This window comes from Lithobates pipiens, unplaced genomic scaffold (genome assembly GCF_037356315.1).
Source record: "Lithobates pipiens isolate NorthernLeopardFrog02 unplaced genomic scaffold, aLitPip1_a1.2 Scaffold_65, whole genome shotgun sequence".
Taxonomy (NCBI): Eukaryota; Metazoa; Chordata; class Amphibia; order Anura; family Ranidae; genus Lithobates; species Lithobates pipiens.
In genome coordinates this window covers 1,489,769-1,561,857 of record NW_027507887.1, presented here as the reverse complement: position 1 = coordinate 1,561,857, position 72,089 = coordinate 1,489,769, and the positions used below count along the sequence as shown (strand labels likewise).

Here is a 72,089-nt window from a genome sequence, read left to right as displayed (position 1 = left end):
ACTAAATTAAGACAGGGGAGGAGGGGACTGGTCCAACCACAAAATTAAAAATTATTAACTGACAATTAATACTCAAAATGGATAAAACATACAAGGCACTTTATAATAAATATCTAACTCATTATGTGGTTAAACACTTCGTAATGATAAAATAGCGGTATTGGATCAGCTACAAAGTTCACCCACAACAAAAAGTGAAAGGGACATACACATGTGTATTTTATGGAACTCAATATATTATGAGATATAAGATATTTCTCTCTTAAAATAGAAAAAAATGGGAGCTTGCAAGAAAAACCATCAGACGCTAAATTAAGGTAGGAAAAACCACAGATATCCAGATCCCACGATGTCTGATGGAAAAGTCATATCTGTTTAGCGTCTATACCTAGAACACTGACAGAAACAACACGCTAAGCATTATTAATAAATGCATTAACGTCTGTATCTGTGTTCATACCGTAAGGGGTGTAAGTTTTTAGTCTATGGATCCAAGACATCTCCAACCGTGAGATCTCTCTGACCAGAGCTCCCCCCCTCCAGTGGGGTTTGTACTTATCAATCCCCATGTACAAGGTGTTAGACGGATCCCTTCCATGTTTCTCGTCATAGTGTCTAGAAAGGGGATGTTTGTCAAAACCCCGTTTAATGTTGGCGATATGCTCATTCAATCTGACCTTGAGGGCTCTCTTAGTTCTCCCCACGTACTGAAGCCCACAAGGGCATTGGATGAGATAAACCACTGCTTCTGACGAGCATGTAAATATGTCTGTGTCATATCTAATGGGTGTGTTAAAGTGGTTGTAAACCCTTACAAACCACTCTGACCTACAGGTAAGCCTAGATTAAGGCTTACCTGTAGGTCCAAGAAATATCTCCTAAACCTACACGGTTTAGGAGATATTTACTAAAAGACAGTGACAGCTGTCCACGGCGCATGCATTGTAGACAGCGACGCGCAGGCGCACTATTGCCGTTAGCAGCATGCCGCTGCTAACGGCGATATGCCATTAGTGGCGGCTCCCATGCGCATGCGCGGGAGTGACGTCGTCGCTGCTCCAGCGCTGTGAGTGGCTGGAGCAGCGATAACCGGAAGAAGATGGATGCTCCGGACTACAGGGGACAGCGGTGACATCACTGGCTCCTGTGTCAGGTAAGTGACACATAATGGGCTACTATGCGATGCATAGTAGTCCATTATGCTTTACCTTTGCAGGGAGACAAAGAGGAAGTAAACCCATTAGGGTTTACTTCCTCTTTAAGGAGACGTGTGTCTGTCTTTTTCCAAGCCTGCATCTCCAACAAAATGTTAGGAATTTGATTCTTAGTAGAAATTGAAGAATCCTTTGTTCATGCAATACTTCCAGAAAAGTTGTTTATTGTTCAGAAAGATAAGTAAAGACAAGATTTACATAGTGACATCTGGTAACATATGGTATGGTGATGGCTTCAGAAGGAAGAAGAAATATCAGCTGTTAAATTCTCCAAAGTATAGGGTTCCTTCCTTCTCTTCACACCTCTCTTCCTCAATAGCCATTCAACTCTACTCAATTATTATACTGTTTCATAATGTTATGTCAGCATATCCTAGAGTAACACCCATTCTTGCATATAAGCTTATATGGTTTCAGGAAGCCCTGAAAAGTCAAGATAGAACAAAGACCCCCCAAATTACCCCATTTTGGAAAGTAGACACCCCAAGGTATTTGCTAAGAGGCATAGTGAGTACTTTGCAGCTCTCGTTTGTTTTGGAAAATTAAGAAAGGAAAGGAAAATTTTTTTTTTTTTTCTTTTTTCAAAACTTTGTGTAAAAAAGCGAGATCTGCAAAATACTCAACATGCCTCTCAGCAAATAGCTTGGGGGGTGTCTACTTTCCAAAATGGGGTCATTTAGGGGGTTTTTGTGCTATCTGGGCATTTCATGACCTCCGAAACTGTGATAGGTAGTGAGGAGTGAAATCAAAGATTTACTCCCTTAGAAAGCCTGAAGGCGGTAATTGGTTTTCATGGTCCTGTATGTGACTGCAAAAAATTCCCACACATATGGTATCCCCATACTCAGGAGAAGCAGTAGAATGTATTTTGGGGTGCAATTTCACATCTACCCGTGGCATGTTTAAGCAATGTGTTTAAGCATGGTTAAGCATATGTGTAAGGCTGACCGCAGGTCAGCCTGTATTTCTGGGAGGAGTCAGGCTGCATAAAGCCTGCCCTCCTCTGCCCCCTCCTCTCGTGGACGCCATCTCTTGTGTCGACTCGTCCGGCTCCACGGGAGGGCACCCGTTTGTTTCTGCTTTCAAGTGGCAGAGTAACATCTGATTGTCTTTATGTCTCATGTTTTTGGAGCGGCTGCGTGGCGTCGCTTCTCCCGCTCGCCTCCTTTCTCCCGGTGGTCTGGGGGGGGGGTCGTCCACCGGGTGGCTGCGGAGTTCTATTGCTGTCAATTTTTAGGTATACCATTACTGAATGTGTGATACAGCCGAAGGGGGGGGGGGGGGGCTGGTCCGCCTCTCTTTTCCCATGTTGTTTCAGCCGCCTCCTCTCCCAGTGTTCATGCTGGGGGGGGGAGTGTTTCGTCCTCCGCCAGCTCTTCTCATTGACCCCATTTCTCCCGGTGTTCCATGTTCATGCAATTTACGGTTTCTTATGTAATTTTTTCGGTTTCTTATGCAATTTTACGGTTTCTCATGCGGTTATGGTTTCTCATGCAGTGTACGGTTTTTCTCATGCAATTTACGGTCTCATGCAATTTACGGGTCTTACGCTATTTTCATTTTTCTGGAATTTACGGCTTTATGCAAATTACATTTTTTTGCAGGTTACGGTTCTCATATAATTGTGTGTCTCATGCAGTTGACGGTTCATGCAACTACGGTTTCTGGTGCGATTTATGGTTCATGAAATTTTCGGTTCTTACGCAAATTTCAGTTTTCTGCAAATTACAGTTTCTTACACAGGTTACAGTCTTTGCAATTTACGTGTTTTTCTCGCAGTTCGCGTTTCTGATGCAATTTGCATTGCTTATGTGTTTTGCGTTTCTCAGGTGACGTTCATGTTTATTTTTTCTCAGGTTTTACATTTTCGCATGCAATTTGCGTGTCTGATGCAATTTACGTGTCTGTTGTATTTATGTGTCTGATGCAATTTACGTGTTGTGTTGTATTTACGTGTCTGATGCAATTTTTACATGTCTCAGGCAATTTTTGTTTTTTTGTTTCTTATTTCGTAGCCCATGTTTTCTACGTTTTTCCCAGGTCTCTTACGTTTTTCCCATGTCTCTTATGTTTTTCCCCCATGTTTCTTACGTTTTCCCCCCATGTTTTTGCCATGTTTCTTTCGTTTTTTCCCATGTTTCTTAAGTTTTTCCCACGTTTTTCCCATGTTTCTTACGTTTCCTATGTTTCTTACAGTTCCCATGTTTCTTACGTTTTCCTTGTTTCATGTTATTGCCTTTCATTCACTGCATTTCCGTTAGTTAGCTGGTACTTACATCCAGGATCTGTCACGTCTACAGGTCCATACGGGCTGAGGTTTCGTTGTTAATTGATTGTCGTCCCACTATCTTCTCACCTGTAGTCCATACATCATACGTATACATTCACCATTACACCTTTTACTACTACTCACCACGGTCTGTGGGTACCTTAGCCCTGAGTGTTCATTTTAATTTCCTGTCTTGGCGCTGCAGGTTTCTCGGGCTCACTGCTGCATTCATTAGGGTGGGTTGTCATCAGGTTCACATTCATGTGCTGTTGGTTCTGTCATTTTGGCACCCACATCATTATACATAGTAGGTCCCACGTCCTCATACTTATCAGGTACCAGGGGGATTGTTGTGTCATGGGCGGGTTATATTTATTACGTTTTCTAGTTGTTTTACACAGCTGGGCTGTCCAGGTTCTGCGGGATACCCATCACGCCTATGGGTTTTAACAGATTGAGGTGATCGTTTTTAATTGGCTTGTTCGGTGGCTCGTCTCCTCATCTGTTCTCTCACCACTCACATTTTGTTCGAACTCACGTATCTCAGGCAGTTCGTTTCTCATATGGTTAGTTCTTAGGTAGGTACGTTTTTAGGCAATGCACAGTTCTCATGCAATTCACGGTTCTCATGCAATGTTACATTACTCTCGCTATGTTCCGTTTCTCTCGCTATGTTACGTTTTCTCTCGCTATGTTACGTTTTCTCTCGCTATATTACGTTTTCTCTCGCTATGTTACGTTTCTCTCGATATGTTACGTTTCTCTCGATATGCTATGTTTCTCTCGATATGCTACGTTTCTCTTGCAAATGTTCCACTTCTATCGCTATGTTACGTTTCTCTCGATATGCTACGTTTCTCTTGCAAATGTTTCGTTTCTCATGCAAATGTTTCGTTTCTCATGAAAATGTTTTGTTTCTCATGCAATGTTTTGTTTCTTTCATTTTCTAGGTTCTCTTGTTTTCCAGGTTGCTGTAGTTTTTCCAGGTCTCTCGTGTCCCCAGGGTTTTCTCTCGTGCCCCCAGGGTGTTCTCTCATGCCACCAGGGTTTTTTCTTGTGCCCCCAGGGTTTTCTCTTGTGCCCCCAGGGTTTTCTCTTGTGCCCCCAGGGTTTTCTCTCGTAGTTTTCATTGGTTCACGTTCTTATGTAACCTGCGTTTCTTATGTGGAGGGTGTGTTTCTTGCAGCCTCGGTTCTTAGGCTGCTCATGGTCATCAGCTCACGTTACTCATGTTTCTCCTTCAGCCACGTTTCCTTCTAGCAGGTTGCATGTTTGTCACAGGTTTCTTTGGTTGCTCACGGTTCTCTCGCTAGTTGTGTTCCTGACCAGTTGGGTGTCGTTCCACACTACCTTTTTATTTCCTAGCTGTGTCCGGTCAGGAGTTGTGCATGGTATGGAATGATTGGTAAATCAGCCTATTGCAGCTCGGCAGCTTCTACTGGCTCAGGGATCCCAGGACCCTTTCGGGGCTCGGGCCAGTATCAGTAGGCTCGGGTCTCGGATGCAGGTACCGGTATCGCGCTTTCTTTTCAGTTCCAGTTTCGTGGTAGATTGGTTGTCCATTTGGCTGTCGCAGCAGCTTTGATCATTAGGTTTGTTTAAATATCAGGAAGGCTCATGGCACGGCTTGGCATGTTTTCCAGGCTCTACAGTCTAGGTTTCCAGTTCTGATGGTTAACATCCAGTTCCTATTGTCTTTTTGTTTTTTTTGCCTCTTCCAGTTCGTGGGCCACAGCACTTTCAGGGTGTTTCGAGTTGAGTCTCAGCATTTCATGTTGGATGACCCGTCAGGTTCCTTTATTTTCTGCACTTTCAATTGAAACCATCCTCAGGGTTCCAGCAGAGTAGACCCCCTGATGTGCACAGCTGACTTCCTTTGTTTTGGGTCTTATTTTTGTGTCGTATCTGACATACTCTTACGTCTCCTTTTGCGTTGGTTGCCAGCTTTGGACTCAAGACAGTGCTATAGCTCGCTTTTGTGGTTCTTAAAGCCAGGGGAGTGGTGCTTCTGGTCAGGGTCTCGCTTACTTTAGCCTATCAACTGGTTGGCACCCCGGCCTTCTCCTGTTACATCTGCATGTTCTCGAGACTTTTTGGCGGGGGGGGGGGGTGGGGGGCAGCACTGTTAACTGGTTCTGGGAGCCTGGCAAGGTGTGGTGCTCGGGGTTGGTTTTATGCCAGCTTGGTTAGTTGTTACATTTGTCAACCCCTGGGTTGGTCCTATACTGCCCCTTTCTACAGCGGAGTACATACTTTGTTGCCACTACCCCAGGTTAGACGTTAATTCACTGTGTAATCTGGTTGTTAAGCTTTCATCCTACTGTGTTATTTTTGCCCCCTTTTAGGCATACTGACCATACTGCTCTTTGTTCCTTTCCATACTATCCACAGTTTGACTCCGAGTACAAATCATTTAGTGACAACCTTGTGTACATTTTTTTTTTCAATCACTTGTGGCAAAAAAATAAAATATTTAATGTGCTCAACATACCTCTCAGCAAATTCCTTGGGGTGTCTACTTTTCAAAATGGGGTAATTGGGGGGGGGGGTGTTTGTACTGCCCTGCCATTATAGCACCTCAAGAAATGAGATAGGCAGTCATAAACTAAAAGCTGTTTCAATTCCAGAAAATGTACCCTACCTTGTAAACGCTAGAACTTTTGTGCAAACCAATAAAAATATACACTTATTGAATTTTTTTTGTACCCGGGACATGTGACTGAATGCAAAGTTATGAATGAATTAAAGTTATGCATAACTTGTCATCATACATGCATCTTGATTTATCATTATCTTATCTTTGATTTCTGCCATGTGGATTTATATTGTGATTCCTTTCCTGTTTGAAAGAAATGCATCCCCAAAGTCAAGCTTACCAGCCATGCAAAATTGCATCTTTGCACCCCATGTGCCAGGAAGATGACTATCCAATTTTCTACCTGAAAAAATGTGTATCATAATTTTCTGTCTGTCTGTCTGTCTGTCTGTCTGTCTGTCTGTCTGTCTGTGTGTCTGTCTAATGTGTTCATACACACTGGCTTACAGGACGATGGGTATGCACATTCAATTATTTCAATCACTGATATACAATACATATACCTGTTTATTACCTCTACAATTTCAAGTCCATTTCAAAATAGTACAAATTAAACTTTTACGTTTTACTTTCTCTTCTTTTAGTTAAGTCTTTATTTGAAAGGAAACCTGTATTGACCGAATATATAGGATTCTATTTCTGACCTTTTCTGCAAATCTTTTTTCACTGGCTGTCATGCAGAGCCAAGGGCTTCAATAGTTTCTGCAGCATCAACCAGAAGCACTCATTGGGAGATATGACTTCTTTTGTGATCTGGATATTTGTTCTAGGTCAGCAATTCAAAAAGCGTTAAACCCACAGTCTGACTGCTAGCATTGCAAAATGGCTTTCTGTATTTCTCTCAATGGAGGTTTTTAGTATATACTAATTTTAGCTATTAAAAGGTATAGTATGGCATTCGTAAATCAGTCTTTATTTTTATGTCATCATTTCTATTATAGATTAAAAAGAAAAAGGTTTTTGTGCTTAATTTCAGGGTAGTTGTACTGCCATGAAATAAATAACTCTGTAAATGTGAACCCTTTATATGTTGCCAGTTGCATTTCTGAATGCACAACTATCTGTTGGGGCTTTAGGAATAATTTGTATGGCTATTCTAAAAATGAGAAAAAAATACTGTTTTGAAAAATAGTGATAAAAGTGATCATTTTGTTTTAAGAAGCCTCTACTATACTTAATAGCACTTTACTACGCATTATGTGTCCATTAGCCAACCTCGCCATAAGTTTAATAGTTATAGTAGGTGCAAATTAGAATTCTGAACTTACCGTTATTCTTTGTTCTGGGTGCTTTCTGTTTTCACAAATCTGCTGATGATGTGACTATTAGTTCTGTGCAGTTATTGGGACTCCTCATATATCGCCTGGTATATATACCATAGCTGGCCATCTGCTCCAAGCTGTCTCCTTGCTTGCCACCAATAGTGATTTCTACACCTGGTTGGCATTTCTCTCCTTTACAAGGAACGATGCTAATTGAAGAGGTGTGTAATAAATGGCATGGCCTGCAAAAATTCCTATTGTTTATAGGAACTTTCTGATTACTGAGCTGAAAATACAATTTTATCAGTGCTACAACACACATATTGAAAACAAACTAGAATAGAGTGAGACATTTGTCATTGATCAAGCTCAACAAAAGCTGGGGCAGGAGCACATAACATGTGAAACTGAGTTTCTGGTACACTCTGACAAAGGGCTTTGCTACACTGTTGATCTCACGTTCATAATACTGCATTAGTCACTGATTCTGGGGTTTTTACTAAATAAATTGAAATATTACTGTCTACATGTTTTATAGGAAGAGTTGAAATTGTACACTGCTAACACATTTTTTTTACATTTGTTTGAGTCAGTGGTACAATGTTTTTTTTAATAATATTTCCGTACATCTGGGGACAGTCAGGACACTTGAGATAAGCTTTTGCATCATTATGAGTCTAGTCACATCTATGTGCACTACAACACACTGTGTCAGGGAAATGGGCATAGAAGAACTGGCAATGTTGCCAATATCCATCATGGGCGTATATGACGAACTTCTATGCACGCTGGTGCACGTATTGCGAACCAACCCAAATATGAATGCATGTGTGCAATGGTGCACGCATGGCGTGACAGATACTGGCACCCGCTGGCCTGTTTGAACCTGCTGCTGTGCTGACACAAATTTCATATGGGTACAGTGTTGCATTGCCATTCAAAATGTGAGAGCACCAAAGGCTGAAAATTGGTCTGGTTAGGAAGGGAGTTTAAGTGCCCAGTGGGCAAGTGGTTAAACCATGCTCATTCATAGCACTAGTTTACCGATTACTCCTAGTCATGTACAACCTTTATCCCACAGAATGTAATCCAATACTGTATGCCCTAAGATAGCCACTACACCACCTCTAACCCTGGCTAACACCACAATCCTGGAGTTCCCCTTGGGAGCATTTAATGCTGCTTAACCACTTCGGCTCCAGAAGATTTACCCCCCCCCCCTTCATGACCAGGCCATTTTTTGCAATACGGCACTGTGTTATTTTAACTCACAATTGTGCAGTCGTGTGACGATGTACCCAAATAAAATTTATGTCCTTTTTTTTCCCACAAATAGAACTTTCTTTTGGTGGTATTTGATGACCTTTGAGGTTTTTTTGTCTTGCGCTATGTACAAGAAAGGGACAATTTTGAAAAAAAAAAAAAAAACAACAACAATATTTTTTACTTTCTGCTATAAAACATATTCAATAGAAGAAAATTGAAAAAAAAAATGAATTTCTTCATAAATTTAGACCAATATATATTCAGCTAAATATTTGTGGTAAAAAATCCCAATAAACGTATATTGATTGGTTTGTGCAAATGTTATAGCATCTACAAACTGTAGGATATTTTTATTTATTTACTTATTTTTACTAGTAATAGCAGCAATCAGCAACTTATACCGGGACTGCAATGTTGCAGCGGACATTTGGACACTAACTGACACTTTTGACACTTTTTGGAGACCAGTGACACTAATACAATGATCAGTGCTAAAAAATATACACTGTCGCTGTACTAATGACACTGGCTGGAAAGGGATAACATCAGGGGAAATAAAAGGGTTAACTGTGTGCCTAGCCAGTGTTTTACTACAGTGTGGGAGGTGCTTTTACTAGAGGAAGACATGGATAATAGTCCCTGATTTGCACACAAAGGATCCATGTCTTCCCTCCTGTCAGAATGGTGATTGTCAGAATGGTCCTTGTTTACATAGGCAGGCTGCCGTTCTGTGTCTCTGATCGATGGGTGCCATGTAGATATTGAGTCCATGGTACCTGCTGATCGACTACCAATGTGAAGCGGTCTCTCTGTGCAGGCAGTGTGAAGCGGTCTCTCTCTCTGTGCAGGCAGTGTGAAGCGGTCTCTCTGTGCAGGCAGTGTGAAGTGGTCTGTCTCTGTGCAGGCAGTGTGAAGTGGTCTGTCTCTGTGCAGGCAGTGTGAAGTGGTCTGTCTCTGTGCAGGCAGTGTGAAGCAGTCTCTCTGTGCAGGCAGTGTGAAGCAGTCTCTCTGTGCAGGCAGTGTGAAGCGGTCTCTCTGTGCAGGCAGTGTAAAGCGGTCTCTCTGTGCAGGCAGTGTGAAGTGGTCTGTCTCTGTGCAGGCAGTGTGAAGTGGTCTGTCTCTGTGCAGGCAGTGTGAAGTGGCCTGTCTCTGTGCAGGCAGTGTGAAGCAGTCTCTCGCTCTCTCTGTGCAGGCAGTGTGAAGAGGTCTGTCTCTCTCTCTCTGTGCAGGCAGTGTGAAGCGGTCTCTCTCCCTGTGCAGGCAGTGTGAAGCGGTCTCTCTCCCTGTGCAGGCAGTGTGAAGCGGTCTCTCTCCCTGTGCAGGCAGTGTGAAGCGGTTTCTCTCCCTGTGCAGGCAGTGGGAAGCGGTCTCTCTGACTGTGCAGGCAGTGTGAAGCGGTCTCTCTCCTTGTGCAGGCAGTGTGGAGTGGTCGCTCTTTCTCTGGGGCAATGTGGAGCAGTCTCCCTCCCTCTCTCTCTCTCTCTCTCTGTGCGGGCAATGTGGTGCAGATGGATGGTGAGCTGATTAGGTTGTTCAATGGGCCACTTGACTGGACTTGCCCCCCAGGCCTAAGGCTGCCATCCCTCCCCTGGTACCTATCCACTGTGAAAGTCTGATTGCCTACCTCCTTGTCTTTCTACAATGACTTCCCAGTCCTTTTATGCAATCAGCATCAAGGCAGATCATCTCCATAATCGCTATAGACTGTCCAGATGACCAGACAACCGTATGGCAAAGTATGGACTAAGCCAAACCTTTTGTCTATTAAATTGATAATTTTCTTTAGGAACTCAGGTCATCTCTCATTGAAAGACACTCTAAATTATATTTTAAGGTTTATAACTGTTCTACTGCTTCATGATTTTTTAAACTATTTCTGCTTTTATACTAAATGAGATCTACACAATACAGTATATTCACACTACATACGCTTACAGTTCTCAGAGTCAACTAGGAGTAACCTTGGCATTTATTTTTACTGTTTTTTGAGGTTTGTTATAGTGCTTTCTATGTGCTGCTAGAAGCAAATAAAAACTACCCACACGACTTGCAGAATGGTCTATGGACATTTGTACTGCAATGAAAATAGAAGAACTCAAATCTCTGCAAATTTTTAACCAAAGTAAATACTTGTATTTCTACAATATTAAATATGGAATCAGGGCCCTTTCATGATCCAGCAACTGTATTGATTTTCCTAATGCAATGACATTTCTGGTCCATCATCGGCACTGAGAACATAATGTTCTATCTACCATCAATACTCATATTCTTTGTACATTTGTTCTTTCTCGTGCAACATCTTTCCCTTCCTTACTGGCTTGTATTATCTCTGTAATTACTAATAATATAAACCAAAAACCTCTACCGGTTTTAGCAATATTACTTTTCTAGACATTCTTCATTTCAACTTGCATTATGAGGACAATAAAACACAGAAGACATTTTATAATGGTATATGTTTATTATAGTTCTGTTGTGATACACATTTTTTACTTTATTTAAATTGAATCTGAGGCATGATCAAAGCTGAACTCATGTTGAAATACATAAATGGGAGTTGTATTACCTAAGGTAGCACATTTTAATGGAAGACATCTGATTGACATATGAATGCTATTGTAAGGGGGAGAAAAAAATACTGAAATCAAGTCAAATTCAGGTATTTACACTAGTTGCATTTTAACCCAGTATGTATTAGTTAATTTGGCAATACCTCTTTTCCCTGGAATTCATATTTAAATATTGTTAAAAGAGAAGTATGGGGTTTCCAAAAAAAAAAAAAAAACCTTATAATCACCTAGGTGGCTGCAACATCCAATCGATACTGCTTAAGCCCGCTCTTGGCTAAAAACAGATCGAGCTGCACTCCTGTGATCCACAGGAGAAGTATGGCCAAAAAAGCTTTGGCCATACTTATCCTTTAATGTGGAAACATATTTAACATAAGACTGGTAAGAGACAGCATAACCTGTAAACATACGTACTTAATTGAGTTTTGTCCCTCTAGTTTTTGCTGAAGAATTTTCAAAGTCAAACGCAATAGGCAAATCTAATTTTCTAAAAACTTTATATATATATATATATATATATATATATATATATATACAGGCATACCCCACTTTTAAGTACACAATGGGGTTTATTTACTAAAGCTGGAAAGTGCAAAATCAGGCTCACTTCTGCAAGGAAACCAATGAGCTTCCAGGTTTTATTACCAAAGCTTAATTGAACAAGCTGGGGTTAGAAGCTCATTGGTTTCTATGCAGAAGTGAGTCTGATTTTGCACTTTCCAGGTTTAGTAAATAAACCCCATTATGTACTTAAAAGTGGGGTATGCCTGTATATATATTACAGTGGGGATCAAAAGTTTGGGCACCCCAGGTAAAAATGTGTATTAATGTGCATAACGAAGCCAAGGAAAGATGGAAAAATCTCCAAATGGCATCAAATTACAGATTAGACATTCTTATATGTCAAAAAAAAGTTAGATTTTATTTCCATCATTTACACTTTCAAAATTACAGAACATAAAAAAATGGTGTCTGCAAAAGTTTGGGCACCCTGCAGAATTTATAGCATGCACTGCCCCCTTTGCAAAGCTGAGACCTGCCAGTGTCATGGATTGTTCTCAATCATCGTCTGGGAAGACCAGGTGATGTCCATCTCAAAGGTTTTAAATGGCCAGACTCACCTGACCTTGCCCCAACAATCAGCACCATGGGTTCTTCTAAGCAGTTGTCTAGAAAACTGAAACTGAAAATAGTTGACGCTCACAAAGCTGGAGAAGGCTATAAGAAGATAGCAAAGCATTTTCAGATGTCAATATCCTCTGTTCGGAATGTAATTAAGAAATGGCAGTCATCAGGAACAGTGGAAGTTAAAGCAAGATCTGGAAGACCAAGAAAAATATCAGACAGAACAGCTCACAGGATTGTGAGAAAAGCAATTCAAAACCCACGTTTGACTGCACGATCCCTCCAGAAAGATCTGGCAGACACTGGAGTTGTGGTACACTATTCCACTATAAAGAGATACTTGTACAAATATGGTCTTCATGGAAGAGTCATCAGAAGAAAACCTCTTCTACGTCCTCACCACAAAAATCAGCATTTAAAATTTGCAAATGAACATATATATAAGCCTGAGGCATTTTGGAAACAAGTTCTGTGGACCGATGAGGTTAAAATAGAACTTTTTGGCCGGAATGAGCAAAGGTACGTTTGGAGAAGAAAGGGCACAGAATTTAATGAAAAGAACCTCTGTCCAACTGTTAAGCATTGGGGTGGATCAATCATGCTTTGGGGTTGTATTACAGCCAGTAGCACAGGGAACATTTCACTAGTAGAAGGAAAAAAGGATTCAATAAAATTTCAGCAAATTTTGGATGGTAACTTGATGCCATCTGTGAAAAAGCTGAAGTTAAAGAGAGGATGGCTTCTACAAATGGATAATGATCCTAAACGCACTTCAAAATCCACGGGGGATTACATCAAGAGGCGTAAACTGAAGGTTTTGCCATGGCCTTCACAATCTCCTGACCTCAACATTATTGAAAATCTATGGATAGACCTTAAAAGAGCAATGCGTGACAGACAGCCCAGGAAATCTCAAAGAACTGGAACACTTTTGTAAGGAAGAATGGGCAAAGATACCTCAAACAAGAACTGAAAGACTCTTGGCTGGCTACAAAAAGCGTTTACAAGCTGTGATACTTGCCAAAGGGGGCAGTACAAGATATTTCCTGCAGGGTGCCCAAACTTTTGCAGACACCATTTTTTTTAATGTAATTTTGAAAGTGTAAATGATGGAAATAAAATCTAACTTTTTTTGGCATATTGTAAGAATGTCTAATCTGTAATTTGATGCCATTTGGAGATTTTTCCATCTTTTCTTGGCTTCGTTATGCACATTAATACACATTTTTACCTGGGGTGCCCAAACTTTAGATCCCCACTGTATATAAAACATCACAAAACTTTAAACGTACTGGTGTTGATTTACCAAAACTTGAGAGTGCAAAATCTGGTGTAGCTGTGCATGGCAGCCAAACCTGGAAACTGATTTCTATGCAGAACTGCATCAGATTTTGCACTCTCGAGTTTTACTAATACAACCTCCTTATCTTCATCATTTAGCACTCCTACTCTTGGATTCACTCAGAAGCAAGAAGGCCTTCCACCAGTGAGAACAGATCTTTCTCAAGAGGAGCCTAAACTGATTTCACTAATCAACAATCTCATTCTCATCCAAAGCCACTTTAATCACTATTATATACAATTCACTTCCTATGAGAATCTTAGATTGTTTTTCGAAAATCATAACATCAGTTATTTTGAAACAGTCCCTCTTCAAATGTTAATGTTCAAAAATGGCTCTGACTGCAATACTTACATATTTTGTAGCATTGTGCCCACCTTGTTTTCTTTCCCTGCCAGGACATCATTTGAGCGCAGGGCATCATGGACCTGTGCCTTGCCTTGCCTTGAACTTACATATGAAGATTCAGAGGGAGGCTCCAATGTCATCATACCAGCAATGCTTTTCTGCATTGAGGACACGCCACCACCAGGAGAAGATCCAGAAAGCACCTCGCTTATCACATGACCAGTTTAAATAAATAAATAATTGAAATAAAGTAATGTGAGCAGAAGCAGGGAGCCCAGAGTTGGCCTTTTGTCAGTGGCATTGGTTTGACATTGGTATGAGATGCTTCTGAGATTACTCAGATTTCAATGACAGGTGCGTTTGGCTTGCAGATGACCTTCTTCTAACCTTATAGACCTAAGATGTTCTAAAGCTTACAGTATATTGCTTTCAGGGGACATCTAAAGTGCAAACCAGCATTTTTCTGGTTCTGGATAAAGTGAGGGAAGGCTGGAACCCCCATGGAGCTTATTTACTGTCTGTATCCCCACTTTGGAACTTTCCCCTTAGTTCATGTCATAGTTATTTTGAGTCAAACAGAACACACTATTATGAGAGTTGGAGAGGACTGTGTGGGATCTTTACAGATGCCAAATACTATTATTATAATTGCTATAGAAAACATGCCATTTCTTATTGTGTACTAGACATTAAAGTTTAACAAAAGGCAAAAAAATGTAAATTGGATACAGTAGAGAGGTGATAGAACCACTGTCAGGTTTTTATTGCTGTCTGTGTCCTAACCAGGGAGACTCATCCTCTCAAATTGTCCTGATCTCCAGTGTCACTGGAAAGAAAGTGAAGGTAATTTGAAAGTTTGGAGTTGCCACCAGAATGGGAATAGAGGGGGAATCTTCCAACTGGAACAATTTTACCCATGACAACAGTCTTAGAGGAAATATCCTTCACATTGGAAAGATATCCTTTCTCTTCCTGTTGACTCTACAGGACAGGGCATGAAGGTAAATCTTCCTAATGAGACACAGAAGGCAATAAACTGACTATCCAAAGAAAACAATTTTTCTTATATATATATATATATATATATATATATATATATATATATATATATATATATATATATATATATATATATATATATATATATATATAATGTATACAATTGACAGTCACCTAACAATATACAATTTTTACATAGATAAACATAACATGCAGATTATAGGTAATAATTACAGCAGTGTTTGGTAAAATCTATTATATGATAGAAACAGTTAAACATAAAAAATGACATTTTCACATTGATGGCAGCAAAATGTTATCTGAATTATTCACTGCCCTGTTGACATCGCTTTGGTGCAAATCGTTTGCAGCAGCTAAAAGAAAACAAAAATATTTACTGTATTTTTTTTCCAAAGATTTATTTCACTTTATTTTGTATAAAAATAATAAATGTATTTTTGAAATATCTCTACTGCCTTCTGTTGCTGTTATATTTTCCCTACAGTTCCCTAAGTATACTTGAAGCAATTGTAGATGTTCATCTGTAAATACCTGTTACTGTTTTTACATATTACAATGTTCCCACCTTGACCACAAAAATAAAAAAATAATAGATGCTAATAAAAATGCTGACAATTATGGCTAACACTAAAATGTGTGGGTCCATCCACAGACTAATAAAACTGGATTCCACATGGGCATTTCAATTAGAGCCATAATCTCCTGCTTGGTTTTTTAAAGTGATTGTAAAACCCTATAACCCTATGTCATTCTCTGCTTCAGAAAAGTGCTTGACATTTAGCGACCCGACTTTGGGGCCCCATAACTCGGGGTCACTTAGAGCTAGAAACCCCAAATTTGGATATGTTGTAGTGCTAGTCCTACTGTGTTTGCATACCAATGGTATTCCTAGCTATAAGTGGCCCCGAGATACATGGCCCCAAAGTCGGGTCGCAAAATGTCATTCTTCGAATTCGATTCAAACTTCGTTTGAATTCGTTAGCATTGCAATTCGGTAATTCGGATGCATCAAAATCAAAATCATTATATTCTAAATTAGAATTTTCGGAAGATGGTGGTTTTATAATATATATATATTTCTTTCCAACATTCGAATTTCATATAGAATGAATTTGAATTTGAATAGAAAAGATTAGAATGGAAATAGAGAATAGACTAGAAAAACAATAGAACAGAATAGAATATAGATACTATCTATTTCATTTTTAATTTCTTTTGCAGATTACTATTTGTTTCCATAAGATCTCCTGCAGACTATTAGCATCTATTTACATTTTTTGCAGATCTCCTGCAGGCTATTAGTATCTATTTTGTTTTCTAACCAGATCTCCTGCAGACCATTAGCGTCTATTTTTTAGCAGATCTCCTGTAGACTATTAACAGCCATTTCACTTTTTTTTTTTTGCAGATCTCCTGCAGACTGTTAGAATCAATTTCATTTTTTTTTGGAGATTGCTATTTATTTCCATCAGATTTCCTGCAGTATAATAACATATATTTCATTGTTTGCAGATCTCCTGCAGACTATTAGCATCTATATCTAAAGGAAATGGCTGTTCTAATGCAAAAAAATAAAAATAAAAATGAAAAAAATGCTAATAGTCTGCAGGAGATCTGCAAAAAATTAAATAGATGTTAATATACTGCAGGAGATCTGATGGAAATAAATAGTAATCTGCAAAAAAAAGAAAAATGAAATTGATTCTAAAAGTCTGCAGGAGATCTGCAAAAAAAGAAGTGAAATGGCTGTTAATAGTCTACATGAGATCTGCTATAAAAAAAATTATGCTAATAGTCTGCAGGAGATCTGGTGAAAAAAACTAAATAGATACTAATAGTCTGCAGGAGATATGCAAAAAAATTTAATAGATGCTAATAGTCTGCAGGAGATCTTATTAAACAAATGGTAATCTGCAAAAAAATTTAAAATTAAATAGATAGTATCTATAGTCTATTCTGTTCTATTGTTCTAGTCTATTCTCTATTCTAATCTTTTCTATTCAAATTCAAATTCATTCTATACAAAATTCAAATGTCGAAAATATATATATATATATATATATAACCATCTTCCGAAATTCGAATTTAGTATATAATGATTTCGATTTTAGTAGAAAAGATTTTAATAGAATATAAAAGAATAGACTAGAAAAACAATAGAACAGAATAAAATATAATATATTCTATTCTGTTCTGTTCTATTGTTTTTCTAGTCTATTTTCTATTTTATTATAATCTTTTCTATCCAAATTTAAAATTAATTAATTTAAAAATTTGAATTCATACTATTCGTAATTCAAATTTATTCTATTCAAATTTGAATTTCAGAAGATGGTTGTATATTCTTCTATTTTATTCTATTAAATTATTTTTTTCTATTCTGTTCTAATCTTTTCGATTTGAATTAGAAACTTTGGAAGATGGTTAGTTACTTATACTTACTTATATATATCTGTCACATCAACTTCTCATACTTGTACCAGTGCAAAAAAAACGACCCGAATTTGGGGCCACATATCTCGGGATCACTTATAAGCTAGAAACACCAGATTTGCAAACACAATAGAACTAGCACTATAACATATCCAAATTTGGAGTTTCTAGCACCAAGTGACCCCGAGATACATGGCCCTGAAGTCCGGTCGCAATATATTTTCGAATCCGGTTGAAATAGTTTCGAATGCAGTTGAAATAATTTCGAATGCAGTTGAAATAATTTCGAATCATGTTAAAATCATTTCAAATTCGGTAGAAATATTTTCGATTGTGACCGATCTTTCGAATTCGGTAGAAAACTAAGTGAAATACGAAAACTAATTTAAGGAATTTAACGAATATAACTAAACGAAATGAATTAATTAACGAATTAAAACGAAACAAAACTAAACACATTTTTTCCTTTTGCATGTCTACTGCTTATGACAGTGCTGTAGTTCTTCATGTTTACTCTTATCATCAAATTAAGTATTAATTTTATGCTACTGCTTAGGCTGGTGATTTTCTAGGGGTCTTTGTGAATAATGTGGACAGGACCATCCTTTAAGGAGCTGTAAAGGCTGAATGTTTTTTTTATCGTAATGCATTCTATGCATTAAGCTAAAAACCCTTCTGTGTGCAGCAGCCTCCCCAGCATACTGGAATACTTACCGGAGCCCCATTGCCTACCAGAGCTGTGACTTGGCTGGGGTTCCCCCATAGCAAGGGGCTTGCTGTGGGGGCACTCGACAGCGGAGGGGCAAGGAGCAGCTAAGAGGGACCTGAGAAGAGAAGGATCTAGGCTGCCCTGTGCAAATCCACTGCACATAGAAGGTAAGTATAACATGTTTGTTATTAAAAAAAAAAAAAAAAAAATAAGATACTTTACAATCACTTTAACCATCCCCTTTTGCCTGTTGTCTAAAATATAATTTTTTCAACTTTTTTTTTACTGTTTGCTATTCTACAGGCGAGAGAAAGTACAATGGGTCAAACATTTACAGGCTTATTATGTTGCTAGGCTCTAGAAAAGTAGAATCAGACAGGAAGACAGGGTCATCCTCTAAACATAAAAGAGAAGAGAGTATGTAGGTTAGAGACAATGAACAAACCTAGTATAGAAATGTATAATGAAGATTACACAGGGTAAGGAGATTAGTGATCTATACAAAACAATCTCCCTGTCTACTCAATCCCAATCTATCAAATATATTGTGCTAGATAGCAATATCTTCTAAAAGAGTCTGTTGCTTTTTGAAGTACCACAATACATTCTGTATAGATTTTAAATGTAGTGGCAAAACTTACCATCTCAAGAATAAGACAATAACAAAAATGGCTAGTAGTGCAAGTACGAGCAGTGGGAGGATTGTTGAAATAATGATCATGCTAGCACTGCGCGATTTAGGATTAGGGTCAATGGTATGAAAATCTTGTGCTGCAAGACAAAAGATAAACTTTATTAGTCGTTTCTGCCACAGTACATACTACAACATCACACATGTACCCGGATACTGTAGGTGTAGGAGAATGGGATGAGGAACGGTGAAATTCTGTGTGCTCCTCTGCAGCATCCCATTACCATGGCCTGTGTCAGAGGGGAGAACAAAGAATCTACCATGCCAAAGTGGCTCCTTTGGGGGTAAATGCTACACATAGAAAACTTTTAGAGCACATGTGACGTTGCAATGATGCAAAATTACATGTGTACTAGTAGTATTGTGGTCTGTCTGTCACCCTGACCCCGCCAGGCACAAACTTGTCATTCATCCAGAGACATGAAGCAGTCCTTGCGCTTCGTTTTTTTATGCTTTATTGAGGGAGATTGAACTTGGATAGGGATGGGGACTTATGAGATGCCCATGGAATCAAAAGTGGGACTTTATATACATCCTGTATATACATCACTCCTTTCCCCTCCTGCACATCACTTCCTGTCTTCAGAATATCACTCCTTACTCCTCCTGCACATTGCTTCCTCTCTTTCCTTCTCCAGACTAACTAGCACTGTAAGCCTGGCACTGGCTCAGCCAGGCCCAAAGCAAATGCCCTGTACAGGAAGGAACCACAGGCCCATATGGTGTAGCAGATAGAAAAGTCTCAGTGCTAGCTGTCCCTGTGGCTACTGCTCCCTGTGCCACCTCTTCAGGCACTGCCAGCCCTCCTGGCTGCAGCTACCTCGCTCCACTGCCCATGACACCACCATCCGCCAGACTGGCTCTGCACCTATCTCCCAGACTGCTTCACATCAGTCCTCTCAGGTGTGCCTCCCAGTCCTCTTGACGGTGTGCTCACTCACCAGCACTCCTGGCTGCCTCTGCAGTACTCCTCTAGACTTGCCCGGCAGTGTTCTCCCACTGTCCTCTCTTGCTCCTCCTGTGCATCCTGTCCAGGACACCTCCACATTTTCTTGGAGGGCCCCATCTGCACCCGAGCCCAGGCCCAAGGTCATCCACACAGACTGGGGAGCTCCCTCAAAGGCCCTGACAACCTAAGACTCCATCTCCATTCTTCCAGCCGATCAACTCCTCGCCAGCTGGGCTGACCCATGATATTTAACCACTTGCCACCTGCCATATAGCTGAATGATGGCGGCAAAGTGGTTTCAATATCCTGACTGGGCGTCATATGATGTCCTCAGGATATTAAGCCGCTGCACACCCCCGGAGACTCTTTACCACATGATCAGCCATGTCCAATCACAGCTGATCACATTGAACAGCCAGTGATTGGCTTTTCCTCACTGTCAGACGCAAGTAGAGGAGAGCCGATCGGCTACTCCTCTGAAAGGGGGGTCTGTGCTGATCGATTATCAGCACAGCCCCCCCAGGATGCCCACACTGGGCCACCAGGGATGCCACCAGACCACCCTGGATGCCCAGCACCAGGTATGCCACCCTAGACCACCAGGGATGCCAGTCAGTGCCCACAATGGATGCCAAACAGTGCCCACAATGGATGTCAATCAGTGTCCACAATGGGCTTCACTGATTGGCATGCATTATTGTTTGGCACTGATTGGCATCCATCAGTACATTACTTTACACTACAATGCCACCTATCAGTGCCCATCAGTGTCGCCTATCAGTGCCCATCCATGCTGCCTATCAGTGCCCATCCATGCCGCCTATCCATGCTTATCCGTGCCAGCTATTCATACCCATCCATGCCGCCTATCCATGCCAATCCATGCCGCCTATCAGTGCCTTTATGGGGCACCTATCAATGCCACCTATCAGTGCCCATCAGTGTCGCCTATCACTGCTGCATATCAGTGCCACATATCAGAACCCATCAATGCTACCTCATCAGTGCCACTTCTTTGGTGCCACCTCATCGGTGCCCATCAGTGCCACCTTATCAGTGCTCGTCAGTGCAGCCCCACCAGTGCCCAACAGTGAAGGAGAAAATTTACTTATTTACAAAGTTTTGTAACTGAAACAAAAAAAAACATATTTTTTTCAAACTTTTCGGTATTTTTTTATTTGTTTAGCAGAAAATAAAAATCCCAGAGGCGATCAAATACCACCAAAAGAAATTTCTATTTGTGGGAACAAAATAATAAAAATTTAGTTTGGGTACAGTGTAGCATGACTGCGCAATTGTCATTCAAAGTGCGACAGCGCTGAAAGCTGAAAATTGGTCTGGGCAGGAAGGTGTATAAATGCCCTGTATTGAAGTGGTTAAGGAGGCCTGCCCCCCGCCAATCCAAGTTGGGGATTGGTCACGGCCCCCTAGGTCCTGGTGACACCACCTGTAAGTTACCCAGCACTGCTCTACTTCACTCCTAACCCAGATCACAAAAACATGCCCAGGCCTGGAAATTTACCTACCCTAAGAGAAATAAAAACCTCCCCTAGCACACTAGAGGGTGCTACACATGATTCTCACGTCAGAATAAAAGTCAGTTAAGGGCAGAGTAGTGGATGTATTGGGTTAGTCACAGCTACACAGGGCAACTTTGTAGGGCCATAATATTTATTTATATAAAAAAAGTATACAAATTTACCCAGTGAAAGTGCATGTATGTTCTTTCTGTGTGAAGAGGGGCAAAAAAATAAATGTTATTAGGCTATTTCATGTGCTGGATGATTGTTTTTCATTTCTACTTAGTGCCATCTAGTGTCCAAAAGTCTGTTTTGGGCATTTTATCACTTAGTGCTAAAATTATTTTGCAAAGGGTAGTTTATGAAAATGCCTGTGCCAAAAATCAACTGTATTACAGACCCTAATGCAAAGCATGTTTTATTTACAGGTAGAAATCTACTTTGTCAGCACGAAAGGACCAGGATTGGACAGTTGTTTGCACCATGCTGTCCCTGAGTCCCTGGGCCTCTTTGTCAGATAGGATAGTCGAGTATCTGCCTTTAGGGAGAACCTGTGCCATGTCATATTGTGTCACACTCTCCTGGCCTGAGATCCACCTTCCCACATATTCATAGTCTGCAGTTGGTTTCACACATAGGGTGTTCCTCCCTCACATATAGGGTGTAATTCACCTAAGTCTCAAGGCCATCCTGAACCAAGCCACAGGCCCTGATAAAGGAAGGTTAGGGGTAGCAGGGTTCCTCCATCTTCCTCCGATGTGTCCTCCTCTAGTCATCCTGGCAGCTCAGCCCTGAGTGGGCTCTTTCTCTCTTCTTAAGGCACATAGCTATATATTGCTGGTCAGGGATATCCTGCTCCTATACCGCAACACCACCAGGCCCCACCCACAGCTGGTATATAAAAAGCATAAGCCCCTCCCCCCACCCACTACATCACCACAGGAGGGCTACAAATAAAGGGCATTACAACTGCCAACAAGCATCATAATGATTGCATTAGGGGTTATTTACTAAAGGAAAATCTACTTTGCACTGGAAGTGCACTTGGAAGTAAAGCCGCTGTAGATCCAAGGGGGGTATGCAAGGAAAAAAAAAACAGCATTTTAGCTTGCACATAATTGGTTGATAAAATCAGCAGAGCTTGCACTCATTTCAGATCTACCCCTTAGATTTACAGAGACTGCATTTCTAAGTGCATTTGCAGTGCAAAGTGGATTTGCCTTTCGTAAATAACCCCCACTGCTATATAGTCAGTAACCTGCATTCTATATATACAATGGTTACTATATTAAGAATTCATGAAATTACATATTGTCACAGTATTTTTAGTGAACGGTCTTTTGGTACTATTAAGCCAACCTCATCTTAAATGTAATAGTTGATCTTTGTTATAATTATTTAAAAGTAAGTGTCACATTATATTGATCACAAGCACCAATCCATGTCTGTGGAGAGTGCTAATTTGCTTCATAATCCACACTAACATACATCAATACTAATTTACAGGGGTTGCTAGACCAGGGCACCTTATTCATATGCCCTTGGTCTCCTGTCTGGTGCCCCAAGTGTAGTGCCACCTTCATGTAGGCAGCCTCCGGTGGAGTTGCTTAAACCAGGGGACCTAGGGCACATACCCTGGATCTTTTGTCTGGTGCACCTGGTGCAGTGCCACCTTCCTATGTACAGTATGCAGCAACAGGCAGAGTGATTTCCCACCAGGCATCACTCTGTAGAGACCTAAGAGGCAGTAACAAATGATCTGTGGAGTTCCCTCCAGGTTATTCAGCACTTAACATCAATGTTTTCTCTTACCAAGCTCCCACTGATCATCAATAAAAGGGGGCACTGACCACTGAACACCAGTGATTAAGCAGGCACTGATCAATGAACACCAGTGATTATGGGGCACTGACAGCTGAACACAAATAATTAAACAGGTACTCATCCATGATCACCAGGTTGCCCTGACCATTGAACACTGATTTCGGTGGCACTGAGCATTGATCAAAGTGTATTTAAAGCCAAATCTTTTTATTAGTTTTGGATAGAGAAGGGTCTTTTTGAGATTTTCTGTCACTCCCAGAAACAGGCAGCAAGAAGAAATCTCTACAAAGTGTGGAGAATATCTCTTGTAGACATTTGCCATTGGAACAAGAATGGGGCTCGGGAGTGAGCACACACAAGTGCTCCCATACCAAGCGGCTTGCTACGGGGACACTCAGCAGGGGGGAGGAGCCAAGAGAATTGGTGGAGTACCCGAAAAGAGGAGGATCGGGGCTGCTCTGTGCAAAACCACTGCTCAGAGCAGGTACGTATAACATGTTTGTTATTTTAGTTTTAAAAATGCTAGCATTTACAAACACTTTATTATCTTCATTTTATATCACTAATATCTGGAAATTAAGAAACATGCTTTTATGTATTCAATGAAAAAAAACAATTACTCACGGTTTGTAAGAGTAATTACATTTGACCATGGAGTTTCCGCGATAAGTTGGCCATTACGATATATTAGCAAAGCTACCCTTTAAAACACAGAACAAAATACAAAATGAGTAATCATACTATTTCCATCACATAATACATTAGCCTCTCTCATCCAGGGAACTGGAAGTTCCTCCAGAGGTTGTGGCTGATTGACCTTTCATTTGATGGTGTCTGCATAGTTCTAGGACCCTAGCCACTTCCACTTGACAGAATCAGTGGCATGATGCTAAAGATTTATTTTAACTGTCTGTAAGGTTGCCATTCTAACCACATGCATTGTTACTACTGACCTTCAATTTATTGTTTTTAGCAGGGGTTCTTTGAAAGCTAAAAAAAAATTTGTGCGGATCTCCAGTAATCTCTGCTTTTATCCAGGTCCCATGTAGTGATGGCCGAACAGTTCGCCCGGCGGTCGTTTCGCGGCGAATTTCGGCTGTTCGCGGTCCGCCCGTTCGGCGGACTATTGGCGCCGTTCGCCCCGCGGACTTCCGTGTTTTTACTGTGTAAAAGAACTTTGACCTGATGACACATCCATCATGGGGTACAGGACAGCCAATTGAGACATTACAGCACATGGACACTTGGACATTCCCCCTAACCTATAAATACACCCGATCCAGCGGCCATTTTACATTCTTTCTTCTGTCACTATAGGGAAAAGGTTGCTGTGTGGAGCAGGGAGAGATAAATCGCTAGCTATTTGGTACACAAAAGTTCTTTTCAGGACTGGTATAGGTGTTAGGTGTATATAGGTTTGCTGTGCTACTGATTGTTGCAGCAGCCTGAGTGTCTTTTGTCAGTTTAGAGAAAGGGACAGAACACTGTGTGCTGCTGTAGGGACAGCCAGATTAGTCATCATCATTAGCTGTTACTATCAGGTCCACAAAAGTGCTATTCCAGTAACCAGTTATTGTTCCAGCAGCCTCTGTTTTGCCAGTTTATATAGGGACAGGCAGGAAGCAGTGTGTCAGGCAGTGAGGGTCAGTTTAAACAGTAGCTGTTACTATTAGTTCCACAAAGGTTCTTTTCAGGACTGGTATCAGTGGTATGGTAATAGGCTTGTACACGTATAATATTCTTTCTTCCAAATATAGAAAGAATATTATACTTGACTGCTGCCCTTCTGCTGCAGTCTGCTAATCATTCACAACTCACTTGTTCCACAAAGCTCTTTATCAGGACTGGTAACTTGGTCTGTCTAGGGTGCTACAGTACATAGGGTTGAGTGAGGTACAGTCTGCTATTCTATAAGGACTGTTATCGGTCCACAATACATAGGGTTGAGGTGCACTACTGCTGACCGCTGCCTTATACTGCAGCAGTCCTTCATTGGTATAGGGACTGACGTACAGTCTGCTAATCACTCACACACAACCTACTTGGTCCACAAAAGTCCTTATAAGGACTGGTAACTTGGTCTAGGGTGCTACAGTACATAGGGTTGAGTGAGGTACAGTCTGCTATTCTATAAGGACTGTTATCGGTCCACAATACATAGGGTTGAGGTGCACTACTGCTGACCGCTGCCCTATACTGCAGCAGTCCTTCATTGGTATAGGGACTGACGTACAGTCTGCTAATCACTCACACACAACCTACTTGGTCCACAAAAGTCCTTATAAGGACTGGTAACTTGGTCTAGGGTGCTACAGTACATAGGGTTGAGTGAGGTACAGTCTGCTATTCTATAAGGACTGGTATCGGTCCACAATACATAGGGTGGAGGTGCACTACTGCTGACCGCTGCCCTATACTGCAGCAGTCCTTCATTGGTATAGGAACTGAGAGCTTTGTCACAGGGTCATTTCAAAAATGACAGGCAGAGGAAGAGGCAGGCCCTTCGGCAGGGGTGGTAGGGGTAGGGCAGGAGCAACAGGCTTGAGCCAAAGTGGGAAGTTGCAGAAGGTGCGTTCAATTACTTTAAAGGACGCACCAGACTTGGTTGAATGGCTCGCTCAGCCTTACTCTTCTGCACCCTCCTCATCCTCTCGATCTGCACCCTCTTCTTCACTCTCTGCTATGTGCACCCCCAAAGACACTACCACCAACAACACCACCACCACCACCACCACCACATGCCTTCCGCTTGAGTCACAGGAATTATTTTCCGATCCATATCAAGAGGACATTTCTGATGCGCAGCCACTCTTGGTATTGGATCAGGAAGAGGAGGTAGCAACAACCGCTACTCAGCAGTCTGACGACAGTACCCAGATCAGCCCAAGGAGGAGGTTGGTCCCCGGTGTTGCTGCCTACTCCGAGATCTCTACTTATAGCGGTGGGGAAGGTGACGTTGATGATGACGTGTCTAGTGATGTCACGTGGGTGCCCACAAGAGAGGAAGAGGAGGGGAGTTCAGAGGGAGATATGGACCAGCAGATAGGGAGGAAAAGCAGGAATAACTTACATTGCACAGGAGGGACAAAGCAGACTGCAAATGTATCAGGAGCGAGTCATCGACCATGTACGGTCACATCTGGCGCTCCCAGGACACCGGCACATGGCTCCGCAGTGTGGGCTTTTTTTAACGTGTCCGCTGCTGACAATAGCGTTGCCATCTGCAATCTTTGCAGTCAACGCATTAGTCGCGGTAAGCCCAACACTCACCTAGGGACGACCGCCTTAAGAAGGCACATGGGCAGCCATCACCGAGCCGAGTGGGAGCAACGGAACACGCAAAGCCACACTGCAGGCTCTCACCGTCCAGCCTCGTCTTCTACTTCTCCTTCTCCTCTCTCCTCACAATTGTCCTCCACTCCACCTTCCATCACGCCAAGCTCACATTTTTCTGCAAAAAGGCAGGCTTCCGTGGGTCTAATGTTCGAGCGTAAAAAAATGATGACGCCGGATAACCCTCTTGCCCAACGGTTGACGGCTGGCTTGTCAGAACTCATAGCCCGCCAACTACTGCCATATAAACTGGTGGACTCGGAGGCCTTTCGCAAATTTGTGGCCATTGGAACACCACAATGGAAGGTCCCAGGAAGGAAGTATTTCTCAAAGAAGGGCATCCCAGAGCTATATGGCCATGTTCAGCGGCAAGTGAATGTATCTCTGGCACACAGTGTCGGTGCCAAGATACATCTGACCACAGACACGTGGTCTAGCAAACACGGGCAGGGAAGGTATATCACTTTTACTGCCCACTGGGTGAACGTTCTGACGGCCGTCAAGCATGAAACCCGTGGCACCCGTGTAGATTTGGTTATACCGCCACGGATTGCATGCAGGCCTGACTCTTCTTCTCCTCCTCCTCCTACTCCATCCTCCTCCCTCTCCTCCTCAGCTGACTCCTCCTTTTCCGCTGCTAGCGTCTCTTCCGCTGTGCCGCCCAAGCTCCCCAGAACCTATTCGACATGCCAGGTGAGACGTTGCCATCCGTGCTGCGTCTGTTGTGCCTGGAAGCCAAGAGCCACACTGGCCCGGCACTCCTTTCAGCTTTGCGTTCACAGGCAGATCAGTGGCTAACACCGCTCAATTTGACAGTTGGAAAAGTGGTGTGTGACAACGGTGCCAATCTGCTTAGCGCATTGAAACAGGGCAAAATCACGCACGTGCCATGCATGGCACACGTCTTAAACTTGGTCGTGCAGCGATTCGTTGTCAAATACCCTGGGGTCCAGGACATCTTGCGGCAGGCAAGGAAAATCTCGGCCCATTTCAGAAGATCTTACACGGCCATGGCTCGCCTTGCTGACATTCAGCGGCGACACAATCTGCCGGTCAGACGTCTTATTTGCGATTGCCCGACGCAATGGAACTCAACCTTCTATATGCTTGATAGGCTGCTCCAGCAGAAACGTGCAGTTAACGTCTACCTGTATGAACTCTGCGGCAGAACCGGTTCTGGGGAGCTGGGGTTTTTTTCACCACGCCAGTGGCTGCTCATGTGCGACGCATGCAGACTTCTGCGCCCATTTGAGGAGATCACCAAACTGGTCAGTCGCAGCCATGGCGCCATCAATGACATGGTACCTTATGCCTTCTTTATGGAGCGTGCATTGCGTCGTGTCATTGATCAAGCTGTGGAGGAGCAGGAGCGGGAAGATGAGGAAGTCGCAATGCTGGATGAATTCCCAGGGGGGGCTACTCTATCTGAGACAAGTCAACAACAGGAGTCTGAAGAGGAGTCAGAGGAGGATGGTGCCGGGGCGGATGAGGAGGAGCAAGAAGAGCATGCTTTAAACCTTTCTGGGATCCCTGTTGTGCGTGGATGGGGAGAGGAGAATGAAGAGGACGACATTATCCTGGATGATGAGCAGGAGCCAGGCCACCACACCGCTTCCACTTTAGTGCAAATGGGGGCCTTCATGCTCCATTGTTTTAATAGGGACCCCCGTATAAAAAGCATAAGGGTCAAGGACCAGTACTGGGTGGCAACGTACTTAGACCCCCGGTACAAACACAAAATGGCGGAAATGTTACCGCCGTCGCAGAGGGCTGTCAGAATGCAGCACTTCCAGGCCTTGCTTCGAGAAATGCTGCATTCTGCTTTTGCGTGCGCTGGCAGAGGAGCAATTCCCACTCCCAGAGAAGGAGTTGCGGGTACAACTGAAAGAAGAGGCCGGTTTGAAGATGTGTTGGTGACTTCGGATATGAGGTCATTCTTTCAGCCAACCCATCGACAGGTGTCATCCGGATCCAGCATCAGGGAACGCCTAGACCGTCAGGTGTCCGACTACATCGGGTTAACGGCCGATGTGGACGCTCTGAGGAGTGATGAACTCCTGGACTACTGGGTGGGCAGGCTTGACCTCTGGCCAGAGCTTGCCCAATTTGCAATGGAACTGTTGGCTTGCCCCTCATCCAGTGTCCTGTCCGAAAGGACGTTCAGCGCAGCAGGGGGGATCGTAACCGATAAGCGTACTCGCCTAGCTCACGACAGTGTTAACTACCTCACATTTCTAAAAATGAATGAGGCATGGATCTCGGAGGAATTCAACACATGTGACCAGTAGACCATGTATATGTCTATAAACAATTTTTTTAATCGAGCACACAGACCTTCTTTCTTAATTTGGCTCACTTCCTTGTCCAAAAAAAGCACACCGTACTATATGCCCGTACCCGTACCCTGTACCTCTGCTGTGCATTTAATGAGGGGCTCCCACCATCCCTGTGCTGTGCTGACTTCCTCCTGGGGCTGTACCTCTGCTGTGCATATTTTGAGGTGCTCCCACCATCCCTGTGCTATGCTCATTATGAGGGGCTCCCACCATCCCTGTGCTGTGCTGACTTCCTCCTGGGGCTGTACCTCTGCTGTGCATATTTTGAGGTGCTCCCACCATCCCTGTGCTATGCTCATTATGAGGGGCTCCCACCATCCCTGTGCTGACTTCCTCCTGGGGCTGCTTACGGTGCAGGTGTCAGTGCTGTATATCACGGTGCTGATGTCAGGGCTCTCTGTCACAGTGCTGCTGCCAGTGCTGTATATCACGGTGCTGGTGTGAGTGCTTTATGTCACGGTGCTGATCTCAGTGCTCTCTATCACGGTGCTGCTGTCAGTGCTGTATATCACGGTGCTGGTGTGAGTGCTTTATGTCACGCTGCTGATGTCAGGGCTCTCTATCACGGTGCTGCTGTCAGTTCTGTATATCACGGTGCTGGTGTGAGTGCTTTATGTCACGCTGCTACTGTCAGTGCTCTCTATCACGGTGCTGTTGTCAGATGACTCTATCACCGTGCAGGTGTCTTTGCTGTATGTCACGCTGCTGATGTCAGTGCTCTGTATCACGGTGCTGCTGTCAGATGACTCTATCACGGTGCAGGTGTCATTGCTGTATGTGACGCTGCTGGTGATCATCTCCTGCACCCTCTTCTTTGCCTACCCTGGTCCCTGACCTTCCCTCTCCTCCATTGCCTTTATGCGCTCCACAGTCCTGAATTGTCAGAACAATTTCCCATATAAAAAAAGAATGCTTGTAGTTGTCGATCCCAGATTCACCTCATACATGTGTTATGTCATTGGCCATGTGGTGGGACTATGTTTGCACAGCTAATAATTATTTTGTGGCTGCAAATTTGACCTATAGGTTTGCGCAGTTCGCCTCCCATTGAAGTCAATGGGGCCCGCCGCGAACGTTCGCAGTCCGCGTTCGCGAAACGTCCTGTCGGAAGTTCGTCCATCACTAGTCCCATGCTTAATGGCTACCCTGCACACTGACCTCACAGTCCCGTATCGAAGAAAGTGTTCAGGAACTATCTTTGGTATGGGTCCTGATGGTGGTTTCCAGCTAACATAGGTTAGCCGGGAAGTGTTAATGGGGGCACTGAGGTCAGTGTTTGTCTCTGAGCCTGCTTGAGGCCTATTAAATATGGTTCTTTTCACAGAGGATTATGGAGTTCCTGCATAGACCAATGCTAGATAGCTGGGGTTGACTAACAGATGTTGTATTGTATGTTTATGTTTAAGTTGAAGATATATATACATATTTGTTAAAATAAAGTAGGCTGCTACGGCCTTTTTGTTACTCCAACCTGGTGTGGTCTCAATTAAAGAGGAAGTAAACCCTGATGAGTTTACTTCCTCTTTCATTCCCTGTAAAGGTAAAGCATAATGGACTACTATGCATCGCAAAGTAGTCCATTATGTGTCACTTACCTGACACAGGAGCCAGCGATGTCACCGCTGTCCCCTGTAGTTCCGAGCGTCCATCTTCTTGGTGGGTCTCCGTGGGTCTCGCTGCTCCGGCGCTGTGATTCGCCGGAGCAGCGATGACGTCACTCCCGCGCATGCGCACGGGAGCCGAGACTCGCGGCATTGCCGTCATCGACGATGCCCCGCTCAGTGCGCCTGCGCGCCGTAGATAGCGGTGCCAGTCTTCAGGCAAATATCTCCTAAACCATATAGGTTTGGGAGATATTTCTTGGACCTACAGGTAAGCCTTAATCTAGGCTTACCTGTAGGTCAAAGTGGTTTGTAAGGGTTTACAACCACTTTAATAATAATAATAAGTTTAATAGGTTGGGGTTAAGCAAATAGTGGTAATCACATCTGTTATGTATTGGTCATGCAAAACCAAACCCATTTTAAATGAATGCAGCACCCCCAATTAAAGGAAAGCAAAAATATTGCCCCTGGAAAAAATTTTTTTAATGTTGTCAACTATGGGCCACATGTCTGTGGTCTTGTGTACCCCGCCATGACATTGACATAGACACAAGCTGGTGGAGGGCAGGTGAATTATTTTTGACAAAATAACAGTGGCTGGTTATCTGCCATTGTGATGTAACAGAGGCCATAAACGTGTAGATGTTGGATTGATTCCACAAGCTGTAAAGGGAGAAGCTGCAAAGCCAGCACTTATGATGGTGAGATTTAAGATGCTGGTCATGGGGACGATTTGGGGACTTTTTTTCTTCTACTCTATTAGTAGACAAGTAAAAAAAAAAAAGTCCACAATTGGCTAATGAGTGCCCGAGAGATTAAAGATTATGTGGCCATGAAGAAATGCAGATGTGCATACGGTAGTTTCTTTTTCAATATGTTTATATGTGTGCATAGTTTCTGCCTTGCGCAGCCCAATTAATGCATCAATACCAAACATTACAGAAAGTGGGGCTGTGTTTTTTTGCACACGTTTCATATTTTATTAAAATATTTAGGTACTGCAGTTCACAAACTATACTATTACACTGTGTTGTCAGTGGCCAATTTATATGGGGTTGAGGTCTTTAGATTTATTTTTTAAGAGTAAGGTTTTCTATAGCTTATAGATCTGTTGTGGCTACTTTTTCCACTTTTCAATTCAGGCCTATTACTGCTTGATAAAAAAAAAAAAAAAAAAAAAACTGTTGTTGCAGCCAAACTACCAAAAATGCCTTTATCACATTGAAATAAATAAGATATTTAAACAACTAAGATAATACATAAGATTACTATTATGATTGTTATTCAGGATTTTTTTTTTTTCAATTACAATTTTTATTAACGCCTACATCGGGCAAAAGCATGTCAATACATCCTGTACATATACATCAAATAACAATATTAACAATATATAAGTATCCATAAAGGTATCTGCAGTGAGAGAGAACAAAGGTATCGAATGGGGCATAACATGAAACATTAGGTGAATAATTCTATTTATTGCCCCTAAGAAAAAAAAACTTAAGTTCAAGATTTGAAATTGCCCACCTCCATTTTCCTATGTTTAAATTTAAAAAAAAAGGAGGAGAAAGTAGAATTCAGGATATAGCACAGTGCTTTACAACACGAGGGCAGACATTACAGTTACAATACAATTCAGTACAGGAAGAATCTTACAATCTAAAAGGGAGGGTCAAGTGATACAAAAGGTAGTTACTGTAGGGGGTGGGCTGATGGAAAATATAAAAGTACAGTTGTTAGGTGGAGGCAGGATAGACTTCTCTGAAGAGAAGGGTTTTCAGGATTGGACAGAGTAGGAGATAGTCAGACAGACTGGAGTATAGAGTTGGAGAGGAGACCTCCAAGTCCTGAAGGTGACAAGGAAACTAGGGAGTAGGAGGTCTTGGGAGAAACCAAGAGAGAAATTTGGTTGGTATTTTGAAACTAAGCTATTGATGTACGTGGGCGCAGAGTTGTGGATGGCTTTGTAAGTCGTTGCTAGCATTTTTTATTTAATTTGTTAGTTGAGCGGAAGCCGGTGAAGGGATTGCCAGAAAGGGGCAGCAGACACTGAATGGTTGGTAAGGTGGATAAGTCTGGCACATTGAGGTCCCACTGCTGTTTTAAAGTTAAGTTAAAAGTAAAAGCTAAAAAATCAATTACACATACAAAATATGTGATGCTAGAATACATTGTCCCTAACACCGCTCGGGAAAAATTGTACTGTTCCACAATGCCATATACAGCTTAAAAGCATCTCCCAAGCATGTCATTGAAAGGATTGGTGTTTTTTCTACGTCGCCCTTGAAGTCGCTTTAAAAAGGAGGCTCTCCCTGCTGTGTAGTATCTTTTAAAAATACGTTTTGCTTCGGTAAATATATCCCATGGAGAGATCCCAGCTCCCCTTGCCCTTTTTATGTTCACTGCTAAGTTCTGGTTTTGTGAATTTCAAGTAGGATTCCACCAACTACTAGTAAATCCAAAAAGAGTCACTCATCTCTATGCAGCACATGTTTTTTTTGTACAAATAAATAGTATTAAGTGGTCTGTTTTACCTATGCCCTACCCGCTTGGTAATTATTAAAAAAATGAGTTGACCTAAGTTGAACAGAAAGTATAAATCTAACCATGCCTAGTGGTAAAGGTGCTATTAGAAGATCTACACATTTGTGTTAAGCTCATATATATATATACACATATATTTGAGTAAAGATAAAACCTACCTGTATGAGAGTCCTGGAGACAAAGGACCATTGCAGAAGGCTTGGAATCCAGTTTGAAGGCAGTAAAATGAATCTCCAATAAGTACTGCTCCAAATGGAAATGCGAGTCCATTGCACAAACTTCCAACAGTTGCAGTTAAAGCAGCATAATAACCATTGTTAGACAAATTGAAATACAGTGGTGGGTTTGCTATACTTATACTAGACAGACTGATTTTTGCAACAGCTGAAAAAAAAAGTGAAAAACAGTATGGTAACAATAGAATATATGATATTTTAATTGCATTACCAAGATACACTATATTACCAAAAGTATTGGGACACCTGCATTTACTCGCATATGAACCAGGGCATCCCGGTCTTAGTCCGTAGGGTTTAATATTGAGTTGGCCAACCCTTTGAAGCTATAACAGCTTCAACTCTTCTGGGAAGGCTGTCCACAAGGTTTAGGAGTGTGTCTATGGGATTGTTTGACCATTCTTCCAGAAGTGCATTTGTGAGGTCAGGCACTGATGTGGATGAGAAGGCCTGACTTGCAGGCCCTGTTTAACTCATCCCAAAGGTGTTCTGTTGGGTTTAGGTCAGGACTCTGTCCAGGCTAGTCAAGTTCTTCCACCCCAGACTCGCTCATCCATGTCTTTATGGACTTTTTGCATTGATCCAAATCATTTGGTAGAAGGGGGGTTATGCAGTGGGGTTGTTTTTCAGGGGTTGGGCTTGACTCCTTAGTTCCAGTGAAGGGAACTCTTAAGGCATCAGCATACCAAGATATTTTAGACAATTTCATGTTCCCAACTTTGTGGGAATAGTTTGGGGATGGCCCCTTCCTGTTCCAACATGACTCTGCACCAGTGCACAAACCAGGGTCCATATGGACATGGATGAGTGAGTTTGAGGGGGAGGAACTTGACTGGCCTGCACAAAGTCCTGATCTCAACCTGATAGAACACCTTTGGAATGAATTAGAGCGGAGAGTGCGAGCCAGGCCTTCTCGTCCACATCAGTGCTTGACCTCACAAATGTGCTTATGGAAGAATGGTCAAACATTCCCATAGACTCACTCCTAAACCTTCCCAGAAGAGTTGAAGCTGTTATAGCTGTAAAGGGTGGGCCAACTTAATATTGAACCCTACGGAAAAATACTAGGATGCCATTAAAATTCATGTGCATGGAAAGGCAAGTGTCCTAATACTTTTGGTAATATAGTTTATATATTAATTATTTTAAAATATAGGAACTTAATAATATTAACGTATAATCAGTTTGAACTCATACCCTAAGTAGATGGTTGAATATCTTCCTTTTGATTGATAAAGGAAAAAAGTTACTGGGGTCTAGTGAACATACCATTTGCTTATTAGAGCACTTAAATCTCCTTCCTGCCCAGGCTAATTTTCAGCTTTCAGCGCTGTCACTCTTTGAATGATAATTGTGTATGACAGCCTGAAATGGCTACAGACTCTTCTGGCCAGCTTTAGCACATTTTGCAACACTGGGTACGTATTTAGGAAACGCTGCACCACCATATTGAGGACATGTGCCAGGCATGGCGCATGTGTTAACTTTCCCTGTCTAAGGGCGGACAGGAGATTTGAGCCATTATTGCACACCCCCATTCCTGGCTCCAGCTGGCGTGGTATGAACCACCTCGGGGCCTGTTCCTGCAGAGCTGCAAGAATCACTGCTCGGGTTTGGTTCCTGTCCCCTAAACACACCAGCTGAAGCACTGCATGGCACCTTTTAGCGTGACTCTGGGAATAGCCCTTTGAATTCAGTGGGGGTTCCTGATGTTCATAAGACAATTCTGTGGAGGAGGGCATGGAGGTGGTGGAGGAGGAGGAAGACGAGAAGTGGGTAGAGCTCACAGGTCTGGCATCATCATCACCAGCTGTTTGGAGACGTGGGGGCACAACAAGCTGTGGCACCAAGCCTTGTCCTGCATCCTTTCGAGTTACAAGCAGCATTACCCAGTGTGCTGAGAATGAAATATATTGTTGCTGTCCATGCTTGCTGTAACACGTGTCAGCAGTAAGGCGGACTTTATGGCTGACTGCCTTGCCCAACAATGCCAGAACATTCCCTTCCACGTGATGGTAGAGAGATGGAACGGCCTTATGTGAAAAGTAGTAGCGACTGGGAACCTTCCATTGCGGTACAGCACATGGTGCGAATTCACAAAAGGGGTCAGAATCCACCATGCTGAAAGGCAGAAGTTGGAGAGCCAACAGCATTGACAAGCTTGCATTTAGATGCTGGGCATGTGGGTGGCAGGGACTGTATTTTTTTTCTGCTGCAGCTAATAGGGCAGAGAAATTTGCTGGCTACAGTCTACAGCTGGTGGTATGCTTCTGGCAGATGTGCTGCTGGAACCTGGGACACCCTGTGTGATACCATAATCCCTGTCAGTTGAGGCTGCTGAGAGGTAATGACTTGATAAAGCAGAGGCAGACTGAAGTGGGTAAGGAGGAGGAGGAGGGACAGATTAGTGCCCCTTTTGTGTGGCTCTTAGGTGCTCTTGTCAACGGGCTGAGTAGTTGGACGTTAAATGCCTTATTAAACATGTGGTACCAAAATGGTTGGTGTTTTTGCCACGTTTGATGTGCCTGAGACACAGTTAGCTGAGCTTTGGGGAGTGGGTCGGGAGATAACAGCTGCAGACTGTGATGGAATAGGGTGGCTGCCCTACACTCTTTCTTGATGTCAGCCTCCTTGGGGTTGTGCCGCCTCACCTTCAGTTTCCTCATCTGCTCTATCTGGCACCCAATTCACATCAGTGACCTCCTCATCATCATCTGCCACATCTTCATCATTACCACTGGAGAAAACTTGGCAATATGCTGTGGCTTGGGGAACATGAATGCCAACTTGTCTTCCAGTGTTCCTCCCTCTCTCTCTAGGTTTATGTTCCTGTCATCCTTAATCTCAGAACCAACATCTGAATCCAGTAATGGCTGGGCATCATCGAGGAGCAAGTGGCAAGTGGCTGACGCTGTGGTCAAATAACTCAGCTGACTCCTCGATGGCTGATGTTGGGTTATGGCAGGAATAGATATGGACAAGGAGGCCGGTTTATCCTCTCTGGCAAATGCAGGGGACTGTACACTTGTCTCTGCTTGCCTGACAGAGGATGAGGAAGGTTTAGTAAACCAGTCCACCACGTTCTCTGCATACTGTGGCTGGATAGCACGGGCAAACTCACCAAAACAGACAGAGGAAATGATGCCCTGCCTGAGGACTAACCACCACGTCCACCTTTGCCTGTGGGCACATTTGATGCTGGCCACCTAACAGTGCCAAGGGAATATCTGCCTCTCCTTGTTGTCCTCCCAGACATTATTGTGAGGGAGGGGCGGTGCTTTTAAGCAAATATAAAGAAGATGCACGTTAATCAATGTAAAGAGGTGTTTGGTGCACTTTAATTTGAGTACTTACACTACACAGACATACTCCATGGATACACTATAATATACTGCAAATGTACAGTGACGCACAGAACTATATGGCGTTAAACTGGCAGTAATGCACACAAAAGTAAATGGCATTAAACTGGCAGTAACGCACAAAACCACACTTCACTGTACTCACACTATCCCTTGACTGACACTAAACTAATATTCTACACTGACAATTGAAGCAAAATAGCACAGCATAGAACACTAACTAACTAATAGCACACTGAATCACACTGAAAATGGCTGCCATTGAAAGAATACTTTTATACTGTGGGGCGGGAATGAGCCATGGTTCGATAAAGACATGAGGACAGTGTCCAATCCAATCATGACTCTGACAGTGCTCTGTGCCCTGATTGGCTGAAGCTTTCACTGCTTCAGCCAATCAGGGCTTGCAATGCACTGTTCAGCACCACAATGCATTGTGGTCAGTTTGTTCGGCTGTTCATTGAACTTCCAAAGAGCGAAAGTTCAGCCTGAACCGTTCGCCCATCCCTACTGATCACCAATGAAGAATGGATTTAGCCATTTCGCGTCCGTACTATAGCCGAAAGACAGCTACAGCGCGGCACTCAATTGCCAGAAGGGCATCCCTGGCCGCGGGCGCACATCAGGGAAATTCTGGAGAGTTATTATTACTGCCACTGACCACCATTAAACAATCAATAAGCCACCAGTTAGGACAGTACTTGCACTCAGGTCAAAATGGGTCTAAAAGCAGAAGTCCTAAAAAGTCCAATAAAACAATTCAGTATACGAGGGGTTAAGTCTCTGGTTAAGATCACCACCTTGCTGCTCTCAGCGTCCGCGTGCATTGAATACTGCAGAGCCCAGGAGGGCTTAATGAGGAATTAGAGGTTAATGTCATCAATATGTATATATACTGTACATATACAGTATAGATGTGTACACTAGTGCTTCCTATGAATAATCATTTTTGCTAAATATGTTTTCTTTACATAGATTGTTGTATGAGTATCATGTCATTGTGTATCAATTTTTAACCTTATTCATTTTATTATTTGTTTTGTTTATTTTCTGACCACCAATGAAGTGGTTTATTTTGTCCCTACTGACAGTAATGCTGGGGTTTATTTTTGCTTCCACTGACCCCAGTGCTAGGGGTTATTGTTGCACTGACACAAATATTTGAGGCTATTATTGCATCCACCACACCAATGCTGTGGGTTACTATTACTATTGATCCCAGTGATGGGGCTTATTTTACTCTACAGTGTATCCATTTTGTCTATAACATAGTGAAGCAAAGGGAAAGGGATGCCACATTACGAGCAGCATGCCCTCATGCTACACCCATCTTCACAAGTGTTCAGAAGTCACTACTTTAGCTCAACTAAAGTGCTGTAGCTGTGATGAGATTTTGAGTGAGATTTTGTGATGTCGCTACTGTGCTGCTTACTGCAGATGAAACTGTATACCTCCCAACTTTTTGAGATGGGAATGAGGGACACCTATCGGCAAAAGTATGAAGGCATAGGACACACCCCTTACCACGCCCCCTTAGAGGAGAATTGTACAAAAAAACAAGATTGGTTAAACCCACAAGTGCTTTTTTACCACTACAATTCCTTTATATTGGCTTTTGGAATTTACAAATGCAGCAATTTAGAAATCGGATGAAAGGTTTAGCCCTGGAAAACACTTTTTGATAGATAAAAAGTGCATTTTATATACATCCATATGGATCAGACCAAAATGAGGGACAAATGAGGAGGAATGAGGGACAGAGGGACATTGCTCAAAATCAGGGACAGTCTCTCGAAATCAGGGACAGTTGGGAGCTATGAAACTGTACCTAATGCTGTGTACACTCGACTGGACTTTCTCGCAGACTAGGTCCGACGGTCTTCCCGACTGACTTTCGGTGGACTTCCGACGGACTTTCCGACCGAATGGACTTGGCCACACACAATCACACCAAAGTCTAACGGATTCAACCGTGATGATGTACGACCAGACTAGAATAAGGAAGTTCATAGCCAGTAGCCAATAGCTGCCCTAGCATTGGTTTTCGTCTGTCGAACTAGCATACAGACGAATGGATTTTTCGACCGGACTCGAGTCCGACGGAAAGATTTGAAACATGTTCTAAATCTAAAGTCTGTCTGATTTTTCGACAGCAAAGGTCCAATGAAGCCCACACATGGTCGAATTGTCAGACTGATTCGTTCCGTCCGACCTTTGCTGTCGAAAAGTCCGGCCATGTGTACACAGCATAAGGGTTTGTAGAGAAGGATATCCATGCTTCTGCTTTATCTCTTCTGTGGCTTTGAGCGTTTTGAACCTCTCCTACTGCTTCTTAATCTTTACACACATCAACTTTCATATCACCTGTGACATGAGGAATTAATGCCCTGCTCTTCTACTAACATGGCCTCAGACACAGGGAGATATAGTGCAGAACAAGGCGTGGTAAGTCAGTAATTGGGAAAAGATCGGCTGCAAGGAACTCTAGCAATACGGAGGACACATTTTTGCCATTTGCTTGCCTTTTACAGACAAAGTTTCAACAGTTTATGTCCCACATGGCCACAATTGTGTAAAAGGAAACCAAAGCTTTTTGGGACCATTTACGTCTTTGTGATGCGTTAATGCACACGTGTTAAGGTGTGTATTAGTGTGCATTGTGTTATGGCAGCCCATTCAAAATGAACCCCAATGCACCCCAATGTGCTTAAAATGCATATGACCTTTTTTTGTAATGCAACACACCACAACGCACCACAGTACACTGCTACATATTGCTGAATGCTACAAGACAGGTGCATTGCATTTGTGTATTGCGTTGACGTTCAAAATTAATGCCACAACAATGCACTGATGCATATTATCTGCATTACCACATATTGTAACACAGCAATGCCAAAGTGTGAATGCAGACTTTTTGTTCACTGGCTATCAAGACAGCAGTGTAAATACCAAGATAACAAGTTATTGCAGTTATTTATACTTTGCTTACCACTCGACAAAGCCACGATTACCACAACGCTGTCGGTAGGGTTAATGCTAGAAACTGCAGCTGTACAGCAGAAATCTTGCAATGCAAATCCCCAAGATGTAATTCTTCCAGGTAAGTTTGATCCAACAAGCACAGGTGGACAATTGATAGATGCTGTACATAGGAAAATAAGAGTAAAAATGGTGAGGTAAAAATCTAAAAATCTATTTTATTTTAGTATAATCTGTGTTTAATTTTAGCAAATGTGGAAACATTAGCAACACTCTCACACAGACAGATTGCAACTGAGCCAGTTCAGCAGGGACTGGTCAAATCTCAATCCATCTATGGCTGTTCCCATTCATGAGAAGTCGATCCATGAACAGGCTTGTTGAAAATGTTTCTTTTGATCAGCGTACACAACCAATTGGTGGCATCGCTGACCAGTGTATTCTGATGGCAGGGGAGTACTGCTGTCAGACTACACTGACATAGTGGAGAAGGATTCCCACATCCATGTCAAATGTGTGGATATGGGAATCAATTCAAAAACATTTATGGCCAGCTTCATTCATCTATGGAAACATGTACACTTATTTAAAACATCTACGTTTTGTAGAACAAGCACTACGGAAATAGTTTTTACAGTTTACATTTAGTCTCACATTGGCTCCTTCTGCTGTCAATCAAATCTTGTGAGCAGAAGGCAGGGGACGGGGCCCGGGTGTGAGCTTGCATGTCTTCCACCATAGCAAGGAGCTTGATATTGGGGGGCAGACACAGAACAGGTGGTGCCAATCACACCAGTGGGGAACCTTAGAAGAGGAGGTGTAGGGCCTCTCTGTGCAATATCATTGCACGGAGCAGATAAGTATAACAGGTGTTTTATTTTAGGTAAAAAAATATTATCTTTTACAACCACTATAAGAAAGCAAGCTTCTGGCAACTTACTGAATGTAAGCACTGTATGCCTACTACACTACTGAACAACACTTATGTTTAATGTGGATAAGTGCCTAGTTGCTTACATTGATTCTGGAAGAAAGTTTAATGCTATCTTCAGCATAGTAAAAGAATGTTATAAGGAAAAAACGTTTTACCTGATCCCTCTGCACCATAGCCACACACACACCCAGCCCATGTTTTATTCCTTTAAATACTCTGCAATTACAGAAAAATACCTGTTGATCCACCAAAAATGCATTCAAATTCTAAGCTCTGTTGTGGGCTGTCAACATGTAACATTTTTTGTGGACTGAGTGTTGTCAGCCCTTTCAGGATTTTTTGCTCAATCATTCAACCACTTCCACTTTGAGATCTGTACAGCATATTTACATAGCTAGTCAGATTGAAAGACACAGGTCCTTCCAGTTCAACAAAAAAAAAAAAATCACTCAATCCCATATGCACAATCCTTCACCCACAGTTGATCCAGAGGAAGGCGAAAAACTCCAGAAAAGCATGATCCAATTTGCTAAAGCAGGGGAAAAATTCCATCCTGATCCTCTAATGCCGCGTACACACGACCGCTCTTTCCGGCAGAAAAGGTCAGACGGAATCATTTCATCGGATATTCCAATCGTGTGTGGGCTTCAGCTGACTTTTTTTTCAAAAAGTCTGACGGACCTAGAAATAGAACATGTTTTAAATCTTTCCGACGGAATCAATTCCTATTGGGAAAATCGCTTGTCTGTATGCTAGTCCGATGGACCAAATACGATGCAAGGGCAGCTATTGGCTCCTGGCTATTGAACTTCCTTTTGTAGTCCTGTTGTACGTCATCGCGGCTGAAACGTCCGTTCGGTCGGAACTCCATCAGAAACTCCGTCGGAAAGACTGTCAGAGTTTATTCTGACAGAAAGTCCGGTCGTGTGTATGCAGCATAAGAGGCAATCAGATTTTCCCTGGATCAACTTTACCTATAAATGTCAGTACCCAGTTATATTATGTACACTTAGGAAATAATCCAGGCCTTTTTTAAAGCAGTCTACTGAGTTGGCCAGAACCACCTCTAGAGGGAGTTTATTCCACATTTTCCCAGCTCTTGCTGTGAAGAAACCGTTCCGTATTTGGAGGTGAAATCTTTTTTCCTCTAGACGTAAATAGTGCCCCCTAGTCTTCCGTCCCTCCGTCGATCCCTGTTGAGCAGGAATATGACAGGTCCATCTCTGCACACTGTGCAGGAACGGACCTGTCAGAGCGCCGCTCTCCCCTATGGGAGATCGGATGAGGACGGACCGCAGAGTCCATCGTCACCCGATCCGATCCACAGACGGATGGAAAAGTAGGTTTTTCCTCCGTCACACTTTTTGGGATCGGAGCAGGTCGGATGTCAGCGGACATGTCACCGCTGACATCCGACGTTCCATAAACCTCTATGGAGCATCCGTTCAATGTTGAACAGATCGGTAGTGTGAAAGAGCCCTAAGAATTATTAACCACTACTCTCTGAATTAGTTTTTTAGCCAGTTTTCTATCCATTTACAAATTGATCTTTCCAGCCTGTAAACTTTATCTTACACATTAGTCGTGTGTGGGGAACTGTGTCAAACGCTTTTGCAAAATTCAAGTATACTATGTCCAGAGGCACCCCTCTATCCAAGGTTTTACTTACCTCCTAATAAAAAGAAAAGGTTTGTTTGACAACTTCTGTCTTTCAAGAATCCATGCTATCTGTTACTTAAAATATTTTTTCCTTCAAGAACTCATCTATGTGGTCTTTTATTAAACTCTCCAGTATCATCCCGACTATAGAAGTTAAACTAACAGGTCTAAAGTTACTTGGTAAAGATTTTGATCACTTTTTAAATATGGGCACCACATTGGCCCTACGCCAATCCAGTGGTACCATTTCAGTCATTAATGAGTCTCTAAAAGATTTGAAATGAGAGAGCTCAATTCTTTTAGGATTTGTGGGTGGATGCTTTCTGATCCAGGTGCTTTATCCACCTTTATTCTGTCTAAATATTCCTGGACCATATCACTTTTGAACCATTGTGGATAATTTGGGGCTGTGTCAATATCATCCCCATTATGGACACAAGCTCCCCCATGCTCCTTTGTATACACAGAGCTAAATAAAGTATTTAATAAGTTTGCCTTCTCTTTGTCAACAGTCATCCACTCTAGATTATTTTGTAAAGGACCTACATGCTCAGACCTGACCTTTTTACTGTTATATAAAAGTGTAGCGCTTCAAAGATATGGCGTATCCCACTTCACTGCAGCCTTGTTTTATACTGAAAAGCGCTTAATCTTCTGTACACATGTGAGTTCAATAATTTTTTATTAAATTATTTTATACAAAACGGAATTACACTATTTTGGTCCCTGCTTTTCTTTATATGTGCTCTATTATCCCTGTGGACCTGTATGGCTGGTAGGGATGAGCCGAACACCCCCCCGGTTCGGTTCGCACCAGAACTTTCGAACGGACCCTAAATTCGAACGAACTTTAGAACCCCATTGAAGTCTATGGGACTCGAACGTTCGAAATGAAAAGTGCTAATTTTAACGGCTAATATGCAAGATACTGTCCTAAAAAGGGTTTGGGGACCTGGCTCCTGCCCCAGGGGACATGGGTCAATGCCTAAAATGTTTTTAAAAATGGCCGTTTTGGCGGGAGCACTGATTTTAATGACGATTAAAGTGAAAAAAAAAGTGAAATATTCCTTTAAATATGGTGCCTGGGGGGTGTCTGTAGTATGCCTGTGAAGTGCCACGTGTTTCCCGTGTTTAGAACAGTCCCTGCACAAAATGACATTAAACGGAAATAACACCATTTAAAACTGCTTGCGGTTTTAATGTTATATCTGGTTCCTGCAATATGGTTGAAAATCATTGAGAAAAATGGCATGGGTAGCCCTCCCTGCCCATTACCAGCCCCTTTAGGTCTTGTACGCATATTAAGGGGAACCCCGTACCCATATTAAAAAAAGGAAATGCGTGTGGCCCCCAGGCCCTATATACTCAGAACAGCAGTATACAGGCGGTGCAAACAAGACAGGGACTGTGTAGGTTTGTTGTGTTAAGTTGAATCTGTTTGTAATTTTCAACTGGTACATTTTTAAAGTGTAGCTCCAGTCAAAAAAAAGATTTTTAAGCTTTTTGGAAAACATAGGGAAGGGTTATCACCCCTGTATAATTTGTTTTGTTGTCCATCTTTTTTCATCTCACTTGCTGTTGTCTCCTTCCGTTTGCAAGTAGGAGATGTTTGTAAATTGGATGTTTGAAAGTAGGGGCCTGCCCTATATGCTCTGCAGAAATGGCGGAACAAGGTGTTGGTTTTGCCACAACATTGTAAGCCCTCAAAGTGACTCTTGGTGGGCGCTGGAGCGCCCTGCTGTGAACGATTATATCAAGAATTGTAATTACATGCCATTGTTGAACAGTGGTAGAAAAATTGACCTTTGGTGGTTGTGGTGCTGGTGCCACAACACTATAAGTCCTCACCGTTACTCTGGGTGGGCACAGGAAGGGGCCCTCCTGTGAAATATTATATCAAGAATTGTAATTACATGTCCCTGTTAAACAGGGGCAGAAAAATTTGGCCTTAGGCACTGCTGCTGGTGCCACCACACTGCAACCTCTGCCATATACTCTAGTTTTATTGCAGGAATTAGCCCTGCTGCAAAGCATTACATCAAAAATTGTACTTAAACGCCCCTGTTAAAAAGGGGCAGAAAAATTGGGCCTTAGGCACTGGTGCTGGTGCCACCACACTGCAACCTCTGCCATATACTCTAGTTTTATTGCAGGAATTAGCCCTGCTGCAAAGCATTGCATCAAAAATTGTAATTAAACGCCCCTGTTAAACAGGGGCCGAAAAATTGGGCCTTAGGCACTGGTGCTGGTGCCACCACACTGCAACCTCTGCCATATACTCTAGTTTTATTGCAGGAATTAGCCCTGCTGCAAAGCATTGCATCAAAAATTGTAATTAAACGCCCCTGTTAAACAGGGGCCGAAAAATTGGGCCTTAGGCACTGGTGCTGGTGCCACCACACTGCAACCTCTGCCATATACTCTAGTTTTATTGCAGGAATTAGCCCTGCTGCAAAGCATTGCATCAAAAATTGTAATTAAACGCCCCTGTTAAACAGGGGCAGAAAAATTGGGCCTTAGGCACTGGTGCTGGTGCCACCACACTGCAACCTCTGCCATATACTCTAGTTTTATTGCAGGAATTAGCCCTGCTGCAAAGCATTGCATCAAAAATTGTAATTAAACGCCCCTGTTAAACAGGGGCAGAAAAATTGGGCCTTAGGCACTGGTGCTGGTGCCACCACACTGCAACCTCTGCCATATACTCTAGTTTTATTGCAGGAATTAGCCCTGCTGCAAAGCATTGCATCAAAAATTGTAATTGAACGCCCCTGTTAAACAGGGGCAGAAAAATTGGGCCTTAGGCACTGGTGCTGGTGCCACCACACTGCAACCTCTGCCATATACTCTAGTTTTATTGCAGGAATTAGCCCTGCTGCAAAGCATTGCATCAAAAATTGTAATTAAACGCCCCTGTTAAACAGGGGCAGAAAAATTGGGCCTTAGGCACTGGTGCTGGTGCCACCACACTGCAACCTCTGCCATATACTCTAGTTTTATTGCAGGAATTAGCCCTGCTGCAAAGCATTGCATCAAAAATTGTAATTAAACGCCCCTGTTAAACAGGGGCAGAAAAATTGGGCCTTAGGCACTGGTGCTGGTGCCACCACACTGCAACCTCTGCCATATACTCTAGTTTTATTGCAGGAATTAGCCCTGCTGCAAAGCATTGCATCAAAAATTGTAATTAAACGCCCCTGTTAAACAGGGGCAGAAAAATTGGGCCTTAGGCACTGGTGCTGGTGCCACCACACTACAACCTCTCCCATATACTCTTGTTTGATTGCAGGAATTAGCCCTGCTGCAAAGCATTGCATCAAAAATTGTAATTAAACGCCCCTGTTAAACAGGGGCAGAAAAATTGGGCCTTAGGCACTGGTGCTGGTGCCACCACACTGCAACCTCTCCCATATACTCGTTTGATTGCAGGAATTAGCCCTGCTGCAAAGCATTGCATCAAAAATTGTACTTAAATGCCCCTGTTAAACAGGGGCAGAAAAATTGGGCTGATGGCATCAACCAGAACCAGAAATGTTCTTCCAACATATCAGCGGAGGAGGAAGAGGATAGACAATCAACATAACAGGACAGTCACTCAGCATCAGCATAGGCAGTCTTGAAGGGATGTGATATTTCAAAAAAAATTATTCTGTTACATCAGCTTCAGGTGCTTGGTAGCTGTGGGTGATCCAAGACTGATTCATCTTGATGAAGGTCAGTCGATCAACTGATTCGGTGGACAGGCGCACCCTGTGATCGGTAACAAAGCCACCAGCAGCACTGAAGGTGCGTTCCGAAAGAACGCTGGATGCAGGACAGGCCAGTAGCTCAATTGCATACTGTGCAAGCTCTGGCCAGTGATCGATCCTCAAGACCCAGTAAGCCAGAGGATTTTCGGTGGGAAAGGTGTCCAAGTCTGACCTTGCCCCTAGGTATTCCTGCACCATGTAAATCAGACGCTGGCGATGGGTGCTGGAACCGATCATACCTTGGGGCTGCGGACTAAAAAATTGTCTGAAAGCATCAGTCAGACAGCCACTTTCTCCACCGCTCCTTCTGACCGATGCCTCAGCAACACGTTGTCCAAGACCAGGAGTTTGTAACCTCCCAGTCTCTGGGAACGCGTTGCACAGACCTTTCTGCAAGGCCTCCCGGAGATGTCTCATCCTCTGCTCCCTCTGCGATGGCAAGATAAGGTCGGCAACCTTACCCTTGTACCGTGGATCAAGGAGAGTGGCCAGCCAGTAATGGTCCCTCTCCTTGATCCTACGAGGATCCTTCCGCAGGCTTTGCAGGATCAGGGAGGCCATGCAGCGTAGGTTAGCTGAGGCATTCGGTCCGGAGTCCTCTGGGTCACTAAGGACAACATGATCCGCAGCTACCTCCTCCCAGCCACGTACAAGTCCACGTGTTTCTTGGGACTGTAAATCATCCCTACAAGACTGCTGCTGCTGATGCTGATGCTGAGTGCCAGCCTCCACCTCCATGCTGACACAATCATCCTCCTCCTCCTCTTCCTCCTCCTCATCCTCTTCCTGTGTAATGGGTGGCACAGCAGGAACACTGTCTGGATAAAGGGGGCCTTGAGAGGCAAGGAAGTCCTCCTCTTCCTGCCTCTGTTCTGCCTCAAGTGCCCTGTCCATTATTCCACGCAGCGTATGCTCCAAGAGGTGGACAAGAGGTACAGTGTCACTGATGCATGCACTGTCACTGCTCACCATCCTTGTGGCCTCCTCAAACGGTGACAGGACAGTGCATGCATCCCTGATCATGCCCCACTGGCGTGGTGAGAAAAAACCAAGCTCCCCTGACCCTGTCCTGGTGCCGTAGTCGCACAGGCACTCATTGATGGCCCTCTGCTGCGTGTGCAGCCGCTGCAGCATGGCCAATGTTGAGTTCCATCTGGTGGGCATGTCACATATAAGGCGGTTCTTGGGCAGGTTCAACTCCTTTTGGAGCTCAGCCAGCCGAGCACAGGCATTAAATGATCGGCAGAAATGCACACAGACTTTCCTGGCCTGCTTCAGGACATCCTGTAAGCCTGGGGTACCTGCCCAAGAACCGCTGCACCACCAGGTTAAGGACGTGAGCTACACAGGGCACATGGGTCAGTTGTCCCTGTCGGAGGGCGGAGAGGAGGTTGGTGCCATTGTCGCAAACCACCATTCCTGGCTTAAGCTGGCGTGGCGTCAACCACCTCTCGGCCTGCCCCTGCAGAGCTGACAAAACATCAACCCCAGTGTGGCTCCTGTCCCCCAAACAAACCAGCGCAAGCACGGCATGGCATCGTTTTGCCTGCGTACTTGCGTAGCCCCTGGAATGCCTACGGAGCACCGCTGGTCCTGAGGACAGAGCCCTGGAAGAGGCCATGGAGGAAGAAGAAGAGGAGGGGGTGGAGGAGAGAGGTGTGTCACAACCAATAGTAGCATTTTGGAGGCGTGGTGGCGGAACAACCTCCAACACTACTGCACCTTATCCTGCATCCCAGCTGCCAGAAGAGTGACCCAATGGGCCGTGAAAGACAGGTAACGTCCCTGTCCATGCCTGCTGGACCATGAGTCAGCGGTAATATGCACCTTACCGCTGACCGCCCTGTCCAGCGAGGCAAGGAAATTGCCTTCCACATGCCGGTAGAGAGCCGGAATCGCCTTCTGTGAGAAAAAGTGGCGTTTGGGGACCTGCCACTGAGGAACCGCACATTGTACAAACTCACGGAAGGGGGCCGAGTCTACCAACTGAAAAGGCAGCAGTTGAAGTGCTAGCAATTTAGCCAAGCTAGCATTCAACCGCTGGGCATGTGGATGGCTGGGAGTGAACTTCTTTCGCCGGTCCAGCAGCTGGGGCAGGGACATTTGCCTGCTATAATTGGACGTGGGTGTACCGCTAGCAGAGTTCCCGGAAGCACTTGGCTGTGACACACCTAATTCTACACCTTCATTCCTCTCAGAGCAGGTTTCAGAGAGGACTGAAGGTCTAGTGGGGTTGGAGATGCCAGCTGATGAGGAGCAAGGAGAGGTCCGCTTTGTTCTTTGGTGTGGGTCTTTGAGGTACGCTTGCCAACGAGCTGCATGGCAGGTCAACATATGTCTGGTCAAGCATGTGGTGCCCAAGCGGCTGATGTTTTGGCCACGTGAGATACGCTTGAGACATATGTTGCAAATAGCAGCGGTGCGATCTGATGCACTCAAAAGTCTCAAAAAAGGCCCACACCAAAGAACTTTTAGAATAACGCGCAGAGGCAGCGCTCTGCACAGGCGGAGCTCTGCGGTGTGATTCAGTCGGTGTGCTGCCCCTAAGCTGGCCCCCGGAGGGCATCCTGCCTCGTTGGACATGTGCCTCCTCCTCCTAGTCCTCCTCCTCTCTCCTTCCAGGCACCCACGTGGAGTCAGTGCCCTCATCATCCCCTCCCTCTTCATCGCTGTAGCAAACCTGGCAGTATGCTGCAGCTTGTGGAACATTGCTGTCCTTCTTGAGCATCCCCTCTCTCTGCGCTCACGCTACTGCCTTCCTTTAGCTGAGTGTCATCATCAGAGCCCACAAAACACTGGGCATCCTCCTGGAGCATGTACCCAACACTGTGCTCAAAGAGTTCAGGAGACTCCTCAGGAGGACGTGGTGGGTCTAGGGAAGGAGTCACTGATGATGACATTGAGAGGAGGGAAGACGATGCATTGGCAGCTGCTTTGCTAGTACCCTGAGCCTGGGTGAGAGAGGATGAGGAGGATGAAGAGGGCTTGGTCATCCACTCTACCAAGTCGTTGGCATGTTGCGGCTCAACATGTCCAGCTGCCGAAAAGAAGGACAAGCGTGTCCCATGGCCACGTGCTGATGACAATGCACCGCGTCCACGACCAGCACTGTTGTCTCTAGACACAGAGCCTGCTTGCCCTCTTTTATCGGCTCGCGCCTGTCTGCCTCTCCTTGCTGGCCTTCCAGACATGGTAATGGCCTGAAGGAAGTTGGGTAAAAAAGCAGTTGGGTAGTGTATATTGTGCTAGAGGCACACAACACCCACTAACTCCTGCAGATGCCTTTATTATAGAACACCAGAGATAAAGGGGTATATACAGATGTATACTGTGCTGTGCTGGAGGCACACACAACTTCCAATAACTCCTGCAGATGGCAAGTGGTCTCAAATAGAGAAGAGCTATGTAGGTGGATATAGCGGTATGTACTGGGTACAGAGCACGCAGTAAGCACGCACTAGCTCCTAACACTACTGACTGCAAGCTCTATTATAAAAGATAGCTCACTAGCTATATAGGTGAGGTGAATATAGCGGTGTATACTGCGGTCAGGGCACGCAGACAACAACCACTACACAACAGCAAGATCGAAAATCGTCCGAAAACGATCGGTGTGTACTGTGTTGAAGGTACACAGAACACCCACTAACTCCTGCAGATGCCTTTATTATAGAACACCAGAGATAAAGGGGTATATACAGATGTATACTGTGCTGTGCTGGAGGCACACACAACTTCCAATAACTCCTGCAGATGGCAAGTGGGCTCAAATAGAGAACAGCTATGTAGGTGGATATAGCGGTATGTACTGGGTACAGAGCACGCAGACAGCACGCACTATCTCCTAACACTACTGACTGCATGCTCTATTATAAAAGATAGATCACTAGCTATATAGGTGAGGTAAATATAGCGGTGTATACTGCGGTCAGGGCACGCAGACAATAACCACTACACAACAGCAAGATCGAAAATCGGCAGAAAACGATCGGTGTGTACTGTGTTGAAGGTACACAGAACACCCACTGCTTCAGACGCCAACACACTACACAAGGCCGCCGCGCTGGCGGCCTTATATAGTGTGGGGCGTGCACTACACTGCCTGAGCTATGATTGGCCACAGGCATCCTGCCTGTGGCCAATCATGGCTCTCCTCGCTGCTGGCGCTGCGATTGGACAAGCATGCGGGGTCACAGTGCATGCTTGGCCAATCATGAGCCAGCAATGCACTGCGCCATCGGAGTGCATTGTGGGCCGTGAGCGACACACGAATTTGGCGCGACCGGACCAAAATGTTCGGACTTCGCCGAACGGACGAACAGCCGATGTTCGAGTCGAACGTATGTTCGACTCGAACACGAAGCTCATCCCTAATGGCTGGAGATAAGTCACCTCTTAATATATGAATGGAGTAACCATATTTGAAATCCCTCTGGAAAATGCACTGTTGAAGGAGTCTGCATATATATATGAGCCTATGTGATCCTCCAAATATAAATTTGAGTGGATCCACTAAATCCGGTAAGCGTCCATTTCGCTTGTGAAGGGAACATCACGTGGTGACTGCACGATTTTTTATGAAGGAGGTGTATGATCTTTTCTACACATTTGTGGATTATACACGGACATCATATATAAGAGACTTTGCTATTTCCATGTCTGGATTTTCTCATTTTTTGATCTATTCTTTTGTTTTCTTTTCTTTATAGAATAAATTTATAGCTACATATCCATATATAGCAAGTAATATTTACATGTGATTTTGTATGTTGTGTGCACTATTTCACACTGGGAATATTTACTGAATGCATATATATTTCTAAAAGGTTGGCAGAAAATACGCCATATCTTTGAAGCGCTACACTTTTATATAACATTTATCACGTCACACTTTATACCCTGGTGGTGTGTTAGCAGCTGTTTTCATATTTTTTATATATATATATATATATATATATATATATATATATATATATATATATATATATAAGAATAGCGCAGTGTTTTGGTTGAAAACTGACCTTTTTACTATTAATATATTTGAAGAATGTTTTGGGGTTTGTCCTACTATCTTTTGCAATCTGCTGTTTGTTTTGAATTTTTGGATCCTTGATTTCCTTTTTACATATTCTATTATATTCTTTGTAACATTTAAACGGTGATAGTGTTCCTTCATTTTCATAGTTTTAAAAAAGTTATTTTCTTATTATTTATAGCCATTTTAACTTTGTCTGTGAGCCATATAAGTTTTATTTTTAGCCTTTTAACCACTCCAATACAAAGCACTTATACACCTTCCTGCCCAGACCAATTTTCAGCTTTCAGCACTGTCACACTTTGAATGACACATTTTTATTTTTATAATTTTGTTTCCACAAATAGAGCTTTCTTTTGGTGGTATTTGATCACCTTTTTATTTTCTGCTAAACAAATAAAAAAAGACCGAAAATTTTGAAAAAAATATGTTTTTTGTTTCTGTTACAAAACCTTGTAAATAAGTGTTTTCTCCGTCACTGTTGGGCACTGATGGGGCTGCACTGACGGGCACCAATGAGGTGGCACTGATGGACACTGATGATGGGCACTAATATGTGGCTGTCATGACCGTCCTGGCGATCCGATCGCACATGGGAGGTCTGCTCGCAGGGGCCCGTTGCTGAGAACCTGTCGTTACCCTTTGGCACGTGTTAACGCGAGCGGACGCACGTGGGTGCGCGCTGGTACGATCAGGCGCACGCGGGTGCGCGATGTTGCGAACGAGCGCACGCGGGTGGGCGAGGTCACGAACGGACGCACGACTACTCGCGGGGGCACGCAGACTCGTCGTGCGACCGCTTTGGCGCCCTAAAGGCTACTTAAGGACTCTGCCTCGGCTTCCCTCTTGCTGTCCAGTCTACAGCGTGTCCGAAGATACTGTTACCTGCTATCTGTTGCCTTGATTCCTGTTACCCGGCCTGTTCCTAACTACGTTCGTTTGCTGCCTGCCTCCGACTCCTTGCCTGTCTGACTACGTCTCTGCCTCTTCCCTTGTACCGTTGCTGTCTGCCTGTTACCGACCTGGCCTGTACCCAACTCTGCTGTTACCTCCTGCTGATCCGATCGGAGATCCAAATACCTGCTGTCACCTGCTGACGACCTCCTGCTGTTCCAGCCTTGACTGCCAGAGCCTGCTGTCACCTGCTGACAATCTTCTGCTATTCCAGTCCATCTGCCTGTGCCTGCTGTCACCTGCTGACGACCTCCTGCTGTTCCAGCCTTGACTGCCTGAGCCTGCTGTCACCTGCTGACGATCTTCTGCTATTCCAGTCCATCTGCCTGTGCCTGCTGCCACCTGCCAACTGTCACCAGCCGTTCTTATCTGCTGCCTGTGTTGCTGCTGACGATCCGGATCTGCCTTACACCTGCTAGGCACTTGTGCCCTCTGAATTTTTGAACCCCTGTTATCACCCTCAGGGGTTCTCGAGCCAGGGGTTACGAGAGGCCGCCCCCTGCATTCTGGGCTCGCCTACCAGGTACGTGACAGCGGCACTGATGGGGGCACTGATAGGTGGCACTGATATGCAGCACTGATGGGTACACATAGGTGGCACTGATGGGCACTGATAGGCGACACAGATGGGCACTGATAGGTGGCACAGATGGGCATGGATGGGCACTGATAGGTGGCACTGATGTACAGTAATTGATGGTAAAGATAGATGCCAATCAGTGCCAAACAATAATGCCTGCCAATCAGTGATGCCCATTGTGGGCACTGATTGGCATCCATTGTGGGCACCGATTGGCATTCATTGTGGGCACTGATTGGCATCCTTGGTGGTCTAGGGTGGCATAACTGGTGGTGACATCCCTGGTGGCCCTAGTGGCGTCCCTGGTGGTCCACAGCTGATCACATGGTAAAGAGTCTCCGTCAGAGCCTCTTTACCTAGATCGGTGTTGCAGTGTGTCAGACTGGCAAACCATACCACCGATTGGCCTTGGTGCACCGGCGGCTGTTATCCTGCTGGACACCATATGACGTCCGGTCAGGATATTGAAGCCGCTTTGCCGCTGTCATTTTGCTATATGGCGAGCGGCAAGTGGTTAAACTTATTGCCCATGGGAATTTACTTTGCAGTGAGTTTGCATACAGTCTTTTTGAAGAATTCCCATTTCTGTTCTGTGTCCATTGATGCCAATTTTCCCTCCCAGTCTAAGGCTTGGAGAGCAGCCCTTGCTCTCTTAATGTTAAGTGTTTTTAACTTTCCCGTATGTGTTTGTTGCTTACGACTAACATTAAATACAATCATCTTATGGTTACTACTACCCAGATGTTATTTTATATGAATATTGGTAATAAGCTCTGCATAGCTTGAGATTACCAGGTCTAGCAGAGTGTCATTCCTAGTTGGGGCCTCAATAAACTGGACCATAAAATTGTCTTGTAATAGGTTTATAAATTTTTGCCCTTTAACTGTCCCAGCAGTGCCATTACTCCAGTCAATTTCCGGGTAGTTAAAATCCCGCATTATTATCACTATTTCAGCCTTTGCATCCCTTTCCATCTGTGCTAGGAGCTGAGTCTCCACCTTCTCATTAAAACTGGGAGGTCTATAACAAACTCCAATGATAACCTTTGTAGTAGGCACACCCATGTACAGTCCCACCCATTATGCTTCAGACTCATCACACTCTCCATCAACTAGGTCCTCTTTCACACTCACTTTGAGACCACTTCTCACATAGAGACATACACCCCCCCCCCCCCCCGCTTTAACCTGTCTTTCCTGAAAGAGAGCATAGCCAGGAATATTAATAGCCCAGTCATGAGGGGAATAAAGCCAAGATTCAGCAATACTAATTAGATCATAGTTCTCTTTGTGCACCAGAGTTCCAACTCACTCATTTTGTTTGGCCGACTTCTGGCATTGGAGAACAAACACTTTAATTCATTGACACATTTTGCAAATGTATGTTGCATATTTTTTATTTTAGTACAAATAGTACAATTTCCGGTGGTTGTTTGTAACATTGGAACCTTCATATCATCTGCCATAGCCCTCCCCCCATCTTTCCCCATTCCACCCATCAATAGGGGCAGATCCCTGTCTGACCTGTCTGTCCCATCATACTGTAATTCACCCTCCCCCCACAATCCTAGTTTAAATACACCTCCGGCCTTCCCATAAACCTCTCCCCCAGCACAGTAGACCCCTTTCCATTTAGGTGCAAACCATCTTTAGCATATAGGTTGCACCCCAATGAAAAGACAGCCCAGTGCTCTGTAAAACCTAAATCCCTCCTTCCCTCCCCCTGCTTTGGCATAAAGGCTAAGGATAAGAATGGAGAAAGCTATAAAACACAGGAAGTCAGAACAGGACACAGGACAGTTATGAAATTCTTATCAAGAGGTCAACAGGTATTTTTTGCACTTATTAAATAGATATAACATAGTGCTTAAAATAGTATTGCCATTACAAGTCAGGCTCGGAGACCAGTAGCTATAGCAGTGGAGAGGCTCTCACTGACCAGCAAGAAAAGTACACAAGCATGTGTAGTAGATAACGTGGGCTTACCTGAGGTGTGGGGTCTAAGCACTAACCGGTGTTCACCAGAACTCCTGATGGTAGAGATGGTTTTTGTGGAATCTTAGTACTAGGTCCCAGTCCTCAGGATCACCCCACCAGGAGGTGTGTGACAGGTCACCTTGAGGCGAGGTGACAGATGCACACCATAGGGATCAGGAGTGCACCGCAAGGTTGTGGACCCTACGGCTGACCGCTGCAGACGGGAGACAGATCCCACTGGGGTTAGAGCATAAGATTCCCTGGGGCGCGGACTCTAAGAGGCAGCAGGTGTTCACCAGCGCCTCTAGTGGTGAGGATGGACTTGGCTGCAACTGGCTCCAGGTCGCGACCCCCAGGGTCCCCCAGCTCACACCCACAGTAGGCAACAGGAGGATAGGGATAGTGAGGGACAAAGCCAAGGTCGGAGCCACAAGCAGACAGGAATAGTAAAGGACACGCCAAAAGGTCAGGATCACAGGCAAACAGGGATAGTCAAGGACACGCCAAAGTCGGTAACGGAACAACAGAGGAGCACACGGCAGGTAACAGGAAGCAAACACACAAAGGTTGATCAGCAGGGTTGGTCTGCAGTGCACAGGTTAATATAGAGTTCTCTGATAGGAGCTAGGGTGAAGTCATGCCAGAGGATGGATTACAAAAGCAGTCAGGTGAGGGTCGGCTGGTCTCTAGAGATGAACACATGGATACAGGTAAGCAGACAAACACTATTGCAAAACCATGACAGTGTGCAAGTTGGGGTCCAGTAGCAGATACAGCAGGTAGGGATAAGCAGAAGCTTAGTCAATAAACAAGCCAAAGGTCAGTAACAAGTGGTTGCAGGTTGGGATCTAGCAGAAGCATAGTCAAGGAACAATCCAAAGGTTGGTAATGAAAGAGAGTACAATAATCTAACAAACAGGAAGTACTGAGACATGGCTTACTGTAACTCAGGAAGTTTATCGAATAAGCAAAGCGTTCAAGGTTCACCAGAAACAAGAGACAAGGCAAGATTGTCCAAAGGATCAGAGAATGAGCTGTCCAGCATCTCAGGTGGCACAGCGAGAAAAGCCACAGCCAGACACTGCAGAGGGTGTAGGTTTGGATCTGGACCCTGGCAGGCATATTTGACAGATCAAGAGAGAGCTCATTGTTAGGATTTACATAAACCTTTATGGGTATTTCCACTTTTACACTCAAATTTGGGAAACCCCCACTATCAGTTATAAAACATAATTTTTTAACATTTCTTAGTTTCCAAGTTTTTTCTCTGGGACAGTTTTATACATAGGGCACTATAGGCAACTTAAATTATTTAGAATAGCTTGAAATGTGCAATTAAGGGGCAGAATAAGGGGTGTTTTTTTCCCCTGGCTCACATTTGGTTGTGTTGAGGCAGCCACCCATGCTACAAAAATCAGGGCTGCTCCGCCCTGATCCCCATGGTCAAAGTGCCTCCCTCCATGATAGGCTGCCCTGCTCTGCTCTCCTCTCTCCCCCCCTCCTTCCTGCCTGTCATCCCCCTCTGTGTCTGTGTCCGGCTGGCCCCGGCCCCGCCCCCGCCGCTATTCTTGTAAAATAATTCACTGCTGGCCTCTCTATTAGAGGCTGGCATAGCACACTATGGGGTTTATTTACTAAAATCAACTCCACTTTGCACTACAAGTGCACTTGGAAGTGCAGTCGCTGTAGATCTGAGGAGGACATGCAAGGAAAATAAAAAACAGCATTTTTGCTTGCACACGATTGGATGATAACATCAGCAGAGCTTCCCCTCAGATCTACAGCGATCTACAGTGACTGCACTTACAAGTGCACTTTTAGTGCACTTGTAGTGCAGAGTGCATTTGCCTTTAGTAAATCAACCCCATATATCACTAGTTTTCAAAAGGAGCAGTGTAAATACTTAATTTGAGCTGTCTTCAGGCTAGTCACGTGACTTGCAGCTGCTTTAAAGCTACGATACATGGCTTCTGCGGAGGAGACAAGCAGCCTCCCCATCTGACGTTAGAGGGAGATCACGACCCCTCCCACAGAAGCATTCCATCAGATTTGTAAAGCGGCCATGAATGCTGTGACTGGCCTGAAGACAGCTCAAATTAGGTGTTTACACTGCTCGTTGTTTAAAACTACTGACATTGCGTGCTATGCCAGCTTCTAATAGAGGGGCTGGCATAGTTTTAGATGGATGGGATAACAAACCCTTTCATAGTTATTGTCTCTCTGGACCATAACAGTTCTAATATCCATGTTTAGTCTCTAAACATAGATAAATGTGTATCACGATCTCAGTAAATGTTGCATATTTGTACTGCCCACTTTGAGTTAATAAATATAAAATTAATTAATCTATATTTGATTGCTTTAAATCAGTGGTCTCCAAACTGCAGGGGTCAGATGTGGCCCTTTGCTTGTCTTTATCCGGCCCTTGAGTAACCTTTCCTTCCAATGATACAAGACACTATTTCAACCACTGGCACCTACAATGGGGCATGCTTCTTGCTACTGACATGAACCATGAAGCACTATTTGTCCCATTGACATCAATGATGTGGCACTATTCCTCAAACTGATACCAATAATGGGGAGCTATTCATCCCATTGATACCAATGGTATGTCACTAATCCTCCCACTGATACCAATGATGCGTCACCAATCCTCCCACTGATACCAATGGTGGGTCACTATTTCTCCCATTGATACCAATGGTGGGCCACTGATCTTCTCTCTGATACCAATGATGGGTCACTCTTTCACCCACTGACACCAATAATGGAGCACTATTCCTCCCACAGATACCAATGATGGAGCACTATTCCTCCTACTGACACCAATATTGGAGCACTATTCCTCCTACAGATACCAATAATGGAGCATTATTTCCTACTATTCCTTCCACTGACACCAATGATGGGACACTATTTCTCCCACTGATACCAATAATTGAGCACTATTCCTCTCACTGACACCAATGATGGGGCACTATTACTCTCAATGACACCAATGATGGGGAACAATTCCTCTCACTGACATCAATGTTGGGTAACTATTCCTTTCACTGACACCAATGATGGGACACTATTTCTCCCACTGATACCAATAATTGAGCACTATTCCTCTCACTGACACCAATGATGGGGCACTATTACTCTCAATGACACCAATGATGGGGAACAATTCCTCTCACTGACATCAATGTTGGGTAACTATTCCTTTCACTGACACCAATGATGGGGCACTATTCCTCTCAATGACACCAATGATGGGACACTATTCGTCCCACTGATACCAATAATGGGGCACTATTCCTCCCACTGACACCAACAACTGGGCACTAGTCCTCCCACCAACACCAACGATGGGGCACTAGTCCTCCAACTGATACCAAAGATACATTGTCTTCTCCCACTACCGCCAAGACAATTTCTACTCCCAAAGGCCACAGTTCAGCCCCCCTGAAGTCTGAAGGACAGTAAACTGGCCTTTTGTTTAGAAATTTTGGATACCCCTGTTTTAAAGTATGGAAGCTTGCCTTGAGGTGGTTGTAAACCTCAGACATGGAAAACGAACAAAGCGCATCTCTCTGGAGTGTGTAGTAACCTGCATCCAAAGATCCTAGTCTGGTTCCTCTCTGATCTCTCCTCTCTCTGCTAACTGCATGGGTCAATTCTGATTTTCAGTTTTTCCAAGACACAGCAGCTTGGGGGGAAATGGCCCTCCCTTAGGGGAAGGCTTCTGTTCTGCAGAGTGACCAGCTGGACATAAGCTGCTGCCGGTGTACATTACATAGAGTTCTCACTGCTCCATCATAAAGATACCTGTGACTGTTCTCATTGAATCAAGAACCTAGTATTTATTTAGCAAAAGAGGAATATCCATTTGACCTTTACCTACAGACAGTGACTGCTCTACTCTCTACTTGGCTGTTCTTAAAGGTCCATATTTACAAATTTCTGGGCTAGGCTTAAAGTAGAAGTGCAGTCCAGACCTAACTAAGCTTAAAATGGCTCCCAAACACCTTATAACACCTACCGTTGTATTCTAACTACTCTGTAGAAAAAAGATCCTTATTCTTACCAATTCCTAGGCCGCGTACACACGCGCGGACTGTTTGCCCAACCTTGTTCGTCAAACAGTTTCGGCAAACAGTCCGCTCAAAATTTGCATGAGCGGACTTGCCCACACACGAGCGGACTGTTTCAGCGAACTGTTTGCCAAACAGTTCGCTCAACTTTTGAAATGAACGGACTCGCCCACGTAAGGAGGAGGCAAATCCGCCCATTTCGAGCGTGTGTGCAGGTAGGCGGGGCCCGCGAAGGAGACGTCGCGGGCTCCGCCGCCTGGAATGGGCTTAAAGGGGAACCCCAACGCCGAAAAAAATCGGCGTGGGGGTTCCCCCAAAGTCCACACCAGACCCTTGTCCGAGCACGCTACCCGGCCGGCCAGGAAAGGGGGGCGAGCGAGCTCGCCCCCCCTCCTGAGCCGTACCAGGCCGCGTGCCCTCAACATGGGGGGGTGCCTTGGGGAAGGGGGGGCCGCGCGGCCCCCCCACCCCAAAGCACCTTGTCCCCATGTTGATGAGGACAAGGGCCTCTTCCCGACAACCCTGGCCGTTGGTTGTCGGGGTCTGCGGGCGGGGGGCTTATCGGAATCCGGGAGCCCCCTTTAAGAAGGGGGCCCCCGGATACCGGCCCCCCACCCTATGTGAATGAGTATGGGGTACAATGTACCCCTACCCATTCACCTGTGAAATAAAGTACAAAAAAAAACACAACACACGAGAAAAAATGTTTTATTGCACAGCTCCGGGGGTCTTCCGTCTTCGGGGGTCTTCTCGCCGGACTCCTCCGCTATCTTCTTGTAGCTCTTTTACTAGCGGAGGAGTCCGGCTTTCTTCCTCCCCGCCGCCGGCCTCTTCTCCCGACTTCGGGGGTCTTGTCCCCCTCTTCGGTTCTTCTGCCGGGCCACCGCGCCTTCTTGTAGCTCTTTTGCAGGCGGTGGCCCGGTCTTCTGTCGCCGCTGCCTTCCGTTCTTCTGTCGCCGCCTTCGGTTCTTCTGCCGGGCCACCGCGCCTTCTTGTAGCTCTTTTACAGGCGGTGGCCCGGTCTTCTGTCGCCGCTGTCGTCGCCGCCGCCTTCCGTTCTTGTTCTTCTTCTTGTTCTTCTTCTTCTTCTCCTGGAGATGTTGACTCGACGAGCTCTCCGGCCGGAATGCCAGGGACACGCTCCGCTGCCACTTATATAGTGACAATGGGGCGGTGTCACATGGTATATGTCACATGGGTTGGTCACATGGTGACCCCGCCCCCTTACGATGTCATAGTCCCCATGTGACATCAACCCATGTGACCAACCCATGTGACATATACCATGTGACACCGCCCCATTGTCACTATATAAGTGACCGCACAGCGCGGCTCTGGCATTCCGGCCGGAGAGCTCGTCGAGTCAACATCTCCAGGAGAAGAAGAAGAAGAACAAGAAGAAGAACAAGAACGGAAGGCGGCGGCGACGACAGCGGCGACAGAAGACCGGGCCACCGCCTGTAAAAGAGCTACAAGAAGGCGCGGTGGCCCGGCAGAAGAACCGAAGGCGGCGACAGAAGAACGGAAGGCAGCGGCGACAGAAGACCGGGCCACCGCCTGCAAAAGAGCTACAAGAAGGCGCGGTGGCCCGGCAGAAGAACCGAAGAGGGGGACAAGACCCCCGAAGTCGGGAGAAGAGGCCGGCGGCGGGGAGGAAGAAAGCCGGGCTCCTCCGCTAGTAAAAGAGCTACACACAGATAGCGGAGGAGTCCGGCGAGAAGACCCCCGAAGACGGAAGACCCCCGGAGCTGTGCAATAAAATATTTTTTCCCTGTGTTGTGTTTTTTTTTGTACTTTATTTCACAGGTGAATGGGTAGGGGTACATTGTACCCCATACTCATTCACATAGGGTGGGGGGCCGGTATCCGGGGGCCCCCTTCTTAAAGGGGGCTCCCGGATTCCGATAAGCCCCCCGCCCGCAGACCCCGACAACCAACGGCCAGGGTTGTCGGGAAGAGGCCCTTGTCCTCATCAACATGGGGACAAGGTGCTTTGGGGTGGGGGGGCCGCGCGGCCCCCCCTTCCCCAAGGCACCCCCCCATGTTGAGGGCACGCGGCCTGGTACGGCTCAGGAGGGGGGGCGAGCTCGCTCGCCCCCCTTTCCTGGCCGGCCGGGTAGCGTGCTCGGACAAGGGTCTGGTGTGGACTTTGGGGGAACCCCCACGCCGATTTTTTTCGGCGTTGGGGTTCCCCTTTAAGCCCATTCCAGGCGGCGGAGCCCGCGACGTCTCCCTCGCGGGCCCCGCCTACCTGTACACGCGCTCGAAATGGGCGGACTTTCCGAGCGGGAACAGTTTGCTCATTTCGAAAGTAGCCTACACACGGGCGGACTGTTCGCTCAAACACAGTTTCAGCGGACAGTTTTTCGGAATTGCCGAAAGACTTTGTCCGTCCAACTGTCCGCTGAAACTGTCCGCTGAAAGCCCACACACGGGCGGACTGTCCGCCCAAACACTGTTCAGCGGACAAGGTTGGGCGAACAGTCCGCCCGTGTGTACGCGGCCCTAGGGCTCTCCGGTCTGGTCAAATGATCTCCCCAGCAGATGGCTTCAGGGGAGAGGAGAGATCGCTGACAACAGATGGACGTCACGTATAGGCTTACTATGGGCATTCATTGTTGGCTGTCCCTACTCTCCCCTGAAGCCATCCGCTAAGGAGATCTGGTGATCAGACTGGGGCTCCCTGAGAATAGGTAAGTGCAAGCATCTTCCTTCTACAGGGTAGGTAAAATAAAAGTTAAAAGGGGGTTGGAATACTTTTTAGGCTTAGTTAGACCTAGCCTGGAATTTCACTTTAAGGCCCCTTTCACATTTGGACTGACTTTGATGTGAGTTACACAGGCATTCCCTGAGATCTCGTCAAAATCGCAGTCGCGAAAGTGTGGCAAAATCAAGCGACTTTGAAGTCACGGTAGTGTGAAAGGGGCCTAAAAGTTCACAATTAACCTGTGGCAGAGGTTGAGGATACCACAATATACTACTATCCTACCTTTACCTATTTTGATTATTCTGAAGCTGACATTTCTCCAGAGTTGAGTGAGCATATCAAATTTCTAAAAAGATCACAGTGACAGGCTCCCAACTTTTATTTTACCCCACCATAGTCTAAGTATACACTCTCCAGTTTTAATAAATCAATCCCTAAGTGTAAGGCACATGAGTTGCAACCTGTGTGTGCGTGTGTGTGTGTCTGTATAGGAATCATTGCATTATATGCCAACATGATGGTAAATTTCCGGTAATCCTGATCTATTTCTTGATTCCTTCATTTCCCCTGTGCCCATGATACTCTTCAATGCTAAGTGGGTGCTTCAAGAAAAGCACCCATAATAGACCAGAGGTCTTTAACTTTCTTCAGCTTGAGAGATGAACACAAGTATATTGTCTTCAGCAAAATAATATTAGGTTGACTGTATTAGAACTGAATTTATATACTGGATATATGATTTGTGTCATACACTAGATAGATAGATAGATAGATAGATAGATAGATAGATAGATAGATAGATAGATAGATAGATAGATAGATAAATAGATACATACATACATATGAAAATACAAATATAAAATTGCACTTACCGGTACTTTGTGCATTCAGGGAGGTTACACAAATAAAAAGTAGAATTGTCAGGGACCTCATCACTGGTGCACAGGACCGCATCTTCTTTGTGATATAGCAATGTTCCTAGCTAATCACAAACATAAAATTTTCTTCCTGTTACCAGTTAATATAAACTTTCTGGCACATATAAAAATATTTTCCGTCCTATATTAAGGTCAAGGCTCTGCCCTCTGGGAACTCTAGAGTAATTAAAAACTTGTAAAAATACATTCTGGGCATGTTTGTAGTAGTTTTCCTGCCTTCCTTTGTGAGTGTCTAGTAATTATTCTTTTACTACAAGCCTCACTGAAGATGATCTATCACCAAAGCATCACTGGATTCTTTCAATACTAACTTTTCAAAATCACTTATCTGCACTATACAGCTGCATTACTTATGTACCATGGGTGGTAGTACACCCTAGTTGTGGTAGTACACAACAGGGTTTAGGATTAATCTTTATAGTGGCAGGACATACCAGGGTTTAGTATTTATCCTTACTGTACTAGTAAACAATATGGTTTTAGATTTATCCTTACATTTGTAGTACCCAGTAGGGAGAGTTTATAATTTACCTTTACTGGGGATTAGTGATGGTCCCAATGTTCAAGTCAAACATAAGTTCGACCCAAACATCGGGTGCTCGCCCGTTGAACATTATGGGGCGTTCCGCAGCAAATTTGAGCACAGCGGAACACCCCATAATGCACTGCGAGATACAGTATATACAGTGTAGTCAATGTAGTGTAGACTATATATACAGTACAGGCAGTGCATTAATATATATATATATATATATATATATATATATATATATATATATATATATATATATATATACACCGTGTAGTATACAGTGAAGGAAGATGATGCACAAGAAAACCCGCCAACAGTTTGCTGAAGACAAGCCGACTAAGGACATGGATTACGGGAACCATGTCCTGTGGTCTGATGAGATCAAGATAAACTTATTTGGTTCAGATGGTGTCAAATGTGTGTGGTGGTGTCACGTCACATTCGGCTACACATAACATTTTGCTACCCACTGGAGTGCACATGGCGATGCCGTCATATGCGTTCCAACACTGTTGTTAAACCACTTTGTCACAGGGCCCCTCGTATACGTGTTTCGCTCGCCACGCTTCGGGCACGGCCTCACTTCACTCGGCATAATTATAATCTAACTCTATGTCCACTTGGATGGTGGGGCTCTAACCTGGACTCAGGGGTGTGGCCACAAGATTCTGCGCAAGAGCAGAATCCAATCTAATAAAGTGTTGGAATGCATATGGCGGCGTTACGCATGCGCAGTCCAGCGGGTACAGCGGGTAGCCAAATGTGATGGGTCGTCATATGTGACGAAACAGTGGCAACCAGGTAAGGAGTACAAAGACAAGTGTGTCTTGCCTACAGTCAAGCATAGTGGTGGGAGTGTCATGGTCTGGGTCTGCATGAGTGCTGCTGGCACTGGGGAGCTACAGTTCATTGAAGGAACCATAAATGCCACTATGTACTGTGACATACTGAAGTAGAGTATGATCTCCTCCCTTCGGAGACTGGGCCGCAGGGCAGTATTCCAACATGATAACGATCATAAACACACCTTCAAGCTGACCACTCCCTTGCTAAAGAAGCTGGGGATAAAGGTGATGGACTGGCCAAGCATGTCTCCAGACCTATTGAGCATCTGTGGGCCATCCTCAAACAGAAGGTGGAGGAACATAAGGTCTCTAACATCCACCAGCTCCGTGATATCATCATGGAGAAGTGGAAGAGGACTCTAGTGGCAACCTGTGAAGCTCTGGTAAACTCCATGCCCAAGAGGGTTAAGGCAGTGCTGGAAAATAATGGTGGCCACACAAAATAATGCCACTTTGTTGCCAGCGGTTTAGACATTAATGGCTGTGTTGAGTTATCTTGAGTGGACAGCAAATTTACACTGTTATACAAGCTGCACGTGCACTACTTTACATTGTAGCAAAGTTTCATTTCTTCAGTGTTGTCACATGGAAAGATATAATAAAATATTTGCAAAAATGTGAGGGGTGCAGGGGCGGACTGACCATTGGGCCACTCAGGCACTGCCCGAGGGCCCCGTGCCACTAGGGGGCCCCATCAGGGTTGCCAGCCTCAGTAAAACCACTGAAAGTATGAAAAAATCTGTGTTTTTTTTTACATCTGTCTCTCCAGTACCTTCTCAGTGAGTAGAAACATGTCTGTTTATACTGTGTGATTGTATAGTGTGTGTGTGTGTGTGTGCGCGCGCGTGTGCACGTGGCCTGTGTGGCCCCATAATGTCTGATTGCCTGGGGGCCCCATGAGTTGTCAGTCCACCCCTGGAGGGGTGTACTCACTTTTGTGAGATACTGTATGTTTAGCTACTCTATCTTTAACCTTTTGAGTGGTTTCATCAACATACAATAAGCCACATGAATATTTTATTATGTATACAACATAAAATGAACATAAAATGATTGGAAAGTGTAATGATTCTTAATATCAATGTTGTACCCTCTATGTGGATGGGAAAAAGATTTCCCTTTGATCATACTGTTGCATTGAATGCAGCATAAACAGAACCATACTGATCAGATTTAACCAATCTGTCATATATCGTTTGACCTCGACGGTATAAAAGCAATGGAGGACTCTGGAATTCCTGCACTGATTGATAACCGTCATGCAGGATAGATAAATTATTGACACGGATACACTGAATGGAATTCGATTTTGAATTTTTCTAAATACATTTTAAGCGTAGAAATCCCATCTGATCGTTTTTTCTATATATGAACCGTGGAAGGGTCTGATTGCTTGCACTGCTAAATCTGGATCATGTGCACTCCACCCACAACATTTCATTCATATATATATATATATATATATATATATATATATATATATATATATATATATATATATATATAGTGCAGTCAGTATAGAATATATATATATATATATATATATATATATATATTTACAGTGCAGGCAGTGTAGCGTATATATATATATATATATATATATATATATATATATATATATATGCAGTCAGTGTACAGTATATAATACAGTGTATTGAAGGGGTTAAGGGGAACAATATGACAAAATTAAGAAAAAAAAACAGCATGGGTTCTCCCCAGTCCATACCAGGCTCTTTGGGTCTGATATGGATTTTAAGGGGAACTCTACACCAACATTTGAAAAAAAATTGGTGTGGGGTCCCTCCCAAAATCCTTGCCAGACCCTTATCCACACAAGCAACCTTGCAGACCAGGATAAGGGGGGGGGGCGAGTGAGCGCCCCCCCCCCCCGCCTGAACCATACCAGACCACTTGCCCTCAACATGGGGAGGGTGCTTTGGGGTCCCCCCAAAGCATCTTGTCCCCATGTTGATGAGGACAAGGGCCTAGTCCCCACAACCCTGGCCCAGTGGTTATCGGAATAAGGGGGCCCCCAGATCTGGCCCCCCCTCTGTGAATGGTTAGGGGTACACTGTAAGGGGGTGCTCACTCATTCACCCCCTTTCCTGGCCTACCAGGCTGCTTGCTCGGATAAGGGCCTGGTATGGATTTTGGGGGGACCCCATGCTGTTTTTTTAAAGGTTTTGGCGTGGAGTTAAAAACAGCCAAGGAAAAATCCAAGGAAAATACCAAGCTCTACGTACTGACCAGGTGCGACCAACCAAATTAATCTGTCTAACAGTAGGGGTTTAGTCTGCACACATTTTCAAATACATGCGTAAGCCACAGGCCCCGGCAAGGCACTCTGTTACCTGTAGTTCCCACCTCTAACTTATATGAGGCTCCAAAGTGGAAGTACGTACATTCTGATGGGATAGATGAAAGTCAGATGGGCTTCATCAGAATGCATGTTTTTCCACTGTGGTGCCTCTTATAAATTAGAGGTAGGAACTACAGGTAACAGGGTGCATTGCCTTACAAATGTGTGCAGACTAAATCCCTGTTTTTAACGCATACTGTTAAATTAGGTTAATTTGGTTGGTCGCAGCTGGTCTGTAAGTAGAGTTTGGTATGAGCTTGGTATGAGCTTGGTATTTTCCTTGGATTTTTCCTTGGCTGTTTTTTGTCATTTGTTGCCCTCCAATGCTGCTTGCTGTATAGGCCAGCTATAGATGGGGCAGCGGCTCACTTTTTGTCCACTTTAAGCTTGGTCTTTCTTCCTAAACATTCCAATTGGTCATTGAAGCCACCTATAACTAGTATGAGCAGTAGGGGGCTTTGGAAGCACTACAGGATGGGGATAAACTAGACCTTTACAAAAGAAGCCAAAAACCGCATATAACATGCAATGTCAAAAAAGACTTACATGTGTCCATCAAATTTAACCAGGACTGAGTTGACTATTCAGCATGGTAGGCCTTTACCTATTGGTGGCCAAGCAAAGCAGTGGCTCTTCCCTGTATAGTTATTGCCATGCTTTTCTCTACATCAGCAGAACTGCGGTTGTTTCATATCAGCTTTTTTACACTTTGGGACAATAGTCTAAGCTAGGTTGAGGGCACTTAACCTCCCTGGCGGTACGATTATTTCGGGTTTTAGGTGCTAAAAGCAGTACCATTATTTTGCATGAAAATTTGGCATTTTATATTGTAGTCCTGTAATTCTTAGGAATAACTCTCTTAAATCTGTCCAAAACAGAGTCTAGCAGACATCCCGGGTATGATAAAGTTTGAAAAATTAAATCATAAATTATAATATAATCAATAACTATAAATAATTGTACCAAATAATAATATAACAATAATAAAAATTATTCAATAATGTAATCAAATCAAAAACACTGAAATTTGCTCAGTTGCAGAATTGTCACTGTCATTACTTTTCAGTATTTGATGACGGATCTCTCCACAAATCACTATCGCTCAATTCTGCGAGTGATTCTAATTTAATATTGCTGTTTTCTAGCTGGTCTAAAACCATTTTTGATGTAAAATGACAGTTTGGTTGCTATGGACAATCTCCAGTTTCCAGGCATAAAGAACAGTTTTTATTATATAAAACTGCATGCAGAGCACTGGGCAGACCACCAGGGACAAAGGGGATGTGAAATATTTACATACAGCAATGTAATCTGTAAGATTACATTATACTGTATGTATACTGTGTGTTTCACTTTTTGAATTTGGCGCTGATCTCCGTCCCCGTGCGTCGCAACGCTCGCAGGGCACGGAGATCGGCTCCGTGATAGATCGAGCGAGGCACGGCTCGCTCGTACAGCGGGGAGACAACGCTGGATCCGAGGGAGAAGGTAAGTAAACCTCCTCCTGGATCCAGCAATGCGGTCCCGAGTCTGGCTCGGGGTTACCGCTAATGGTACAAAAATTCCACCCCGAGCCAGACTCGGGAAGACCGTCAGGGGGGTTAAACCCCCATCCTGCCCAGACCAATTTGAATGACAATTACTCAGTGATGTAACACTGTATCCAAATTAATTTTTTGTCCTTTTTTTCATACAAATAGAGCTTTCATTTGGTGGTATTTGATCACCTCTGGGTTTTTAATTTTTTCCGCTATAAAAGAAAAAAGACCGATAAAATTTTGCTAATTGTTTTTTTTTTTCATGAATTTTGGCCACAATTTATACTGCTACATATCTTTGGTACAAATAACCTAAATTAGTGGATATTATTTGGTCTTTGTGAAAGTTAGAGAGTCTAAAAGTTGTGGTTCAAATCATAAAAAATGTATCACATCTGATGTACTGGTGGCCTATCTCATTTCTTGCAACCCAAACAAGCCAGGAAAGTACAAATACCCCCCCAAATGACCCCTTTTTGGAAAGTAGACGTTCCAAAGTATTTAGTAAGAGGCATAGTGAGGTTTTTGGTGTTGTCATTTTTTCCCACAATTCTTTGCAAAATTAAGATTTTTTAATTTTTTTTTCCCACAAAATTGTCATTGTAATAGGTTATTTCTCTCACACGGCATGTGTATACCACAAATGACACCCCAAAAATACATTCTGCTACTCCTCCTGAGTATTACGATACCACATATGTGGGACTTTTTCACAGCCTGGCCACATACAGAGGCCCAACATGCCGTGAGCGCCGTCACATGTTCTAGGAGCATAAATTACTAACTTGTTTTTTTTTTTTTTCAATTTAAAAGAGTTTATTAAGCCGATAAACAGATACAGTAGAAAACAAGGGTTACATCATATTACCGTATACAGCAAAATATCCAACAGGTAAACAGTAAGTCTGAGCTTGTCTTCAAAAGAAAAGAAGAAATAAATTTGTCACCTGAGCAGCAAATCCGTTACAAGAACGGTTTCAAGACGTAATCCAGGTGTATACACAAACACATTGAAATCATGCCAATTAAAACTAATTGTACATAAGAATCAGTAGCCAGGTATCTGTAGTTCTTGGCAATGAATTCCAAAGAAGGAGGTAGGTATAAGGAGATGAAGAAAAGAATAAAAGGAGAAAAGAAAAAGCAGGTATGAACAAAGGTGGAGAAGAGTAAGAGAGAGCAAGGCGACAAAGGAGAGCGATCCCCTCTCAACGGAGGGGGTCCGTCAGCTCCTCCCGACCGAGCCCGGAAGGGAGGGGGAACCGGAGAGCCACATTCCACCTAATGTAGGTGTATCACAATCACCCCTTAGTGAGTCTAGAAAAAGCATCCGAGTACCTGAAAAGTACCCACGGGGACCAGGTTGTGTGAAATCTGTCAGCCGTTTCATCGGCAATAGCGAGCGTCTCCTCCATTGTATAAATAAGGTTAACCAGACCCAACCATTCTTTCACTGTCGGTATTAGTTGGGATTTCCAATATTTAGGGATCAGTGATTTTGCTGCCATTAGAAGGTGTTTGGTCAGGGATCTTTTATATCGCCCCAGTGAGAGGTCAGAGATGTGAAGTAAGCAACAGGCCGGGGAGAGAGTCATCTTGGTTTCTGTCTAACTAGTCCCAACACTTGATCCCAATAGCTACTTATCTTGGGGCAGTTCCACCAGATATGTAGCATATCGCCCTTAGCCTCGCCGCATCTCCAACACAAGTCTGAGGACAGCGGGTACCATCTCTTCACTTTATCCGGAGTGGCATACCAATGTGAGAGGAGCTTATATGAATTCTCCTGCAATCTAGTGCTAATAGAGCACTTATGCGCTAGTATACAAGCATTTTGCCATTGCATGTCCGTAAACTGTGTTTGGAGAGCCGACTCCCACTGGACCCTGAATCTGGGTGCTTCCTGGTCCTCAAGGTCGTGTAAGAATGCGTATAAGATGGAGGTGGTTCTCGCCACTGGTTCGCCCTTGTGACATAAGGATTCGAAGGTGGTGAGATCCCCCAACATGGTCTGTTTCCTTGTGGGCGTCAGTATGTAGTGGCAAGCTTGTCTATAGCTCCAAAAGGATAGCGCTCGGAGTGAGATGTCGTCCCGTAAATCGGTGTACGAACGCGTCTGACCTGCCGATATAAAGTGGATGGCAAGAATGGGAGAAGATTCCGCAAATAAGAAAGAACCAGGCTCTAGGCCTGGGGGGAAGTCTGGGTTTTGGGTCAAAGGGGACATAGGGCCTGGTACTGTCGCTATCCGGTGTGAGGCAGCAAGTTTATGGAAAATTTTCAGAGTGGCCCTGATTAGGGGGTGTTGTGCAAAACCCACTGGACATTTGTTCCAAGGTATCCAAGGCGAGAATTTAAGAGGTGTTAGCGAGAAATGTCCTCTAGGGAGACCCAGTCCTTTCTGTTAGCGTGACAGTGCCAGTCGATAATGCGCGCGAGATGCGTTGCATAATAGTAGAATTTAAAATCGGGGAACCCCAGTCCTCCCTCTGTCTTAGGGCGCGTTAGAGTGCGTAAAGGAATATGGGGTTTCTTATCGGCCCATAGAAATTTCCGCAAAATAGATTGTAGGTGTTTAAAAAAATTAGCTGGGAGTTCAACAGGCAAAGTGTGAAGTAAATACAATACCCTGGGTAGTGTCACCATTTTAATGACGGCTGCCCTGCCAAACCAGGAAAAGTGTTTAAGGGACCACTTGGTTAAATCTATTTCTAACCGGCGCAACAAGGGTACAAAATTTTTGGCGTAAATGGCGGGGAGCTGTGGGGTGAGTTGAATCCCTAGGTAAGTCAATGAATCTGTAACCCATTTGAAGGAGATATTCTGTTGGGCCAAATGAAGTGTAGCTGGGGGCAACGAAAGGTTCATCGCCTTGGATTTAGTGTAATTCATTTTAAGATTTGATATGTAACCGAAGATAGAAAAGGCCTTAAGTAGATTGGGGATTGAGGTTTGGGGCTGTACCAGGAAAAACAATAAATCATCTGCATACGCAGCTACTTTGTAGGTCTTCGGGTCAACCTGGAAGCCTTCAATGGAGGGGGTGTTATTGATGGTGCGAATAAAGGTCTCTAGGGATAGAATAAATAGGAGGGGGGACAAAGGACACCCTTGTCTCGTGCCATTGTGAATAAGTACCCGTTCCGACAAGGTACCGTTAATTTTGAGTTGGGCGGTGGGGTTCCGATAAAGGGAGAAGATCCAGGAGAACATGTGAGGTCTCAGGCCAATGTGGCTACAGGTCACATCTAACTTGTTGACTACCTATTACACTTTTGAAGGCCCAGGGCAATAACACGTGGCACTGATGGCAGATGGCACTGATACATAGCCCTGATGGCATGTGATACTGATGTGACACTGATGACAGATGGCACTAATACGTGGCACTGATGACAGATGGCACTGATGACAGATGGCACTAATATGTGCCACTGATGACACGTGACACTGATAGGTGGCAGTGATGACACGTGACACTGGCAGGTGGCAGTGGGGACACATGGCACTGGGAACAGGTGGCAAGGGGCACTGGGGACAGGTGGCACTGATAGGTGGCACTGGTGACAGATGGTACTGGGGACAGATGACACTGATAGGTGGCACTGGGGACAGGTGGCATTGATAGGTGGCACTGGGGACAGGTGGCACGGGGCACTGGGGACAGGAGGGACTGATAGGTGGCACTGGGGACAGATGACACTGATAGGTGGCACTGGGGACAGGTGGCATTGATAGGTGGCACTGGGGACACATGGCACTGACAGGTGGCACAGGGGACAGATGGCACTGATAGGTGGCACTGGGGACAGGTGGGCATGTGTGTGTGTGTGTTTTACTGTGTGTGTGTTTTACTCTGTGTGTGTGTTTTACTGTGTGTGTGTTTTATTGTGTGTGTGTGTGTTTTAGTGTGTGTGCGTAGTGTGTGTGCATGCGTGCGTGCGTTCTTACTTCTCACTGACACTGCAGCTGCAGCCGTTCATCTCTCCCACCTCACACGCTGTCTGTGTGAGGAGGGAGAGCCAGCGACGAGAGATGATCTCATATGTTTACATATGAGATCACCTCCCATTGGACACACCGATCAAGTGCTAAATAGCCGCTGTGATTGGCCATTTAGCACGATCTGTGATTGGCTGTGTCCAAGGGACACGGCCAACACAGAACTTCCCCGATGCATGCCCGCGGCAGCGCAGAGGGGAAGTAAACAGGATGACGTCCAGGGACACCCTCCCAGCATTTAGCTTCCGCGCTGTAGCCATCTTTTGGCTACAGCGCGGCCGCGAAGTGGTTTTAAAACAAGAAAATGTTTTGCATTAAAGATGTGATCTTAAAAGAATGATATTGCTTTGGACACCAAACTGTGTGCCTACAAGCATCACTAAGAGGATCCTTTAGTACATTGCATAAAAAAAGCAAACCAAAACCTAGAGCTTTCCAATTTGGAAAAAAGAGAAAATATATATATATTTCCTGATCCCCCCCCCCTCTCAGGAACAGCCTAAATAATTCTCTGGATCCAGAATGCTTTAAGCTTTTATTAATTAGAGTTTAGATATTGTTAAGTTGCAAGAAATTCATACAGTTCATATTTATTATAATTTTAATATATTAATATTTTCATGTTATGCCAGCTGTGGAGTCCTATTTGTCTTAAGAACG

General features: G+C 44.2%; 1 protein-coding gene across 1 annotated transcript; it reads right to left on the bottom strand.

Annotated features, from left to right (window-relative positions):
* Positions 1-15,245: 15,245 nt before the first annotated feature.
* Positions 15,246-62,169, bottom strand: LOC143958938 (uroplakin-3b-like). The gene is made up of 6 exons (XM_077467925.1): positions 62,088-62,169; positions 39,549-39,701; positions 33,117-33,342; positions 23,766-23,842; positions 18,799-18,928; positions 15,246-15,368 (listed from the first exon to the last, which is right to left on the bottom strand). The coding sequence occupies exons 1-6, from the start codon at positions 62,167-62,169 to the stop codon at positions 15,320-15,322; spliced, it is 717 nt and encodes a 238-aa protein (XP_077324051.1). The 3' UTR covers positions 15,246-15,319.
* Between the last annotated feature and the right edge of the window lie 9,920 nt (positions 62,170-72,089).

Excerpts from the sequence above, each read along its gene's own strand:
- LOC143958938 (XM_077467925.1), bottom strand. The coding sequence starts at position 62,169 with ATGCGGTCCTGTGCACCAGTGATGAGGTCCCTGACAATTCTACTTTTT. Across the intron at positions 33,343-39,548 it reads AATCGTGGCTTTGTCGAGTG|CTGTTGCAAAAATCAGTCTG; the intron begins GTAAGCAAAGTA and ends TTTTTTTTTCAG. Across the intron at positions 18,929-23,765 it reads TGTAATTACTCTTACAAACC|CACAAGATTTTCATACCATT; the intron begins GTGAGTAATTGT and ends TTTGTCTTGCAG.